A 72,089-nucleotide genomic window follows, 5' to 3' on the forward strand; every position below is an offset into this window, starting at 1 on the left:
CTTGCAATTCATTCACCCAAATGAGATATGATTTACTACTCTTACGTAATGCACGTTTAGCTTGAGTATGCGAAAGCAGTGGAAAAACATTAGATGCATGTATACCATATAATGTAATAGATTTTCCTTGAAAATTAATATTCATTGTGTGTGTGGAATAATCTATATCTGGATTATGCTGGTGTCGCCAAGGCATTCCTAAAATAATGTCACTCGACTGTAATGGAACAACTAAGAAATTTCTTCTTTCAGTATATGAACCAATTTGAATATCTAAATCTTGCACTTCCTGTGTACCATTATACCTAGTACCTAAAAATGCAGCTTTTATGCGATAATGCGTAGGTATAGTCTGTAATTTCAATTCCTTTACCAATTTTGCTGAAATAAAATCATGAGTACTACCATCATCATGCAAAATAGTCTTTTCCTTTCCATGCACCAAACATTTCATAGTCAATAATGAATGTAGAGTAGGCATACCTGGTAAAGTATCGGAAATAGTAGTAGTGTCGTCCTCATCTTCAGTGAAGTCAGGCATATCCTCATGTTCGTCTTTGTCCATGGCTCCAAGATAGTTGATATGAGCTAGTGGCTTCTTTGAATGACAATTTGTTGCGAGATGTCCAGGCTGGTGGCATTTATAGCATACTATTGGCTTGGCTTTGGTTACATTATTTGCAATGGCTGGAAGTCTAGGTACATTTGGATTTGCTTGTGGAATAGGCTTAGGATTTGGATTGACATTGGATGGTAATGCAGGTGGTTTAGCCCAATTCTTGCGGAAAGTTGATGAAGAGAAACGACCTGGATTAAATCTTCTAAAATTGAAATTGAATTTTTTAGATCCATAATTACCATTGGCTTGGAATTGCTGTGGTCGTCTGTCTCTACCGCGTAGCTTATCTTCAGTGTCATGAGCTAGTGAAATGGCGTCTTCAAGGGTAGCAGGCTTGAACATGTTCACTTCAGCGTAGTAATGCCCAAGAAGTCCAGACATATACTTCCGCTTATGTGTCGTCTCTGGTACGTCTTCAAGTATGCGTAGCTGTAGGAGTGCATTCCAAAAACGCTCTGTATATTGAGGTATAGGCTCACGATCCCGTTGTTGAAGTAGATCCCATTGCTTGATAGCCTTCTCATGAAATTGCGGTGGAAGGAAATTCTGCATGAACTTCTTTTTGAAATCTTTCCAAGTAGCAGGACATTCTATGCTCTTGCGTACTACAGTCCACCAAAGTGATGCTCTGTCTACCAAATGATTAGTAACACACTTGATTTTATCTTTTTCTGGATAAGTTTCCTCATGGAAATAGTCATCAAACTGACTAATGAATGCTAGAACAGTCTTTCCTTCTCGTATGCCATTGAAAGTGCGAAATTTGAAACTTCGTTTACTTATCTTTGATTCCTTGCGAATGGTTTGAGCTTCAAGAGTGGCGTCGATGGTACGTCGAATCAAATCTTCAGCTTGAGGTTCTTCTTTGTCGGTAGACGTTTGTAATTTTGCCAATTGCGCTTGCAATGCTTGCCTAGCCCTTCGTTCTTCTTCCAATTGCATCATGATTAAGTCCAGCTTTTGCTCCATCGTAGGCTCAGGTAGGTCGTCTTCAGCCATAGGATCATCCATATGTGGTTCCGTCATCCTGTAAAACTCAAAAGACCTTTCTCACTCAAAATCAGGTTAGCGGGATGAGCGTAGCTCAAATTCGGGGTTACAAGGCTATGTGTTTTTGGGTATTTCTTTCTCAATCTTTAGAAAATCTGCGATATTTCCTTCTTCGTATGCTGAAAATACTTCAACGAACCTGCGTATGGGTAGAATACCTTGCCACGAACAACTTTGCAGTTCGGAGTTTCTGCGCAGGAACAACCCTTCTAGGAGTTTTGAGCACTAGTCAATTCTGACTCTAGTTGACTAGTCTGACTTGCAGAGTTGCAGACTTAGGTGACTTGCAGGGTTGCAGACTTGCAGAACTTAGTCGGCTTAGTGAACTTGCAGGACTTGATCACGGTTGACTTGCAGAACTTAATTTCTGGAGTACAGGACCTGGAGTTGCTGACTTGCTTGTCTTGTCTGACTTGATTAAGCTTAAGGAATTAAGCTTAATAGCTTAAGCTTGATAAGGGGGCTTAATGAATCAAAAACGGCATAGATCGTGAAGGGGAGGTAGCCGTTTTTTTTACGTTGCGAAATTTTCGGACCTCTTCTTACAGCTCGATGACAGTTTTTTTTTTAAAAAAAAAAGCTTATGAAGCTTCCTTTAAGCTTTTAAGCTTTAATACTAAGCTTTTGAAGAAGTTAGATATGGAGGTTCCTTACTCTATATCCACGACTTGTTTATGGAGATGAGGGAGTGGTCCTCCGCCTGTACAGCCTGGTCCTTCGCGATCTGATAGCAGAAACAGGGGTTCTTGATCGCCAGAAGTCTGCCTGTATCGATGGTTCGCGACGAGATTGACCGTAGAGCCCGATCGTTCCAGGAGCTCCGCCTTCGCACGAGATGGGTAGCGATTGGAAGCTCTTGATCTCAGCTCCGCTCTGATACCACTAGTGCGCAGATCGATCGCAGTATGCTCACGTAGTGAATCCCGGAAGGTTCCCAAGAACAATGAACTCTACCTTTTTGCACAAAATACAATGTAAAAAAAGCATGAACGACAAGAGCGAGAGACCAATTGGGTTCAATCTCCCCCCATGCCTTGTGTGAGCGCTTCACAAAGCATGTATTTTATGTATATTTCCATCTTCATGCTCAATAATAGCCCAATTTACAAGCTTTTGAGTTTGCTTTTACAAAAATAGGAAATAAAGCTAACGGACGGTGCCCATAGAGTCTGGCACGCCCAACATAATGTCCCAAATAGAAATAACATATTTGTGCGCATAGGTGCATACAAAATAATAATCAATAATCGACGCCTCAATAGACATAACGAAATATAGGCGTGACGCCTATCAAAATATAATCCATAGGTCGAATACTCGCTAAACTCCAATGCTTTCCTCCGCCACTGCTGCTATCTCTACACATCAACTGAAGCATTCACAATCGTTAGTAAAATAATACAATTAAACCGACAAAAGTGAATACCTAGCAGTCTTCAGCTACATAAATAAATCAACTGGTTAGAAATAAATCCTAACCTTAATTTATTACGAGTGCGCACTCTAAACTCATAAACGTTTATTAATTTAATATGCATTTTGCGGAATCACCCGCTATGGAATCACCCATGTACACACTAGATTAATGAAACGCCCGAAAAGGACAGGCGTCCCCATCAACTTCTCGCACAAAGATCCCACTTTGTGTATGAGCCTCGGTCATCAAAGTTTACGGAATCCACCGTAAAACCTCACGGAATCCACCGTGGCATATGCCTTCTGGCATCAGTTAGATTCAAATCTTCGTCATTCATTCTTTATAGGATTAGTTTAAATAATTTTGTCCTTAGTCTTTTTAGTTTATTAAGGTTGGATTCAAAAAATTCGTCATTCATTCTTTTTAGGATTAGTTTAAATAAAAATTTCCTTTGTCTTTTTAGTTTATTATAATTAGTGAACATCATTGGTTAGTCTTCATCCATCCTTAGAATATTTAAAGTTTGTCATGATTAGTTTACTATAATTAGTCAACATGATTGGTTTATTATAATTAGTCAACATGATTAGTTTATTATAATTAGTCAAGATGATTACTTATTTCGTTTTCGTCCTTTCTTAGAATAGTCAGTCATGTCATAGTTCAAATGCCTAGTTTTAACGTTTACACTAGATTTTGTCAACTTAGTTAAAACCATTAGTTCTAACGATTAGATTATATTATTATACTTACTAAATATATTAGTTACTACTAAGTTAAGTACTATTACTAGTATTAGTTAATTAGCTAGACTTGTTAATAGTATTACTATTAGTTTATTATCAATGTTAGATAGTTAGACTTATTAGTAGTACTAGTGATATTAGTAGTTACACTTATGTTAGTTAGACTTGTTAGTACTATTAGTGCTACTTAATTAGTTAGACTTAGTCAAAGTAAGTGCCAAGTTTCGGAATCGATTAATTGATAATAAGGAATTACAATTTGTCATTACAAATGGTAACGACGTGGCCATGCTGAGTCCTAGCAAAGCAAACTCTTAGTTCTATCGTTAATAGCTAGCATGCCATGATAGATTCTCTATAGCCACAACTTATTATCACTACATCAAAGCCTTCACTAGGTTCAACACCATTGCCGGACGAAGTTGGATGGATTTAATACTTGTGCATGCAAAGTCAAAGCAGTGGGTTGATGACTTGGGCAAGCTAAGGTGGAGTGCAGGGCTTGTAAAATATGAGTTGATGCAAAGCAAGGCAAAGCTACCGAATTGCTTGGGTGCTAGCGAGGTGCAGAGGGACTGCTAGTTAGACTTATGTAGTATTAGTAATAGTTAATTAGATTGACTTATGTAGTATTAGTAGTATTTGTACTAGTTAATAGTTAATTAGTAGTTGCAATATTAGTAAGTAGACTTATTAGTAATATTAGTAGTACTTAATTAGTTAGACTTATTAGTAATATGAATATTGGTAGTATAATTAGTTAATTAGTTACACTTTTGTAATATTAGTAGTATTTGCAAGGTGAAGCTAGCGAATTGTTCGGTACTAGCGAGGTATTGAGGGACTGCTAGTTCAACTTATGTAGTATTAGTAATAGTTAATTAGATAGGCTTATGTAGTATTAGTAGTATTTGTACTAGTTAATAGTTAATTAGAAGTTCTAGTATTAGTAATTATACTTATTAGTAAAATTATTAGTACTTAATAAGTTTATTAGTAATTTTAATAGTTCTAGTGTAATTAGTAAATTAGATACACTTTCGCAATATCAATAGTATTTGTAATAGTTAATATATAATTAATAGTTGCAGTATTAGTAGATAGACTTATGTTAGTCAATAGTTAAATAGTAGTGAAACGAAAATGAAAGAAAACGATCTTTTGAATATATGACAAAAATGATAACGAACTTTCGAATGCACTGAAAAAAACGAAAATGTTAAACTTCAACAAACCGAATATTTTGAATGGATGGGGGAATGATACCTTCTCCCATAATTATTTAATTATGAAGAGATTTGTGCCAACTCTTCGACATGCTATATAGCATGTTTTCTCATTTTATTTAGTTTTTAAAAAGCTTTTGAAGTATTGTTATTGTTTATTGATTTTATTAGAATTACTATTAAGAAGAAAAAAATCATCATCCTTGCATGTCGAAAAAATAAAAGATATGCATCTACATTCCATCCAACAATTATGAGTGCATTTTGACAAGAAAACTAAGAGCCCTCATCATGGCAAAGCAAATTCATAAGTACTATCATGTCTACTACATTAAAAAAAGTAACTGCCATGGTACGCCATTCACTCAAGCGACGATTTGAAACCAACAATAGACCCTAAAACTCAAAGATACATCTACTACCATCTTGGAGATGAGCACTGAAATGTTGTGCCTTATCACCCAATGTTACTGCTCTTATGGGGAGTGCACATGAATATTCAAAGAGTAACAAACTCTTCCATCTCTTACTACCTACTTAAGTATGCAATGAAGGTGGATCCAATCGAAAAGATAAACATCTAGATAGAAGATGTCAATAGACTTGGATTACAGGACTTGGACTGTTGGTTGACTTACCATTTTGTGGAGATGGGATGGAGGGCTTGGATTGAGGGGTATGCATGCTGCTCATAGTCTTGGGCAACCAAATCCAGTTGTTGCCTTCATAGTAGCCTTGAGCGTGCAATAGGTCTTTGAACACCCATTGCAGCTTGACCATTCGTCAACCTTTGTGTAGCACCAACTCTGTCTCCTAGGCCTAGGGTGTGAGGTTTTGTGGTTACGGGTTTATGTGGTTTGCTTCTAGGTGGCTGCAGTTGTCATTTAGGCACCCATTTGAGCTATTGCTCAGTAGTGTTGGGTGTGTCTCCTTTGGGTTGCAGTCGGTTTGTCTTGGTAGGGTGGGACAAGCCATGACCCCCCTCCTTAGACCTTACACTCAGTTCGTCTATCGGTGGCACAACATGCTTTGATGGAGCTATGTTGCCCTTGTTGAAAGACATCACTATCCGAACATTGCCAATGGCGAGGTGAATGCACTATGAGTCATAGTCGACATTGTAGTGTGCTTGTTTCTTGAATGCGTGTCTGAGCAGTAATTCTTTACTGGTGACCTTAGTGTTAGGCAACACATAGAATATCATAGGTGGGCTTTCAATCTCAATAGAGACTGCTATTTTACACTTTCCTAGCAATGAGTAGGACTGTCCCCCAAATAGGTTGAGTTCAATGTTAGTAGACTGCAGTTGGGGATGACCAATGAGGATCCAATGATCATGTGTAAGGATATTTAAATCAGCTCTCTCGTCAATAAGTGCATCCACCAAGGTATGTGTCTTTTGGGCAGTTACACTGATATGTGTAGGTAGGCAGGTGCTGTTGCATCCTCATTCTTGTCCTCTATCCTTGTGATGGTGGCTATTCTTATGTTCACAGGGGGTTCTAGCATTGGAGGATCGTGTAATGGATGTGTTGGAGGGTAGTACTTTGTGAGGCGGCTGCCATTGAAGAAGCCTACGCCCTCTCCCTCTAGGGTCTCAAGCTCTACGTTGCCAGTTCAGCTAATGTTGCGGACTTTGAAAGGCCCCAATCCTCTGAACTTCATCTTTTGCTTATGGCACTTTACAAAGTAGAGTCGCACTAGGTCGCCTTGCTCAAAGTCATGTTGTTTGACATGTTTGTCAAACCAACTCTTGCGTCTTGTCTTTTCATAGTTTAGCACATGGGTAGCTAGGAGTCAAGTCCTCAGAAAGATGTTCTAGCTTTACCAAGCGTTCCATCCATGCCTTCTTTTCATCCCATCTCTCTTGCACTGCCACTCTCAATCTTGGAATGAAAAACTCCATTAGCAAGTTTGCTTTCGTTCCATAGGTCAGCTTGAATGGTGTTTGGTTTTGTAGGCTATCGTGTAGGCACATAGCACTGCCATGAGTTTATTGTCCTAGTCATTGTGCGATGCAGAGACTACCTTAGTCAGGATGCTCACTAGGATCTTATTCGTGGATTCTGCCTGATCGTTAGCTTGAGGATAGTATGGTGATGATTTTTTATGGATGATAAAAAATATGGATAGTAAATGGGCAATCACTTCATTAATGAAGTGCATACCTTGATCACTAACTAGTTCGATGGGGCAGTGGAATCACAAGATCACTTGCTCCCAAAGGAACTTAGCCATGGTCCTAGTGTCATTCTTCTTAGTGGCCCAAGCTTCGGCCCATTTCGTGAGATAATCCATTGCTACAATGATGTACTTTGCTTGTGAATACTACACTGTGGAATTGATTGGCCCAATAAAGTTGATCCCCCACTTTTCAAAGGTCTGTTATGCCATTATCGGGATCAACTCCATCTTGTCCTTACAGGTGGGTACTTTGGTTTTGTGACATCTATTGCAATGCTTCACAAACTTAGCAGCATCGCGGAATAGGGTGGACCACCACAACTGAGATTATAGCACTTTGCCTGGTGTAGTGTCTCTACTAAAGTGTCCTCTAGTAATTCTACCATGTGCATCAGCAAGCTCATCATGCATTTTGTACTCACACACACATCTTCGCAATAACCCATCTTATCCTAGTCTATAGAGTTGGCCGGCAATTAACTGATAGGACTGAATCTTAAGGATAAGGTGTTTTAGCCCAGTGTTCTATATAGGTCTCCTAGGCAATCCATGCTCTAAGACTTGGACTATGTCATTTGCCCCCAATACAGTGTTAGATTGGTTTTGAATAGGTCTCACTAGACATGCTAAATAGGTGTGCATCAAGCAAGCTGTCTTACAATGCCTTGTCTAATAGCTTCTCTTGTGGATATGTGCGATATATGGTCTACTATGTAATGCTGCTTACCCTTGTATACAACCACAAATAAGTCAAATTCTAGAAGAAAAAGTAACCATCTAGTTATGCATCATGTAGCGCAAGGTTTGTATACTAGATAAAGCAAAGCTTGATGGTCAACAAATAAGGTAAAGGGTGTAGCCAGAAGATAATGATGAAACTTCTTTACAACGAATACTGTGGCTAGGCCTTCCCTCTCCATTGTATTGTATTTCATCTTCGTATCTGTGAGTTGTCTGCTAGCAAAGCTCACAGGATAATCAAGATTATATTCACCAGGTTAGCACAAAATAGCTCCCATGGCAAACTTCCAGGCATCAATGTGCACGTAGAATGTTACGTTTCAATTTGGGACTCATAAGATCGGTGCGATCATGAGAGCATTTTTTAGTTCTTTGTAGATGCATTGGTATTCCTCAATCCTCTCGAATATGATCAATAATTTGTAAAGGGGTCTAGTGATCAATGCATAGTCCAAAATGAATTGCCGAAAGTACCCTGTGTGTCCGAGGAAGCACTAAACTCCCTTATAGTTTGTGGGTGGTGGTAAATCGACAATGACTTTGACTTTGGAGAAGTCGGTGGCAATGCCGTTCTTAGACATCATGTGCCCTAGAATACATATGTGTTTCACCTAGAACTGGCCCAAATGGCCTAACTTTCATTCTGTTGGCCAGCATGGCATTAAACCTTCCGGTCTCCATAGGTGGGTTACCCCAAGCCTACATGACTGCATGGCTAAGTACATTGACCCTTGCTCCTATGTCTACGATCCCCTTTCTTGTGGCATCCACTAATGCTATGATAGGTAGAACTGCATGCATTTTTGTGCCTTCCTAGAAAGCTTGTAAGGACTTAGGCACTGAGTTTAGGATCAAGCTAGGAATCTGCATGGCTACGTCATGGTCAGAGGCAAGTCAATCGCTCTAAGCTCATTTGGTCTTTCTATCACTGCTTCAACACTTGCCATAAGGTTGGATTCTGCCTAAGCACTTCTCCCAAAGGTAGAGTCACAAGGGCCGATATCAACATCATGAGCAAGTTGCCAACTGCCTGCTTCTCATTAGGCTCCATGCCCTTTAAGTGCCATTTAGTTTGCATGTAATTCAATATTTAATGTGAAGACCAAGCACGTTGAGGCTTACAAAGAGGCCCTATGGTTAGATAGAACTTGGTATGACTACATTGCATTCAAATGCTTTAAGTGCCATTTAGTTTGCATGTAATTCAATATTTCATGTGAAGACCAAGCACGTTGAGGTATGTTATGACTTCATCAGAGAGGCGATTAAGAACAAGTAGATAGAGCTTGTCAAGCAAGGATCCGATAGATTTGCTCACTAAAAGTTTCTCAATGGAACGTTATGCCTTCCTTAGGAAGAGGATGGTGTATAGGATGAGAAGATGTATATTCCTCATCCTATTGTAGATATATGTACACATTATACTCCATCACTTTTTTCTTTTTTTCTCCACAGTCAAGTATTTTCGCCTTGAAGTGGGAGGTTGTTGGGGTTTAAAGGCCTCTTGTGCCTAGCTACATACCTTTACTTCTACTTCCTGTCTACACACCTATACATTGTAGGTGGAAACTGCCCATCATTATCACTTTATAATTTACTCTTTACATGACAATAGAATAAGGGAAGGAAAGACACACATTGTGGCTGTTGGAGTTTCTAGACATCGACCTCTCTCTTCTTTGCTTGAACCTCCATAGCTCTTGCTTTCGCTCATGCTTCTAATCCTGCTCCACCTTTCAAATGGAAGCATACATCTTGTATTGTGCCCCTCAAATAATGTTCTAAATTCATTATATGGATACCCTTGGATGATGGAGAATGGCACCTATCATTAACAAACCTTTGATTATATGTTGCATCAATGTATATAAAATAATATCAAAATGTGGTTTGCATATAACCAACAATTTTACAAATGATAAGCAATGATACAAAATCAACCAATACTTCTAGTAAAAAACAATAAGATGTCTATATACTCTTATAGCTCACAACATGTAAAATTTTGAAAATGTTTACAATAAGTTTGAATAATCGTCTTAAAAAATCTCTAAAAAAAAGTACACACTAGGTGCATACATTACATGTACATCCTAGCACATATTGGAAAAAGACTTCAGTTTCTACATTTTTTCATTCTTAGGAACTCTTCAATAGGCAAAGAGACTTTGCTTCCCAATTTCTTCAATCTCTAGAAGCCTTTAAATTCCCATGTTTGATTCATCAAAAAGCTCTTCTAATGTCCTCATTGGCTTCTCCATGAAGATCCTTTGAAATTGGAGAAATGTGGCAAGTAGAAGTCTTTTCCCCAACTCTACTAATGTTTGGATTTGCATTAGTTTATTCTATTGTTTTGGCTTATTCTCCTCTTATATCTTATCATTAATCACATGGGTAAACAACCATGGTTGAGAGATGTTATTGTTGAGTGATTAGCAAAGCAAGACACATTATGGATACTGCTACTTCACTCATTCCCTATGCCACATGTGTAGGATGCTTGTGTCATGAGCCTCCCCTCTTTGATGTCTATTGCTCTCTCTCTCTCTCTCTCTCTCTCTCTCTCTCTCCCCATGGTACCATGGTACCATGTTGATGCTCTCTATCTCCATGGCACCATGTTGCTTTCCTATGCACCAAATTGATTTAATGATGGCATGAACTCCCATGGCATCCATCCCATCAACACAAAATGGTTTGCACCTATGTACATTCACCATCTCTCTCTCTCTCACCACTATAAGTACCATTAGAGATGGGTGGAGCAATGAGCTTGGGACCTTTCAAACTCATCATTATGGCTTTCATTCTTGACTATGATCCTTTATTTAGTGCAGTTTGGCTTTTGCAATCACCTCAAGGGTGATTGACCTCTGAGGGGGGAGAGAGAGAGAGAGAGAGAGAGAGAGAGAGAGATTCATGGGAGGAGGAGATAGAAGAGGTAGATAGTCTTTTCTTACTTCAAAATTGTTAAGAAGACTGTAATTTTTAGAGGTTTGCATTTGCTTCCAAAACCTTTACTTAATAAATAGTATAGAATACATTTCCATAAGCATATCTTAAATTTTACATGCCTACCATATTATAGACCAACAAAACCTTTGCTTAATAAATAATATAAAAGATATGGACAATATATATGGAATAGGGTAAGCGGTCAATTGTTGAATAAGTGCTCGTAGTAGAAGACATTGTTGGCACTAGAAGGGACCAAATACGATACATTTACATTTAGATGATAATACACGATGAGGTATCAATTCTATATTTTATTTATAGCATTGGCTCAAGGATCCCAAACCAACAAAAATGCCCCCAAGCCTATGTGGCTCAAGAAAGAGAGGTTTGGTAGCCAATAAAGGTAATTCTTCAAGGGTCACTGATGTTCTCACTAATGGAAAGTTTTAAGAGTGTAATCATGAATAGATGAAGCATAAGTGTAGGTGGTGCAAGATAGGACTCCAATGAATGTAATTCTCTCTCTCTCTCTCTCTCTCTCTCTCTCTCTCTCTCTCTCTCTCTCTCTCTCTCTCTCTCTCTCTCTCTCTCTCTCTCTCTCTTTCTCTTTGTGTCCCTAGCCTTGCTCTCCCCCAACCCTACTCTCCCACCCCCACCCTAGCCCTCTCACCCTCTATGACCTACCTTGCTCTTGAGCCTACCCTTTCCCTGCTCTTGTCCCCACCCCAATCCTCCCACCCTCTCCCCTCAACCTTGCTCTACCCCTAAATCTACCCAATATTTTTTCCCTTTACCCTTGACCGCGCTCTAATGTGGCCCTCGACCTACATCCACCCTAGCCTTGCCGCCCTACATCATCTTGCCCTACTCTAGTCTTCGACTTACATCCATCCTAGTCCCTACATGCATATTTGGTAACTTGGACCCTAACTTTCTTGCCCCAAAAAATGTATTTGCATACTTGAAGGGGAGGGGGGGGGGATAGATGAAAATAAAAATAGATATTAAAATCATTGTTGATAGATGTCGAGTGTGGATGTCAAGCTAGACATGCTAGAGAAAGCGATGAAAGTGCTAATCACCAACACACAAAAAAATCATGGATAATAGCATTAACCAAGTGCAACATAGCCTATAAACAAGATCATAAAACTTGAAAATGAAGCCAAATAATGGAAGAATGAGAAGCTAGATATGCTAGCAAAAATCCAACAAATAAAAGAGAGTCTAACAGCACTGAAATGTACCAGATGAGATTAGGGGAGATCCAAGAGGACATAATCACTACCATAAAGTAGGAAATATCCAAGGTGGTGGACCTTAAGCTTGATGCCATGCAACAAGGGTGGGTAGAGGTAGTCAAGAAGAATGTCAAAAAGGAGGTGGAAAAAGACAATCAAAAGGACAAGGTGCACATCATCAAGGCCACACTTGAAAGAAGAGAGGATGAGACAAGCTAGGTGATTGAATGTAAGGATAAATAGCATACTTGATAAGGAAGTATCGTTTCTGAAGGAGGATGGTAAGAATTTTTGCATATGCCTTAGATATAAAAAGGAAAATACTCTTCCCTTTACAAACACATGGAGAGTTGGAAAGGAATCACAAAAACACACTCACTTTGAGGTTTTGATATGAGATGGAGACGATGGCCTTTTTGAGGAAGAAGGCCATACTACATGCACTCTGAAGGGATCCCATCTACTTGGACAATGATCTAGGATGTAGGTGGAAGCACCTGAGTATGCCCAAGATAATCAAGACCACGAAGGAGGGAAAGAAGGCACTGTTGTATAGAGATGATTGAGTAATCATTAATGGCAAGGCAATTGAAGACAAACTCACAAACTATGGGACAAAGATCTCAGAGATAGGGATGACAGTATATGGAATAGTAACAACTCACTATGCACACATCTAGGGAGGATGGAAGAGGTGATAGAGAACCATGAGCTCCCTCTAATCACAAAGACACATCAGAGTCTTTAGAGGGGATTGCCTAAAGCATATGGACATGTCTAAGACTCCACATGTAGGAGTTGCATTAGACCCCAAGGCACCACTAGAGGATCAAGAGGAGTGGTGGTGTTGATTAAAAAAGAGCTACATGATAGAGTCTACATCACGCACAAGACCTTAATGTGTAATACATTGGACTAGAGTGGAGACCTCTTGTGAAAAAATGCTATACATTGCCCTCCACTACTTGCCCCTATGAGGGTGTCAAATTATGCTATTGGGAAGCCCCAACAATAGAAGAGAGAGGGAGATGGAGGGGGAGTAAAGTAAAAAGTAAGAGACCCCTATGATTTTTAGTTTGTACATAGGTTGGTAAATGTTTCATTGATCAAAGGTGAAAATTTTAGAAAGTTGTGTGAATGTTATAAGACAATCTCTGTTTTGAGCTATTTTTGGGCATATTTGAAACTATTTTATGTAAACTTTATATCTATGGACTATTTGTTGAGTTTTCAAGGCAAAAAATTTTGCCCTATGACCAAAAAAACCTCCAAAAAATAGCATTTGGGCTAAATTTTGCTTCTAATTTTGACCTTGAGGAGGAGAGTCCCCCTTAATAGACCTCTCAAACAAGATTTTACACTACTCTAGATTGGGAGAGATTCTCTTCATAAGAGATTTTAATGTTAGGACACAAAGCAAACATTGTGACACATATGATTTTGTGGATCAAGGTAGCTATGAGTGATGGAGATGAAGGAGGTAGGCATAAGCAAGCATTAGCTCTGATACTGCGGGAGATAGTACGAGATGGCTAGTACCTACTAGAGCTAGGGTCATGACACCATCTCATTATTTACAGTATGATGAAGAAGTGGCATGGATCTAGTGCATTGACTTGCTTCTAGCCCACTGGCTCCAACATAGCGGATTATATACTAGGTTCCATTGAGATGATGGAACTAGTTAGATCCTTCATCATCCCCCCTTTCCTAATCAAATCAAATACCTATCCCTCATTATATCCTCCTCCCCATGCCCAAAGGTGCAATCCAACACTCACATCTAGTCCACCACTATCTATTTCATACACACGATAGCTGACGTACACAACCATCACGTCTATGATGGGCTCACAAAACTTGAGCATACTTCCCTCCCTAGGGACAATCACCTCCCAACTCAACTCCACCCTACATTCAGCTGCCCTCTAAATCTTCCCACAATCCACACACACTAGTAGCAGACTCACATGACCTAGGACCATGCCCTAGAACCGATGGTATGATGATGAGTCCAAGGAGCTATATGAACACCTCCAAATCCAAAGAGGTTAGGATCTATTATTGATAAGGTGGCTTGTCAATAGATGAGAATCCTAACTCGTTGTAAATTAGGTGTATATGAGGAGGCACAATATTGGGATATGCAATATTTATTCATGAATAGACACATAGCCGCAACATGGCACAGATTGTGGGAGCCATGCCACCCCCACACATCCATGACCTAAAGATATGGCACTCCTATGTAGAGGGGCCATACAATATACCACACTAGCCAATAGATTCCTCACATACTAGAGCCTCACCCTACCACATCCAACTTCTTTACGCATGATATGGTGAATAGAGCAATAGAGTGCATGCCGCATGGATGATTGATGGATCACACAGGTCGAGTGAGCATTTCAATTATGCAATGGACATTTTGGCTCCTTTGCTTGCTTTTATGTTCAATAGGACCTAGAGATATAGCCCTCCTATGCTAAGGGACTATACAATGTACCACACCAACCATTGACTCCTCACCCATCGGAGCCTTGCCCTATCACATCCACCTTCTTCACATATAATACAGTGAGGAGAGTGATCGAGCAACTACAACATGGATGATCGATGGATCACATAGGTATGTAGCCTAAGAACTTCATTTATTCAATGGAAATAGGCTCTAGTAGAAGGCTTCCCCCCAGAGAAGTGGACTATGTACAACATCATGCTCATCCACAAGTCTAGAGATCCCCTAGATCTTGGAAACTACAACATAGTGGACCACACATTGGAGTAATGATGGAGGTGGAGCTTCAAGCATATGCAAAGAGAGGGGGATTGAGTGCAATAGGTCAGTCTAGATTCAGACGGAGATTCTCTACACTTGACCACATTTTCACCGTGAGAGACATGATTGAGTAGATGAAAGTGAGGAAGAAGAGACTCTATTGCTACTTTGTGGATTTCCACAGAGCCTTTGATACAATTCCATGAGATAGACTACTACAGAGATTGTAGAAATTTAGGATCCCATTGGACATGATTTGAGGCATCATGTATCGTATGAGAGGGTGGCAGGAAAAGTGAGATGCCCAAGAGGACTTTCAAGCATGGCCTCTAGCACCATTGGAGTGAAGCAAGAATGTCCCCTCTCCCCTATATCATCCAATAACATTGCATAACATGAAGCTCCTAAGTTTTGTTTGGACTGCCGAACCAGTAGTTGTTAGCAAGGTGCATCGTCATCATCCTCTCTTGAGAAGGGTAAATTTGGACGACAATGCATATGATACGACTCATTAGCCAGGCCAAAGGGTACCAGAGTCATTCTGTCTAATAGGATGGGGGCTTCTGCATCTATAACCACTGAAACTTCTTCCTCATATGTACCTCCGACAAGTAGGATAGATTCTTCCAACTCACTTTCATAGTCTTCTTTTACACGGTCATATTTGTCCTCTTTAGACTCTGTTTCTGTCTCTGTGGGAGCTTTGTAAGAGAAGAACAGACTCTCTGTTCATTGTATCTTCTGCCTCTGCTTCGTGTCTGGCTTTGCTTCTGTTTCTATCTCTATCTCTATCTCTATCTTTGCCTCTGGCTCTGCTTTTGTTTCTATCTCTAATCCTGCGTCTATTTTTGTTTCTGTTATGGCCATGTAACATGGAGAACAATATATCCATGATTCTATATCACTATCAGAGGTGACTTCATAAGTCATTTTGGGTTCAGGCTATTGGAGGTATTCACCCATTGACAAAGACTTTGCTTCTTTCGGGGGTTGGCTTATAGTGCCCACTGTCAGATACTGTGCCTCTATTTTCTTGGGAAAGATCTGTTTGACGGCTTCTTCATCTCCTAATGTACCATCTGTTACTTCATTAGAAGAGTCACTTAAGACTTCAATGGAAGTGGATCCATTACCTTTTTGCGATACATACAACTTCAACACCACTTTTTTGGGTTCTCTACCAAGGGTTAATGTTCTTTTAAACCAATCGGTGCATGCCCTTGCTTCAAAAAGCCATGGTCTTCCCAGCAACAACAAAGGGTATGAGGTCCCAAAGGAATTTGGTTTCACCACTAGATAGGTCAACCAATAATCTCTTTGTGCGAGGGTTGTCTTTATATATGGAAGAATGCCCAAAAGCTTAATTCTACTTTGGTCTATCAATCTGATAAGCCATTGCGTAGGTTGCATACCATGCAAGCCTAGATCCTTTATTGTCACATTCGTCATGATGTTGATTGATGAACCTCCGTTAATTAATGCTTTTGATATAAAGCATTCTTCAATCCACACACCAATCTCTGGAGTACCAAGATCTAAGAAGGCGTTAGCCACATCCACCTCTTTCATAGGCTTTGGGGTTTTATTGGACTTGGTTGCTATTGAGGGAGCAATCCTTAGGCATCTTCTTTTTGTCAGTATGGTTTTGAATTTCTTTCCGCACAACTAGGAGACAAAACAACTGTTGGAATGTCAGATTTGGTTTGAAGGTGTCTATATCATTGACCAAGTCATAATCTTTAATAGGATCTACATGCTTCTCCAATCGACTCGAAAATGGGACAACACCCACTTTTATCTTCCTTTTTTCCTCTAGAAGCGGCAATATCTAGAAATCTTCTACTACTGGAGATAATTCTACCTCCTCCATCTATTAGACCTTTGGTCCTATCTCTGCAATTGTCTCTATGGCTCTATAATGCTCTTTACTTCATTGTTTTGCTTTACATTGTTATGTTTCTCCTATCTCTGCAACTGTCTCTATGGCTCTACAATGCTCTGTACTTCATTGTTTTGCTTTACATTGTTATGTTTCTCCTAAGAAAGGTTAAACTTCACCGTTTTGGTACAGGGAATATTCTCTTTTGGAACTGTGGATTCTCTTTTCTTGGCACGTGTTATAGCGGCAACTTCCAATTCCACCAAATTAGAAGCAAGCTCTTGGGTCTTCTGTTGGGTATTAGAAGTAGCTTTTATAGGAGCAGGACTTGGACAGCCTTTTGTAGTGTGGCCTTCTCCTTTGTAGTGTGGTCATCTTGGATTCCAACAAGTTGAATTTTGCTTCTTCATCTTTCTTTCTTCTCTCATGTAGCTCTATATGGTTCTTCCTCAAACAATACGAATAGAAGGCTCTAGGAATAGTTGGTTTTTGGATACAATCAGTGGCTAAATGTCCCACTTGATGGCGCTTCCCACACCATGTATTAGATCACATCACATCTCTTCCACCTCCTATAGGAGTGGATATGTTGACCGTATTCACCTTCAGCATCTGCAGCTATTTTGTAATCACATCCATCAACTCCTTCTTGATGCTTGCAATTGAATTGGACAAGTAGTCCTTTAAATTTTCACCTCCTGAAGTTCTTGTAGTAGGGTTTTGGGGATCCTCTGTAATCACTACATAGATTGGTTGGGTTGATCTAGAGGGTCCTGTGTTTTGATTCTAATTCAAAGCTCCTATTGAGACTGGGGTTGTTGGTTCCAATTGGTAGGGTTCCATTGTTGTTGTTGGGTCGCCATTGGGGGAACTCTTTGATGCCACTATTGTTGTGGTTGAACCATCATTTGAGGTACTACCGTCTACGGCCACTGTGGATTTGGTGCACTGTATTGCGACATTGTTTACATCTAAGGGTAGGGGTAGGGAACTATCCCTGGGATTGCATTTGGTTGGGTATGCCATTCTTGGTATGGGAGGAGGTAAGAATCCTCTTTCTGAGGTCATCGATAGCCTTGTTTCAACTTCATCATACAGTCTTATACCTTCCACTACACCTTGTTGCAGATTGATTGGTCTTCTCAATTCCACAAACTTATGAACTTCTAGTTGTAGGCCTCTAAGGAAAACAATTTTTTGGATGTCTTTGTCCAAGTGATGGTTGGTCCATCTCTTCAGTATGGATTCCATTCTAGAGACATATGCTTCCACTCATTCACCACCACAGGAATGACTAAGGTTCATGAACTCCTCTTGCATCCGCTCTTCAAAACCTTCACGCCTGGAAGGCCAATGCCTCATGTGCCAAAAGTTCATGCTACTTGTCTCTCATACCACTGAAATGCTGTGCCTTTGAAAGTGGTGGGAAATATTGCCAACCAATGCTCGGGGGTTCTAGCATTGTTGGCTACACATGCTACCATGAACTCTACTACATGAAGATCAGGGTCTTCATTATACTCTCCCTTAAAGATGGGTAACGAGACTACATTTGTTGGCCTGTCATCAACATTTCCAAGACGGATCTAACTAGGAAGGGGACCTTAAGTCGCCATGGGGACTTCTATAAAGAGTGCCATTAGGGCGTCAAAGGAGGCTTCTATTGCTGCTGCTAGCTGGTTCTCTCAGCTTTGGTTTTTGCCTTCTAGTACTCTAGAAGGTAATCCAAACTTTATGATTTATATCCAGTATTCTCTTTTTCCATGGATGCTATCCTTCATACACCATTTTGGGCACTTCAAATACCTTGTTTGACTAGCATATTCTTGTTCATGTAGCAACAACCCTAGTTCTTGTGCTTTTTGGTCAATCCATCTCCTACCTAGTACTGCTTGTGTCACTATTATTTGCTAGAAAACTCCTAGTGGAAGTACTACTCAGTTTTCTTGGGAGGTCAAATGTGAAATAGGCTTTGCTCGCAATTGGCATGTCCTTAGGGCTGAGAATTTTCTTTTCCAATTAGTAACCATGGGTTTCTTGCTATTAAGGAATGGGATGTTGAGATCTCAAGCTCAACACAAGTTGACACTTATGTACATGGGTGACCATTTTTGCATTCATATCAGTGCCATGGTTGGTACTTGCATCGACAGATAGTTCCAATGATACTTTAAAACTAAACATCAGTTAGTCCACCTACTTGATTACGAGATTCACACTATGGAATAGGCAAGGAATCGCAAGCCGCAAGCATAAGAGTCTACAAGGAAGCCCTGTTATGGAGTACATGTGAGATCTCTCTCATACGATCTCTGATTGATGAACAATCTTTGTGAGCATAGAGTTTAATAGACCTTTGGATTGGATCTATATCCTGGGTGCATTTTGGCCTCCATTCAAGATTTAGAGATTGTTTGTGTGAGAATCTGATAAGGTTCAAGAACTTTGCAAACCTTGTCATTTTGCAAAAGAATTGCATGTGTTAGGCGTGGTAGACAATATTTGTAAATTGTCTGACATTACAAGTGTTGCCCAGGGTATGCTCATGTATTTAGTACAAGCTACCCCACTTAGCTTCCTCACCCACAAAGGCATGGATTGGATTGTGACCCAAAAAAGCATGGTAGGTTCAACTTTCATCTCATTTTCAATCCCTAAGGGAGGAAAATTGTCTCAAGTTTCAAGAGCAATATCTAGTTTCCTCTTTTAAGAGCTTCATGCCCAATTTTTCTGATTACCAAGATCCAATCTTCATCACCATGCGCAAGTACCTAAGGTTGCTCACAACCTTACTTAATCGATGGTGAGTATTATAAGAAGAGGGTCCCCATCCATTATTCTTCTATGTAAATGTGGGCATTGATGAATATGCAATGGCCAGACTAATCCTTTATAGAACATGTTACTTACCCTATTACATCAATCTATTAGAGGTAATGAACGAGAGCCGATTCACTAGTTTTATAGTCACCCATTTCTACCCACTACTCTATTGGCAACACCAATGGCTACGAAGAGTTATCTCATGAGCAATGTCTACATGGAGTGATCCTTGAGATCACTTATTATGCACTCATAAGACAACAAAGAGGACTAAAAATTAAAAACAATTTAAAAATAAATAAAAGAGAGTAAAAGATCCACCCATATTGTAGAAGCATGCGTAAACATTGAGCCTTGGGATCATCAAGTTGGTTAAATTGGCTAGCTTCATCTCTAACCTCCTAACCCTTTGTCCCCCACACACCATTTAGGGTCAATTAAAGTAGCATAACCCAAGAAATTGGTAGACACATTAGATTAAATTCCACCACACAACACCGTATTGATAACCTAGCACCAATTGGGTCCTTAATTGTGGGAAATACACAAGAAGCCTCATGTTGCCTAGTGTTAGACCTAGCTCCTAATGACACACCCATCCACCCTTACCATTAGCTACCCTTCACCATTGATGCACTAATTCTTCCTTGTAAATGCATCATGTGTTGCTATGCTAGCCCACCAACAAGATCAACCCATAATTCATAATCAAACAACCTCTTATCCTCTTCCACCTCTCCACTCAAGTTCCAAGCATTCTACCAAATGCCAAGGGACTAGCATTCAATAGTGAGGGGTTAATATTAAGCATATCCACACAACTTCAAGAGGAAAAGTCTATAAAGGAGCATGCATATAAAGCTCAAAAAATAAAAAAGGCAAGGTGTAACAAAATTTAAGGTGTCATGCACTTCTTATGGGGCATTAAATGTATATATTTGGGACTCTTGATTTATGATTGTAAAATATCTTTTAAGCTTTGAGCTCAATCCTATGGAACTTGTAAATTAAAATGGTATGCACATAAAAGCACCATGAAGGAGTGAGTCAGTAAGAATTAATGTAGACCTACCAAATGAGTAAAATAACCCTACAGTGGAATGTAAAAGTGTAACTAGTAGTAGGCACCCAAGAGTTAAAAGGCCCTAACCACTTGTAAAAAGAGTTGACCCATATTTAAAGTGGGGGAAAATTAGCCAAATGTCATTTTGATGGTTACAAACAACCAAGCTTGTCCTCGTGCTTTCTTTTTCTCTTTGTTGAGTCTTCTACATACTACAAGCTTACATGTTTCATTACTAATTACTCTAAGAGCTATTGGAGAGGATGGACTACTTGCCTATTGTGTTTATATCTCTTTATTTTCCTCTTGTTGTTGCATTATGTGAGAAAGGGATAAAGGAAGAGACATTTCAATAGAGACACACACAGAGACAATGTGAGTGAGAGAGAGACTTATATATAAATAGAGTGATAGAGTTTTTCTTACTTTTGGCTTTAGAGAATGCAAGCAAAGAAGTTGACCACTCATGCACAAGATCGTGGAGGTGATGAATGTGGAGCTTGAAAGTTATGAGCCAATTGAATTATGGAGCTTGGGAGTTCACTTGAATCACTTAGGCTACAACTCAGTGAGTCCCTTAACCATTTTTATTGTCTTTTTGGCTTCTTTTTCTTACCAAAAAATCCATAAATTTGCTTCCTTGGATATGCTAGTGAATGTGAAAAACATGGCATGGATGCTTGCAATGTGAGAGGCCATGAGTTATCAAAGGGTTGAGAGGCATGAGAATAGGGTAATTTAAGCTTTCTATTCTTATTAGGAGGAATTTAAGAAAGCTATGAAAGGATAATACTTTCTCCCGTCCATTGAATCTATCAAGATGAACAAATGTTATTGTCTTATCTAGTCAAACTTGACTTTGGAAGGTTATTACTCAAAGTTTGTGAGCCGTGCACCATTGATAACAACAACTCAATAGACTATAAGGTTTTCCGAAGGTATGAATCCTCCTCTACATGCTCATGTTGATAAGCCTATGAGGCCCAAAACCCTTGAAAACACCCTCATTGAGCCCAACCCATGGCTCAAGAGATTGCAAGAATGGTCAAAGGAGCTATATAGTGAGCAATAATTCCAAGACTAATAGATGAGTCAAAGTGATTATGCAAGAGCCAACAGAGCTAAGAAATAAGCAGTCTTGCCAACACAAAAAAATTGGACACCTAAGAATTGATTGCCTTAATCATCCTCAAAACACTAATCCAAACCAGCCAAGTAGAAGAGGTTGTGGATAAGGCAAAGCAACCAGAGCTTGAGTGAACTCTATGGTAGGTGAGCTAGAAGAAGAAAGTATATCCTAGGAGAAGAAATTAAACAAGGAACTAATGCCATCGTTGAGAACAAGGGAGATAACTATCAATTTTTTGTTGAAAACACCAAGGAATAAAGGTTGCGTCTAGATTCCAAGTCAGCAAAGAAAATTATTATAGAATTTACTAGTGGATAAGAAATCACCTCTATTAAAACTATAGTAAAGGTAAATTTTCAATTAGGCATATGTAAAATCAAACTCAACTTTTGAATCTTAGCATCAGGATATTATGATTGCATTTCAGGAATGGATTTAGCACAAATCCTATGTGGCAAAGAAGAAGCTCTCTTCCAAAACTTAAAAGGCAATACTATGAAGACTCAAGGGAAAGTTAAAGGATCATAGTTCAACTAGCCAAAGCAATTCGACTTCAAAAAGGATTGAGAAAGGGGCAACTTGTCTATATGATCAAACTAAACAAGGTTGAGAAGACCAAGGCATGCTATCTTCATGGATCGACAATTTTGACGATGACTTTCTAAAAGAGCTAACATAGCTACCCCCAAACCAAGAAGTTAACCATGAGATAAAGGTGATTCTTGGAGTCAAACCCATATATAAAGACCATATAAGATGTATATACTTACATCTCTCTAGCTTAAGGAACTTACATAGCTAATTGAAGAAGGCTTTAATTGCCTTAATAACTCACATTTGGAGCACCTATCCTTTTTCTAAAGAAGAAACATGGGTTCGTCAAACTCTTTGTTGAGTTTAGAGGACTAAATCAAGTGACAATCATGAATAAGTATCCCATACCCAGGATAGATAAACTCTTGGACCGATTACATGGAGCCAAGACCTTCTCAACATATTCTTGAGGTCTAGGAATTATCAAATCCAAATCAAGGAGCATAGCATCCCAAAGACCACCCTCAATACTAGATATGAACACTATGAATTCTTAGCCATGTCATTTTGACCTTCTAAAACATAATCTTGAGGTCTAGGTATTATCAAATCCAAATCAAGGAGCATAACACCTCAAAGACCACCCCCAATACTAGATATGAACACTATGAATTCTTAGTCATGTCATTTTGGATGACCAATGCCTCTATGATTTTTAATTGAATAATACAAGATATCTTTTGGGCCTATTCAAATGATTTTGCTATTATTCTTCATTGGCATGCTAGTGTATCTCCAATCCCTAACGGATCATTAGATACATGTGAAGTTTGTACTCCAAAATCTTTATGAGAACCAACTCTATGACAAGAAGAGAAACTACTTATTCGACACACATAAAATCAAATACTTGAGATGGTCATGCTAGTATATTTTCTCTATCGAAGGAATTCCAATAGACCCTACAAAACATAAGAACATCCTAGACTAGCCAATACTTGAGATGGCCATCAAGTAGATTTGAGAATTCTTGGGATTAATAGGATGGTATCTAATCTTCATCAAGGATTATTATATTATAGAAACACCCCTAACTAATCTTGAAGAAAAGCACTTTGATTATATGGGTAGTTGAACATCGAGAGGGCTTCCTCAGACTCAAGTAATCTATAACCACAACCTGAATGCTAAAACTTCCCAACTTTACCCAAGAATTTAAATTGATCATCTACTAATTCAAGTGGACCTATGATTGCACAAGTGTTGGTATAAGAAGGAAGGCTTGTAGCATATACCTCATGGAAGGTGAAACCCTATGAATCCAATTGTATCATGCATGATCTAGAGCTACTAGTAGTAATTCATGTGTTGAAACTATGAAGATGTTATCTACTTAGAAGAAAGTTCACTTTGGTTACAAACCACAAGAGCCTCAAGTGGATCTTCACCTAGACCGATTTAAACATGAGGCAAAGAAGATGAATTGGGACACTATACGCCTTTGATATTGAGATCAAATACAAATTGGGAAAGCACAATGTTGTTGTAGATGCCTCAAAGCCGAAAGGCATCCTTGAATAGTATAGTCATGTATGAAGTCTAAGAACTGTATCCATACCTAATAAAGCTATTGTAGAGCTTTTACACCAAGCCATTCCCCATAACAAGAAGTATAAATTGCTCATGGTCACGGTACTCCAAGGCCAAGGCAAAAACACATACAAAGAAACAAGCCAATATAAGAAAGCTACCATGCAAGAAATGGATGTCTCTATTACCAAGGTCACCTTTGTATGCCAAAGAGATGTTAAGTCTAAGATCTTGTGAAAAACCCATAACTCAATAGTTGGACATTCAAGACAATTCACAAGATCTAACATTGGGCAACAATGAAAGGGGATGTATTATAATAGGTGATGACTTGCCAAAGAGTCAAGGCAAATAGAATTAAGATTCATGAAGAACTTCAACCATTGGACATTCTACAAATGAAGTGGGAATCTATAAACATGGACTTATTACCTACTATTGCTTGTGGATGTGACTCTCTTACTCTAGTGGTAAACAGATTTGACCAAAGTCCTCACTTGATTTTAGTCACGAAGACCTACAAATCTTTTGATATTGCATGAAATTTTTATTCAAGATATTTTCAAGTTTCATAAAATACCAAGAAGGATACTCAATGATAGAGATTCCAACTTCACCTCAAAAGTTTTGAACTTGCCTATTCCAAGCCCCATCAGAATTCAATTCTGCTTTACTATTGCTTATCATCTATGGGATAATAGCCAAATTGAGATGTTGAATTAAGTAATTGAAGACGTCCTAAGATCTTACTATGATAGAGAATCGAGACATCGGATTGAATATCTACCTCTTGTTGAATTGGCTTATAATGTCATCTACTATAGCAGACAATTAAAAGCTCCCCATTCCACTCTCGTGTATGGACAAGAATATCGTACACAATTAAAATTTATAAACTCTACTCTCAAGGTGGAGGCTTATAAATGTATAATCTAGGAAATGGACTAATAGATTAAAATCATTTGTTATGGCATCAAGGATGTTCAAGAATGACAGAAGCTCTACTTAAGTTCCCAACAAATAATGCATGCCTTAAAGAAAAAAGACATGGTTTTCCAAGGATAAGACCATATAAGAGCTCATTGTTCTTAGGAAAAGACATGAAGCTTAGTCCAATGTATTGTAGACCATATGACGTAATCAAGTGATGGGAAGATAAGCTTACACGCTCAAAACTACCAATCCATCTCAAGGTGCATAATCAATTCCATGTGAGCCTACTTGAGCCATGTGTACCTAGCCTAGAGCATATACTCGATGATCAAGTAATAGCAATGCTTGCTCAAGGGATTCTCGAAATGCAACTAGAAAGAATCCTTCAGATAAGAGAGAAACCTACAAGGAACTAAGCCTCAAGAGAAAATCTTGTACAATGAATGGACTATCATAAAGAAGATGCCACATGGGTAGAAGAGACTACTCTTTAAAAAGAACACCCCCACTTTCTCTCAACATGAGGATATCTCTTTCTCTAAATGGCGAAGAATATAAAGTCCCTATTACATGATTGTTATTCTTAACAATGTGAGATTTTGAAACCATGAAATTGATATGCAAAGATATCAACTAAGTGTTTTCATTGAATAAATGTGAATTATTAGCACATTTGTACATGTACATGTTGTTAAACGCATAGTAATTGATAAAAATTAACCCATGCATTGTAACAAAAGAAAATCCAAAGAATTAAAACGAGATGTTTTATGCTAAAACTAGATAACACAATTTGCATAGACCCATTTTCCTCAAAACATTAGTCTTTGATTTTATAGTATCTTAAGCTGATATCAATACATTAGGCTAAACCCACATGAAATAGGTAAGAGCATGCTTTTCATATAACAAAATAATGGGAGAAATAAAAGATATTGAGAGGGAAAGGCATTTCTAATTTTCTTGTGTGGAAAATAAACGAGGGAGAGGTTGAAAAAGAAATTGATTTTTTAAAGTGAAGGCACGACTCACAAAGCAAAACAAAAAATAGCTTACTCTTTTAAAGTAGAAAAGAGAAAAAAAGGAAAATCATACAATGCTCTCTTATCTTCCCCTCCCCCTAAATATCTATTTAGACTTCCCTCTTTGGGTAAAAAACCACATCCATCTACGGTTCAAGACACCTAGAGTATAAGATCAAGAGATAAAGATTTCAATGGTATGCTTAGTTTACGACAGATAGTATCAATCATAACGTACTTAAGCATCCTACCTCCTCTTTCTCCATTAACATCTAATATCACTTCTTTTCTAAAGTTTGCAAACCATCTCAGACTTACTCTAGCCCTTGTTTGTTGATGAAACCTTTTGGAGGTAATCTGGGTGATCAAACGACTTTGAAACAAGATTTAAAAATTCAAGCATGTTGTTATACCTTTCACTACCCTGTGTAATAGCAAATTTATATTTGGAGGCCATTCCCTTGCATACAAGTAAAAAGTGTTCTGAAGACTAGTTTCCTTGGCCTTGAAATGACATAGAGAGGTCATGCACAAACCCATTGTTAATGAACGCATGGCTAATTGGTATGTGCAGTCTAGGACCCAAGGAAGCCATGGAATCCCCATAACCCAAAATAGTGACAATTATGTGTTGACCCAAGATGGTTGTAATTCCACTCAATGGCAATTGATCGAATGAGAATAACCCAGTTTGGGTAGATTATAAATGAATGATTTTCACTAAAATTCACTCAAAATTCCTTGATTCTCTTTTTGCTTCTAGAAATCTTATTGGTTTAGAATTAATCTATTTAAAACCTAAGATGTTTAAAACCAACTTTAGATTTTCTCTTTAGGAATGAAAAAATAGGACGAAAGCAAGCATAGGATATCATATGGTTCTTGATAATTAATGTTGTGCTTTTTCTATTTGTAGCATGACTAGGTTTTATTGTGTATGTGATAGTTATCTTTTATCCCAAATCCATCCTCAAGACAACCAAATGAAAAAGAGGATATATTAGTTAAGAACATTAGGATCCCCACATTATGAATTTTGAGCATATGGTGAGATGTGTCAAAAACTCACCTTGCGAAGTGAGGATCCTACACTCTTGTATGACTAATAAGTATTTTGTTTTTTTAAATCACTTAAGCACCTCATAGGAGAAAGGATAAAGAGATAAGTTTCACGATAATGTAGAACGACTCTAGAGACTTAAGGGAGCTTACTAGGACTCTAAGATCATAAGTCCCCCATGACTATGAAAGGTACAATTATATGCAATATAACCTTGTGGAATCAAAACTCATCCTGGGCAAGACAATTTGGGCATTCTTGCAAGAGTGATGGTTTTACAACAAACTTTTTGAATTAGTACTTTTTTTTTGGGGGGGGGGGGGGGTGGGGGGGTGTGGGGGGGGAACAAGTCTCTTTTTCCTATCTCTATGCATGGTCTCTCTTCCCCTCTCTAATCCTCCTTGATGAGGGAGGGAGGGAGGGAGGGAGGCAATGATAATGTCCAAACAACGTTAGGCTACCTTTAAAATCAAACGCATTGTCCTTGCATGCTTGTGTCCTCATGGAGTTGGGAGTTTTAAACACTTGTCCCTCTATATACACCAAAGAAATGCATGACAAAAGAAGAGCATGGGGCTAAAGAGGATCTTATCACAAGGACCTTTTAAGTTGACTAGAGATTACATTTCAAAGACAGCATGGACCTCATAACAATGCATCATAGTCATAGTACTATTATTGGTAAGAAAGAAAATTACCCCTTGTAGGAGGGGCCAACACCTTGGTCCATTTTGTGTAGAATGGTCATTTTAAGTAAACAAATAACACCTTACGCTTTGGAAGTGCATCAAAGTTGAACTAGTCAAATTTAACAAAAAAACATCCTAGCAAAGAGCATACCATTGCCAAGAGCAAGCTTTTATTATACTACTTTAGGAAATCACTACATAACTTAGATATGCATATCCATCATAACATGCAAGTAATGGTGTTATTATTGGTTGTATCAATAAATGTGCCACATATTTTCCATGACAATATACATACTTATGTATCCATGGCATGCACATAAATCTGTAATTTGGAAATGTTTGTTCACACATGTACATGTTATTAAAAGGTCCATTATGGTGTAAAAAGTCTCAAAGGTCTGCCTGGCTCTAGTGATGTCCATAGACATAACAAGAATTATAACAACAGATTTTAGAGACACTCAGGGACATACCACAAACACATCGTGACTCCAAAAGGGTGGGTGTGTGTGTGTGTGTGTGTGTGTGTGTGCGCGTGCATGTGCGCACGCACATGCGTGTGCGTGCAAATACCAAGATGTAGGTAGTAAAGGAGAGGGCAACCAGGGAGAGGACACTTTTTATGTTCAAAAACTCTTGTAGGTGAATGCAGAAGATCATCACCCTACATTGAATTCTTGAACAATATTTTATTCAATAAGACTTAAAATTGACAAATCAATTACAAATACCACAAATGCAAGCACCTAAGAAAAATTGGAAAGACAACACAAACACAGTGGCCTAACCTCTGGGCAAACCAAAATGCTTATTTTTCTGTGTCCTAAATGTTCTAGTGATGTTTTAGTAAGATTCAAGTTATCTGCTAGGCAACCATTGTAAAAGCATATGCCTTTATGGGACAGGATGTTGCCAACCAAGTGTCCTTGACACAGAAAAAAGAACACCCCATGACAAGTGTTATGACCTTTCCTTGGACACACTGTGTATATTATGTACATAGATCACATTACACAACACCAGGAAAGAGGGCTATTTGAAACTTTTTTCACCAGACTCAGTGGTGCTTCCAAGAAGCAGGAGCATCTTTGCAAAATTTTTGCAGGCCAGGAAACCCATTTGCTTGGAAGGTGATTATGATGCTAGCTTTACATTCACCTTCTTTGATAGAAGGTGAGGGAACATGTTAAGTGTCCTACAAATTGGCACTCCCCTTTTCTTTGTCAAACCTAGTGCTCAGATTTGACCTTAGCATCACCATTCGCCAAGAGAGCTGCTCCTTGAGAAAGCCTTCGAGATTCCTGGTTGCAGAAAAACTCATTCAGGTGGACACTCACATTCAAGAACGATGCATGGAATGACATATGGTCGAGAAAATCACCGTGGCTGATGCTTGTCGTAATGCCCGATATACATCAGTTTCTTCTGGATAAGCATCTTCAATTTCTTCTAATAGTTGTTTCCGCAGTGCCTGACAAGCACAACTGTTCAGAGAGTGCTCTGCAAACTCACTTTTGCTTTACTTGAGTTGAGACTCATCATAACAAGAACACATAGCCTTAAACTGTTTTCAGTTGAATGTAAATTAACTCACTTCAATCATCATCTATTCTACTGTAGCATCTTTAGAGCATTAAACCTGAACCCTGGACAGAATCAGCTACTTAAGTCAGAATTTTCACAATAATATCTATATTCACATGCACCTCTCCCCTCTTTTCTCACATTGAAACTCTCCATCTCATAAAGCAATTGACAGTATACTTTCCCCACTTCGAAGCAAGAGGCATCCCTACAAACTGAATCTAGTAACTCTGGTAATAAAGACCATAGTGAAGCTAATTTATCTGCAGGGGCTTCAAGCAATCAGAAAAACGGATCATCTAGAAGGTTCTGAAGGACTACAATCATATCCACATCCCTGATCATAAACAATTTTCTGACTTGGGGCCACATTTACTATAATCAAAGTCAAAAAAAGATTAACACATTTCCTGTTCATGTCCCATATATGGCAAATCTAAGAGATTTGAAGAAAAGTTGCCAGTGGCTAAGGTAGGAGACGGCTGCAGCAGGAGTTCTGGTATAAGATCTTAACCATCCTCCTTTGTAAATTGCTCAATGTGGCAAATGCCAACTCCCCAACTTGCTGAGTCAGTAAGGCTGTCAGTTTGCCAACTTGAAGCCTCTCGGACAAACTCTACATTCCAGAACTAACGTCATGTGCTGCAAAAGCAAGGAGGTTAAATAAATGGTCTATTTCCTCTGATTTGCTGCCACAAGTTACTATAGAGCAGCAGCCATTCATAAGTCTGCTGCAGATCTAAAACATGGACGACTTCTGGACAACTCCAGCTAGCTTGAGATGAATGGTGTCACGAGGACAAGAATTTTTAATTGAATGCTCTTAGGATAATTAAATTGTGCACGTGTGATGCACATGTCAGCTTAAGTTGAAAATGTGAATCATGGTTGTTACACTTATTGCATTCCTCTGTTTTTTTGGTGTTAACTCTCCCTTATCTACGGGGTACTTTTAACCTTCTAGTTGTAGAAGGGTTTTTTCCCCATGTGAGCACCCACTTTGGGTGTGGTACTTTAGTATCTTAGGGATTGCACTTTCATTCCATTCTCACATTGGTGCTCTCTCCTCTCTTGCTGTTCACTATTCATTGTGAGTGTGCATGTAGGCACGCAGGCTAAGCATTAACTTAACAGTGGTATGTATTAGATCCATACCTTCTTTGACGTGACTGAGCTCGTGAGCCGTTACCACCATTAAGTCCCAACTTGATGGCAAGTCCAAAGCCTTTCCTTAGTAAGTGACGAGGTTCCCATTTCTTAAATGATTTGATAAGTGAGTTGATGGAATTGCATAAGATTAAGCATCATAAATCTACACCTTATTATCCCAAAGCGCATGGCCATGTAGAAGTGACTAGTCAAATTATTTGTGGTATCTTAACTAAAACAATCACTTCTCATAGACGAGATTGGGATGAGCTTCCTTCCACAACCTCAAATGGAGCTTTGCCAGTGGAACTATACATGGTATTATTGTATGCAAACTCTACCAAAGGCAAATACTACTCCCATTGTGACTTATGTTCAAATACACAGCATCTCAAGAGATCAACCATTGTAAAATTTGTCAAGGCCTGAAGCTACCTACCCGTCTACACCACCTCCTATCCGATGGTCCAAAGCACGGCTTGAAGGCACCTTACCTACCCCATCATGTTTGACACCCCTCCTAAAAAGCTGGTCACTTGCTTGTGATTGGTTATTTGCTGGTCATCCATGTCACACCTATAGTCTCATCAGCTAGTGCACAAGATGCATGGTTTCACAAGGTCGTAAAATTTTATCTTAATGCTGCTCTTAGGATAATTAAGTTGTGAGCATGTGAGATTACATAGAATATAAATCACGGTTATTACACTTGTTCTTCTATTATTCTTGTGTGAACACTCCCTTATCTATGGGGGCACTTTTTACCTTCTAGCTGAAGAAGGGATTTTTCTCGTGGCTCATGTAGACACCCCCTTCGAGTGTGGTATTTTGGTACCTTCGGCATTGTACGTTCATTGCATTCACATTAGTGGATGTGGCATTCCAACACTTTCCTCTCTTGTTGTTCATTGTTTATTGTGAGTGCGCGTGTGCGCGTGTGCAAGCTGAGCATTAACCTGACAATAGTATCAAAGTCATACCTTCTCAGCTGTGACTCAACTCAAGAGCTGTTGCTGCTAAATTGTGCAATTAAGTCCCAACTCGACAATCCAAAACCTCAACTTGTCTATCCATCAACACCACTTGCTACTCGACAAGGTAGAAACCATCGCCTGCAACCACATTACTTGACCCATCACATTGGACACACCTCCCAAAAATCCAATCGCTTGCCTATGATTGGTTCTCTACAACCCCACAGGTCATGCCTAACTAGTATGCACACTATCAATGCTCTTGGCACTCATGAACAGCTCAATCGCCACACCATACAACTGCAACAATCAATTGCCTAGACATGCCTACCCGCCTGCCACCTATGCCCCTACCCAAACAACCTAACGACCAATCATTGCATTTCATGCTACAAGACAACCTCAACTAAGCCTTATTCACATGTAACCTCTTCAATAGCACAAATTTTGCGATTTTTCAAGGCAAGAATTAATTTTCACTTAATTTCTTCCAAAAAATTAGGGCTATTGTCCAAGACCTCTAGTTTTCATAGAAGATTATGGGAATTTGTCATTTTTACACGAAATTGCTTAGCCAAAATTTGGAATGTTTCACTTTTGAGCCCTAAATTAACCAAGTTTAATCATAAAAATTTAGAGCTTTTGTGTCATTTGTCTAAATTCATTGACATGGACACCCAATTTATCATTTTGTGTGACATTTGATGATATTGGTACAAATTTGCTTCAATTTTCCAACATTCAGCTCCTCCATCAACATTCAAGCCATTAAATCGTAAGTTCCTAAGTTTCCCTTAGCTTTCTTTTTGTGTTGCACTTACACTTGTACTTTTGACAGTAGCTAGTCAAAAATTTTGCAATAAGCAATGGCTACTCAAAATAACTTGCTCAACACGTTTGGTGATGATGATGATTAGGATGGGACCATCTATCCCATGTGAACATACATGATGAGGCAAATGTTGGTTGCAAAACAGCTTTGGGGATATGTATCTAGCACAGAGAGGTGGCCAATAGGCCCTAGTACGCAAAATGATACAAGTGCATCTAGCTCATCTTCAATGACTTGCGGATCACCTACTCCTTTTCACACAATTGATCAATCACACCAAGAGGCCATGGGAGACAAGTGACGGCCCCAATATGCTGTCTACATGCAATTGACATCCAATTTAGGGCCCACAAGGGGAAAGCAACTACATGTGGGGCTCCTATTGATGGTGGGCTGCAATCAATCAACCATTCACAATAGAGTAGTATCAAATTTCAGCCAATTTTGGCAATGAAACTCTGAAATTTCTCTCTCTAGCTTTCTCTCTACTTTCTCAAAGCTTCTCTAAAGAGATCTCAACTAAATTCAATCCCATGATGTGAAGAATTTCTACTGATAACCTTAATTTGCAGCAAAATTTACGGTTTACCAACCACGCTAGGAAGATGCTCAAAAACTAGGGCCTACTACTTGAAATTCAACAAATAAAATTTGGGGATTTCAAAGAATTTCAAGAGGCCAACCCATCACATTAAGTTTAGGGTAAAATTTATCTTCAAAGGAGAAATTGAAGGCCAATCCCCAAGAAAACCAAGGGGCAAATTGGTTTGAAGACTTGCTATGGACAACAAGATGTATTGAAGATTGAAGGAGATCAAGCTGGAACTCAGTGTACTTCAACCTTTAGCAATACAAATTAAAGAAATACCACAAGGGACGCCAATTTTTGGGGCCAACATGGTGTCCATTGTCAAATATTAAGTGGTAAAGTATGTATTTCCAGATCTATGTATTTTTTGCTTACTATAATTAGCATTATATCATATTATCACACTCATTCTAAGAAGGATTGGTTGATTTCACAAGATGCCGAAGTACATGCATTGATTGCACTATAGTCAAGTCATTTTCCATATTTGGTCATGCACAATAGCCAAGGATGCTTGGGATAAACTCATCTCTTTTTATCAAATGTGTAATGAGGTGTGTGTTGCCTATTTGCGCAAGCAATTCAAGATAGAGCATAGAACAAAAGGTGATTCAATAGATACTTACATCACTCGTGTGAAGGACCTTCGAGAGCAGCTTACTAACGTTGATACGATTATTCCAAATGCATCTCTTATTTCTTTTGTCTTAGCTGATCTGTAGATGTACAAAAGAGGAGATCCATTTTATGTGCTAATAATTCTTCATATGCAATCGAAGGTAGCACTGCACAAATTCCCATTATTGCAATAAATGGGAGTGTCATCATGCTTCAAAAGATCTTGTATGTGCCAAGCATATAATAAATATCGCTTTCAATTTCAATCAATGCATTGTGAGAACCGGTTGCCTATATAGGAGAGAGAAACGAGAGACAATAAGCACTAGATAGTATGAGCTGAAGAGAGTATATATGCTTACAAAATGGAAGTACAAGTACAACTAAGGTCTAAGGTTGACCTAACCACACACGCACACCCTAACTAGAGTTTGGTTAATTTTAACTCTAGAGTGTACATTTAAAGCCCTGGACTTGATACTTTAACGAGTGTCCACAACATACAAATTACATGGGACACTGCCCAAAATTGGCAAATTCTAACACCACCCTATACTATATAGTCCCAATGTGATGAAATACGAGGATCATCAATCACCAAGGAGTAGTAAGTTCAAGGACTTGTGAAAAGCCTCAAACTTCTCACATGGTAAAGCCTTGGTCAAAATGTCTACAACGTTTTCCTGTGTGGAAACATACATCAAGCCATCTCTCCTACCTAAGATCTCTCTCTGACATAGTAGTAGTAAATATCAATGTGTTTAGTGCAAGCATGAAACACAGGATTTTGTGCTACTACAGTAACACTCTAACTGTCTTAGGGAATCGGCATAAGGCCCTCCAACAAAACATGTAGGTCAACTAGCAATCTGCATAGCCATACACATTCAACTATTATTGTGGAGGCTACCCTATATTCAACTTCACAAGACAAGGTAACCATTGTAGGTTGTTTCTTACTAAGCCATGAAATGCATGAACAGCTAAAAAGAAATAATATCCACTAGTGGACTACCGAATGTCTCAATTTCCAACCCAATTTGAATTGCTAAAAAGCCTGTAACTCCAAGTCTCTCCTCTAGGAAATATCAAGGCATGTGCCTAAGCACCTTGCAAGTAATGAAAGATCTGCTAGTAGAATACATAGTATCCGAGTCTCCAACCCAATTTGAATCGCCATAAGCCTATAGCTGCAAGTTTCCTCCCTTGTAAATATCAAGGTATGTGTCTAAGTACCTTGCAAATAATGGGTCCGCTTAACAACTTACCAATGAACTGTACGTGGGTTGTGCATAAACTTGCTCACTTGAGATACTATAAACTGTATGTCAAGGAATGTGTTGCAAAGATAGAAAAGCCATCCAACAGCCTAGTTGTAAATTGCAACATTAGTCATCTCACTATTAGTCTGCCCTATTTTGAATGTCAATCTATCATCTCCTGGTTGTGAGCTCCTATTAGAGTCTAGCAGGAGATAGAGGAGCTCTGTCAATTTGTTCAGCATTTATGTGCTTGTGCATTTCATTTTTGAGTGGCTGCTGGCCCATTTTTAAGGGCACATTTTCCAATCGGCCAGTTTTGGCAAGCCACCAGCTGGTCGGCCAGATTTAGGAGGAGAGGGCTATTTATAGCAGCCCTCTTGGTCACTCTCACTCACTCTTTTCTACAAATTCAGCACACACTGCTCCTGTTCCTCTCTGACATTGGTACTGCCACTCATTTCAGCATGATTTGGTGTCCTCACTAACGCTCCAAGCTGCGTGCAAGGACTGATCAGTCGACATCCTTGTATTCAGCATACATTTCAGTCAATGTAGTATTTCTTCCTTCATTCTCCGCTTTCGCTCTCTGTGTTCGTGTTCCTTCTTTTGTTGCACACTCTCACATGGTATCAGAATCACCTACCAATTTTTTTTTTGCACCTATGTAGAGGCGACCCTCTCTAGAGGCAAGGCGGCAGCATCCACAACTAGGCGACCTCATTCTGAGGCTTGTCAGCTACATTCAGGTGGCATTCATCATAATTAAGGGCTCTTTTGGCATCTCCAACAGGCAACTATCCCTTTTCCTTGATGTTTGTTCCTCTACTCCAACTGTCCTCTTTTGTGGACCAGTCGTCCACTTGACAATCCTTTCCCTCTGCAAACGCAAGATTTCTTAGGTGTGTGTAGGATGTCTTACCAGTTTTTAGGCTTTGATGACTCGAAGAAGGAGCTTCTTTCTCGACACTCCTCTAAGCGGAGACGTGACTATCAAGAGTTTCGTGATAGACGACGGGAGGAGTCTCCTCGAACCCATCCTTCTTCTGTCCATGTATCTCAGCGGGTTCCATCTACTGTGAAGGCCCTGTTAGAGAAGCTTCCATCAAATGTTTGCATGCCTTCCCTGATTCCATCTATACAAGTACCCATTCTCCCTTCCTTTCCCAAGGAAGACAAGTTGGATGGTTCCAACTATTCCCTATGGTCGTGCAAGGTGGAGTGCATCCTCGACACTTTCGATCTATTGGCGCTTGTTTCTTCACCTCTTGCTCATCCCAAGGAGGACCCTGGTGATGGGATCTCCATAGACCATGCAACCTTATGGGATCATCTCAACTCTCGAGCCCCTTCCTTTCTCTTTATGAGTCTACAGGACTCTATTCTTGTGCATGTTTGCAAGTTGCAAACTGCGGCGTAAGAAGCTTGCGTCTTTGTATCAGCACAAGACGTTTGCCCACAAGATCTCCCTTGAGAAGAAGTTGCAACTACTCAATCTTGATGATTTTCCTTCTATGAAGGAGCACATCACAAAGATGGAGGATATGCAAGGTGAGCTTGCCTTTCTTGGACAGACGATCTCCTCTGAAGACATGGCTATGATTCTTTTGACTCAACTGCCATCTCCTTGGTTCGATGTCTTCTACACCAGCCTTATCACCTCAAGGACTCGCGAGAAACTCTTATGGGAGGAGCTTTCACCGCTTGTCTTGGAGCACGACAAGTAACTCAGAGAGGTGGGGGCCAGTGGTTTTGGCTCCACCAAGTCTTTTATTGCAAGTATAAGTGGCAGAAGAAGAAAAAGAAGTAGCAAGAGAAGGCCAAGGACAAGAAGGATTCGAAGGAGAAGCATCCCAAGTGCCCATACTGTGGGAAGGGTACTCACCCCGAAGAGAAGTGTCGCAGACGTACCCCCATTTGAAGAATTCGAAGGATTTGAAGGCTACCCCTGCTACCTCAAAATCTACCTTTGTACATTTGTTTGAGGTGGAGAATACAGCTCTTGCTTCTTCTAAACTAGCAAAGCATTGGCTTGTGGACAGTGGGGCTTCTTCTCACATGATCTACCGACAAGATTGGCTTCAGGACCTGAGTTCTCGAGGGGGTACAGCCACCATTGGTGACAATTCTACCGTTCCCGTTCGTGGAGTGGGGACTATTCCCTTACTACCCAATCGGCAATCTTCTTCTGCCAGGGTCCTCTATGTACCGAAATTGGGCTTTAACCTTTTGTCTCTTTATGGTCTGACCAAGCTAGGAACCCATGTTGTCTTTACACGGGATGCAATTACCGTGGAGGATGCTTCCTTAGGACCCAGGTGCAGCTCTTTGGACAAGTACATAAGAGGGTGGGCTTTATACGCTCGCAGCCTTAGTTGCGCGGTCTTCTCACGAGCTTGGGATGCTTTGGCATACTTGTTATGGGCATCCGAACCTTGATGCGATCCGGCGGGCTTCTCAAAAGAAGGTGGTGGAGGGACTTCGGAATTTCCCTCCTATTCACACTTTGTGCCCTAGATGCTTGCAGAGCAAGCAACATAGGCAACCACATCCCCATGCTGCTTCTAGGAGGACATCTTCACTGCTGGAGTTGGTTCACAGATCTTTGTGGCCCTATGGGCACGGCCTCCCTTGGGAAGGCCAAGTATCTGATGCTAATTGTTGACGGCTTCAATCGTTATGTGTGACCTTATTTTCCAGACTACAAGCCAACACGTACTCCTGCTTTTGCGAGTGGAAGGTGTTTGTGGAGATGCAAACTACTTCCAAAGTGAAAGGTGAGCAAGGATGTGATCTTCGACGAGGCTGCAACTTCCGAGGATCCGATTGATGGTTTTCTTACAAGTGATACTTCATCATCGACTGTAACCATCCCCCGCCTTCTATTCCTCTTCTTCCTTCTAGGTTCCCTCTTAGCACCCCTCCTTTTTCTTCGGCTCTTCCCCCTCCTACCCCTACTCCTTTACCCTCTACTTCGGCTTCCCTTCCACCTTTGACGGACATGACTACTTCTTCGTCGCGTTCTTCCAGCCCTTTAGACTCCCATCAGAAGTCTTCTAGATAGCCATGATAGGGGGAACTGTCTTCCGATGAGGAGGATCTCCCTTCCCTTGGTGAGGGGGAGTCCCTTCCACAAACAGGTGCTTTGCACATTCCAAAGGCTACTCAGTCTCCCTCGCAGTAGCAGCAGTCTCTTAGGATTCCTCAGTGGTACATGCAGCTTATTCACGATTTCAGTGTTACTCACTTTCCTACTACTCCTTCAGGTCCACGTATATCAAACCAATTACAAGCCCAGCGAGATAGTTCACTCTGTGTGAACTATGCTCTGATACCACATATTCTTTAGGATTCTGAGCCTTCTACGGTCGCTGAGGCTCTTGCCCAAGATGTTTGGAGACAGGCTATGCAGGCTGAGCTCGATTCCATCGAGCAAAATCAGATTTGGAATCTCATACCGAGTCCCAAGAAGCAGAAGGTGATAGGTGTGAAGTGGGTCTTTAAGACGAAGTATCTTACTGATGGTTCCTTGGACAAGCACAAAGCTAGGCTTGTTGCCAAGGGTTTTGTATAGCGGATAGGATTAAATTATTTTGAGACCTTTGCTCCTAAGACTCGAATGTCTACTATTCGAGTTATTTTGTCTCTTGCAACCCACCACCGTTGGTCTGTCTATGAGATGGATGTCAAGTCAGCCTTCTTCAATGGCGTCCTTGAGGAGGAGATTCATGTTTCACAGCCTCCCGGTTTTGTTGTGCAAGAGGAGAAGGATCATGTCTACAGATTGCAGAAGGCCCATTACGGCCTGAAGCAGGCTCCTCGTACTTGGTACCAAAGGATTGGCCGCTTCTTTGTGTAGAGTGGTCTCCATCGCTCCGATCATGACATGACAGATCTTGGGATTCTTCATTTCTTTCTTGGATTGGAGATCTATCAGATGGCACACGTCATTTATATTTTGCAACACATGTATATCTCCGAGCTTCTTTTGGAGTTTCGTATGGTCGATTGTTGGCCTATTTCTTGCCCCATGAACCCAAAGTCCAAGTTTGTGGCAAATGGAGTTTCCCTTACCGATCCCACCCGTTACAAGTGCCTTGTCGGCTCTCTTATCTGGCTGATTCACACTCGACCGGATATTTTTTTTGTGGTGGTTTTGTTGTCTTCTTTCATGAAGACTCCTATCTAAGATCATTGGTGTTCTTTGGTATTTGCAAAGGACTCGATCCTATGGGATCATGTATGGTGTTGGGGGTAAAGGCGCCTCTGCCTAGCCGCCCGTGTATTACTACACTGGCAGTACTCGCGCATGCACATTGCAAGCAGCGAGCACCCATCACTGTCACTTCATTTTTTATTCTTTCAGTGACATTTGAATAAAGGGAAGGTCGGTCACACATTGTGACTGCTGGAGTTCCCACATTGTGTGTGTGTCTCTCTCTCTCTCTTGCTTTTGCTCCTTCCACCATAGCTCTTGCTCCCACTCCCGCTTCTACTTCAGGGCTCACCTCCCTTCAATTGGTATCAGGGCCTTCTCCTTCACGAGCTCGAGCTTCGTCTGGCAGACTCTCAACTTCCATTCGAATACCTAGAGCAGTCATCTCTTTGTTGGCAGCCATAGCCACTCCATTCGAGCTTCCTATCAATTGCATTCTTCTTGGGCACTCTTTGAGCCTTCTCAAGTAAGTTGGAGCAGCCCCATAGCCCTCATCTTGTTGGTGCAGCATCACGTTGTGTGAAATAGGCCCTTTTTTAGCAGTAGCTCACGTTTTTCATCTCCTACAACATATCTTCTTCATTGGGCAACTATACAAGCATTTATACACTTTGTTTGGATGCTTGGCGTTCGATTTGAGTGCTAAGATTCAGTTTTGGACTATTATAACAGTCCACAAACTATCGTAAAACAGGGCAATACTTATCTTTGATGCATCTGCAGTAGGTAGTCTTATGTATGCCATAATAGCCACATGTCCAAATATTACATTTATAGTTGGTGTTGTGGCACATTATATGACTACACCTAGCAAGAGGCATTGGGATGTCATGAAGAGTATCACGAGGTACCTAAAGCACTGTTGATATGAGCATATGTTATGGTAGCCCAGGATATATGAGTCATGGAATACAATGACTCTGACTATGCAAGACATATTTATAGTAGGAAGTTCACTTCTAGCTATGTGTTCACTTTTGCTGGAGGTGTTGTTTCATGGATGTCCAGGGTGGAGAAATACACGGCCCTTTCAACTACATAGGCCAAGTATGTTGCAGCCACTAAGCCTTGCAAGGAGGCCATTTAGTTGGGTCGTTTGGTTGCCGACCTTGGTATTGCAAATACTATCCCTACACTGCATTCGGATTCTATGAGAACTATCCAATTAGCCAAGAATCCGATCTTCCATACGAAGACGAAACACATTGAGGTGAGATATCACTTCATTCGTAAGGTCATTGAGGACAAGTTTGTTGACCTTGTCAAGATCTCAACTGACCAGAATCCTACAGGACTTGCTCATGAAAAGCCTCTCTGCAAAGCGCTTTGCCTTCCTTAGGAGGTTGATGAAAATTGGATGAGATGACATCTTTCCTCATCCTGTTGTATCTATGTATACCTTGTACTGTCTTTTTCTTTTTCTTTTCACTCCTCGTTGAGGCAGATTCGCCTTTAAGTGGGAGGTTGTTGGGGATAAAGACACCTCTGCCTAGCCACCTGTGTATTACTACGTTGACAGTACCCACGCTTACACACTACAGACGGCCAGCACTCATCACTAGCACTTCATTCTTTATTCTTTCAATGACATTTGAATAAAGGAAAGGCCGGTCACACATTGTGACTATTGGAGTTCCCACATTGTGTGTATCTCTCTTTCTTACTTTTATTCCTTCCACTATAGCTCTTGCTCCTGCTTGTGCTTCCACTTCAGGGTTCACCTCCCTTCATATGGAGAGAGGGTCTTCTGATTGGGCGGGTAATGTGGATTCTTGACGATCCACTACATGCTATGCTTTCTCCCTTAGATCGAGAGCTATCTCTTCTAGCAGGAAGAAGCAGCCTACTGAGGCTCTTTCTTCTACAAAGGCTGAGTATCGAGCCTTATGTTCGATCGCTATGGAGACAGTTTGGCCTCGTCATATGTTGGTGGAGATTGGCTTTTCACAACCCAGACCTATAGAGCTACACGTGGATAACCAGAGTGCCCTTTGTTTGGCCAAGAACCCATGCTCGCATGAAGCACATTGAGCTTCAGTACCACTATGTTTAAGAGCAGATCGTGGATTCGGAGTTAGAGGTGGCCTACTGTCCCATAAAGGACAACCTTTGCCTCACGCTTCTTTGCTTCATCACATGAAATTGTTAGGTCTTCAGACACTCCCAGGATCTAAGAGGGGGTGTTAGCCTACCCTATTTTGTATGTCAATCAGTCATCACCTAGTTGTAAGCTCCTGTCAGAGTCTAGTAGGATACAAAGGAGCACTATTAGTTTGTTCAGCATTTATGTGTTTGTGCATTTCATTTTTGAGTGGCTGATGGCCAATTTTTTGGGCGCATTTTCTAGTTGGCCCATTTTAGGGCAGTCAGCCAGTTTTGGAAGGCCGCCAGCTGGTCGGTCAAATTTAGGAGGAGAGGGCTATTTATAGCAGTCCTCTTGGTCACTCTCACTTACTCTTTTCTACAGATTCAGCACACACTGCACCCATTCCTCTCCAACATTGGCGCTGCCACTCATTTCAGCATGATTTGGTGCCCTCACTAATGCTCCAAGCTGCGTGCAAGGACTGATCAGTCCACATCCTTGTATTCAGTATACATTTCAGTTAGTGCACTATTTCTTCCTTCATTCTCTACTTTCTCTCTCTGTGTTCGTGTTCCTTCTTCCGTTGCGCACTCTCACACTCACTACCATCATGTATAGAAATCTTCAACCTTGGCTCTGTAGGAACACTAATAGGCTTACAATCCTTCAAGTTAAACCTATATAAAAGCTTTTCCACATACTATGTTGTGATATGATGATACCATGTTGATTTTGGGTGAGCTGAATCCCCAAATAGTAATGTAAGATGCCCATATCTAACATTGCAAATGTATCCTTCAATTCAATCTTAGACTCTGCAATTTTATATTTTTTATGTCCAGTGAGCAACATATCATCTATATAAAGAATGATGACTGGCAAGTACCTCCCTTCATTCTTAATGTATAAAGTAGGAGCAGTTGGATTGTTCTTGAATCGTTTGCTGTCCAAATAAGCATCTATCTTCAAATACCATGCATGAGAAGCTTGTTTCAAGCCATACAAAACCTTGTTCAATTTGCAAACCAAGAGCTCTTTGCCCTTGACCACAAACCCTAGAGGTTATTATACATAAACATCCTCATGCAAGTCACCATTAAGAAACGTTGTCTTAATGTCCAACTGGTGCACTTTCCATCCATGATGGGCAGCCATAGTTGAAACACATCTAACAGTATTCATGCGGAATGTTGGAGCAAAAGTCTCCTCAAAGTCTATTTCCTTTTTCTAAGTATATCCTTTGGCAACAAAGCATGCCTTGTACCTATCAAGAGAACCATCAGCTTTGCGTTTGAGTTTAAAAAACCATTTAGTGCCAATAGCCTTCTTGCCACGTGGCAACTCAACAAGATCCCAAGTGCCATTGGTAGCAATGGAGTCTAACTCCTCTTTCATGGCTTGCAACCAACATACATCCTTGTGTATCATCACCTGAAGTAGGCTCATCCTCATCCAAAAGCAAGCTCATAAAAGCATGCACATCAAGAAGAGCATCTACTTCTAGATTTTCCACAGAATGTGCACCCTACATCATGGCAACTTGTCTAGCAGCCTTTCTAGTGCATTGAGGCAGAGGAGAATCAATTTTACTCTCCTAGAGAGTCTATAACAGCCATCTAGGGATCGTTTTCGCTGCATTTACAACAGCCCTTTCTTTTTCACCTACTTGTTCCACTATTGGAGGCAAAACAGGATCTACAAAAGGCAAAGTTCCCAATGCAAGTGGCAAAAGACCATCCAAGGCATCACCATTCTCTTAAGTACATGCCATGCCTCAAAAGGAGTGATTGTCTTAAGTGCCTCCGTTGAAGCCCTATTAAGTACGTGATTTGTACATTGTAAGCCCTCGAGCCAAAACTTATGTGGCAACCTTTTCCTTTTCAGCATACATCTTCTCATCTCCATGAATGTACAATTCTTTCTTTCAATCACTCTATCCTATTGAGGTGTCATTCTCACAATGGCCTAATGCCATACTCAAGCAAGAATGTGCCAAATGCACAAGACATATACTCCCCCCTTGATCCATACATAGGGTCTACACCTTTACACTTGTTTCTACTTGCAATTTTGCAACCAAGTGCTCTAAGTGCATGAATACATCTGATTTGGCCTTCAAACCATACACCACATGTACTACAGTAATCATGGATAAAATTGTGACAAAATACAAATGACCACCAAGAGCTATTGTTCACATAGGACCACACACATCAGGGTGTATGAGTTACATTTTCTGGACAACATGCATTGCCCCATCTTTTCTTAAAGGCAAACCTCTACATTTTCCAAAGTAGGCAAAGCATTAACCATATGACACCTAAAGAGTCATGAGACTGGCCAAACTCATGTGACCATAGCAAGCATGCCAAAGCTTTGAATTCTGCATAGCTGAAGTAAGTGTGATGACTGTCATAGCATGATGAGATTTCTTCTCATATGTATCAAGCAAAAACAGACCTTTGTACAAACTGCAATGAAGAATGTTGTATAAAGATGCAAAAATATATAAGGGTGCAAAGAGAATATCTGTGTATGTCTCCACCTCGAAGATCTCAGTCTCCGTTAGCCCCAAGGGCAGTCTCCACGGTCCGCAACCTAAATCCTGTGAAAACAAATGTCGAAGTCTGCTGAAATCAAAGCCTATAAATAGGCTGAAAAAAAATGCCACCAATAATGCAGGTCTAAATGCAGCCAACTGAACAGCAACTGTCCGACTACACTATCTGATGGTTGCTGTCTGACCAGCTGCGACGTGGCACTCCACCTGCACATGTCGCTTGCTGCTCCTACGTGTCCAGGGAATGTATAGCTCTAACACATTTTTCCTCATGACCTTTGCATGACCAGCATTAATACCATGAGTCCCAAACACAATAGGCTGCATATATGCATTACCAAACTTGCCATTTTGTGCCCCGGTATCATGCTAACATTGCTATACATGGGGTTATGCATATTACCAACCATACCCGAATACATAGGTCCTTGCATACCATACATTGGTTGCTACATATGATAATGAATTGTGTCATACTTCCCCGTATGCGGTCCCTGCTTTGCTGAACCTAAATAAGCCCGAACAAAAGTTGAACCAATGTTGAAGTTTCATCAAGAAGCATATAAAAACTTTATCTCTAACTTCACTTGTCTCAAACCTTCACTAGGTTGTAGGCCTTTCTTCCCCTTAAGCATTGCAATGCTTTATACTTTCACATTGTTGCAATTCCAACCTAACTAACAAGCAATATTGCATCTAGTTGACTAGCCCCTCATGTGTACTTGACATGCTAGGAGCAACAGATACATTAAGAAATATTCTTGTTTACCTACTTTGGAGGTGAAACACAGCACTAGTAACCCTTTGGTGTTGAAAATGCAGCCCACTGAAAGATGAAGTAAAAGGCTGCAATGGACAGTCCGACTACAGTCGGCTGCATTTAATGCAGCCCACCTAATTATTTCTGGGCATTATTTTCATTAGTATTGCCCAGGTACCAGTAGCTATACATGGTAGGAGGATCAGCTTGTGTTAGGGTTGAGAAATACACTTTTTCCAGGCTTTCCACAAAATAGAATTTATGGAACTTCAATAGCCCCCTTGGACTCCTTTAAGATGCATCAAACTGTATAGCTCTTACCATACCTATTCCATTCTAAAAGCAAAAACACTCAATACCCTCAATAGCATTGCATAACTTCTCAAAGCACGATGTCTCAAGACCAAACAAACTCCTGCTCACTTTTCTTATCATAGATCATGTAACCTGCTGACAAGAGTCTAACGTATACTTCATAACTGCAGAGTAGGACAATTAACACGCACATGATGTTTCTTCACTACAGAAACAAAGCTGCACCATAATACTCGTCACTGTCTGATGAATGAGAAAGTCCAGAAAGATGTTGAGTAAAAAAGGGTATGCTCAACTTTCTCTTACCTTGAATGCATCTACTCTTCCCTTTGTTGATTGGTTACGTTGTATACAATTATTGATCAAGTCCTTTGTGAACTCATCAGGGTTCCGCCCCTCATCAATAAAACTGCAGTTCCAGATAATAAATGAATGAGTACACACAGTCGTGATCATGCTTGAATAACACGCATTCTTATTATCATTTTGAACCTAAATCAAGGAAGAATCTTGAATTTGGAATCTTTTTTCTCTGTATGTTTCTACAGAATGATAACTAAAACTATGTTGGCATTTTGTCACTTAATCAGAAGGCTGTCTCTATTAATTGAAACAGCATCTGGCCATATGTACTTGTCTCCAAGAGTGTTTGACTTCCGAATTCAATTTTTAAAGGCAGCTCATCTTCACAAGTGAGAAAGGTGCAACGCACCGTATGACTTCCACAGGAATCTGAAAATGGCAATCATCTGCAGCCGAGTGCATGACAGAGAACTCGTCCATAACCTTGTTACTGCATCCATGGGAGAATATAAAAATGGAAAACAGATTTTTCTTTTACGAAACAGAAGAACAGATACCGGATGTGCGCAGCTGCGATGGAGGATGGGGAAGAGGAAGACATACAGGCGCTCAAGCAAGGTGAGCTGGGAGGGGAGGTTAAAAGTGGAGACGGAGCAGTGGAGCTGGTGAAGGAGGGCCAGGGAACGCTGGATGGAGGCGGAAATGTCGGCCAAGGAGGACGAGTCCGTACTGTGGCTGGCTGGTGCAGTGGTTACCCCTGCCGTGGACAATGCCGAGGCTGCCGAAGACGCCATGGCAGCAGCAGCGCAGCACCAAACTTCTCCCGAAGGTTAAGTTAATCTTTATCTGTATCTTCTATCTTCTATGTTATATATTCCATATCTACATTTTTGGTAGGTCAAAGGGCCAGTCTCAAATGCTGATGCAGGCTAATGCGTGTCAATATCAATACTTGGGTATGGAGGTCAGCCTTTAGAACAGCTAACATTTTGTGAAGGGATCTCATCGCATAAGGGTATCCCTTGTAAACAATCAAAACAAAATCACCTGCCAAATGCAAAATTTGGGTGCATACTTTGATTAGACATAACTAGGTTGACATGCTCAGCTAAGTCGAGGAGTATGAAGTTCTATATGCAATTTTTGCATGTTTTTTATGTAGCAGTTTTACTAATGGTATTTAGATATGTGATTTGTTTGAAAGTGAAGTATGTTTGTAGATAAGATTTTGTGTCATTTAAATACATGGAGAATCTCGAAAGGAAAATATGTATACTTATATAGTTCAAGTCAATGATCGTAGTTTGAACGTTCACTTTTTTTTTTGCTCTGTTAAATGAAATTTCTTCTCTTCAAACAATAATACTTTTTACATCTTACAAGGTATTCGTATAGGTTGTTTGTACCCTGTCATGGTTGCATTTTTCTTACTTGTGGTGGCTTCCTCAAAATTCCTAGCCTTTATTATTACTCCTATGTTAACCTCAAAGTTATCCTCGAATGGCTCAAATGTTTCTATGTCTTTCTCTAGTATATCCTTGCCTTCTTTTTTGGTGACTTCTACCAACTAGTTGAGTGAGATGTTAAATCCGTAGTGCAATAGCTCAATTGGATATGTTCCAATGCCATTTGTTCTTGTGTCTAGAAGCGCTTGGGCTGTGCTCATTCGTAGTGGATTGTCAACCAAGTCTTCGTACTCAAGTTCGAGAATATTGAGTATGTCTTTGATGAGGAGTCTTGCATATTAAGCGCATATGAGTTAGCGTTGTTGTTTTGAGTAAAAATGAAGGTTGCGAAGTTTGTAGGAGGTTGTGTACCAATTGCGATCTTGTTATCTGATGTAAGACACCGTTTGTTATCGAGAATTTGAGTGGATGTGGCCGTTAGTTTTTTGAGGTTGTTTGTACATTGTGAAGCTATTGATGTATGTTGATGGCTTTTGCCTTGTGACATTTGCCATTCTCATCCGGTGATTTGATGTATTTGTAGGACTGATGGCGCTAGGTGTTTCTGTAGTTTTAAATATACAGCTATAACATTTGCATCCATAGTTCAATGTGATCAGGGGAAGTAATGTATTTTTATTTTTTTTATGCATACTAGGTATTGTTTGGATTGTGTGTACCTCATCCGGAGTCATCTTTGCCTTTATGGGCGATGTGTATCTATAAACGAGAAAATGAGGAAAGCACATTAGTATATTAATAAATCTATTAGTAGGAGAAGAAATTTAGGAACACACATTAGTATATTAACAAAGAACGTTTAGAAGATTGCTTTATTACTTGCTGCAAGAAGCGTATGAGATTGTTGTGTGATGGAATATGTTGTGTTTAATCTTTGTTTTTTTTGGTTGGGTTATGTTGTTTCTCTACTTGAGTCATGGTATCAGGAAAGGTGTCAAAGTGAAGCTGATGGATCTCAAAGGCCAATGATGCACAATTTTTTAATTTCAATTACACGGGAGAGCATTACATAGACTAGTCTGAGTGCAAACATGCTTCTTATGTGTAGAAGTGCTTTTTGGTTAACTATGGCTCCTTGCAATTTGTGATCAATGATTACATATGTGAGTGTCAATGAGAACGTGAATTTATGATACCACTTGCTATTTAGTGCCTTTTATTGGTGCTTGCTATGCGCAAGGTGAGCTGTTGGTTCGTTGGTTGGATTGCGACCTGGATTACTGATATCATTTTGTCGTTTGATGTGTCAATACAATTGATATTATGCATCTTGTCGTTTGTCGCACCTATGGTGGGGCCAATGTTCTCAGTTATCATTGCAGTCACCCCAACTGTTATCTCATCTAGCCCGTGGAAGTTCTTGTCATGTAGCCAGGTCTACAATGCTGGCTTGTTGTTTGCATTCGTATGAACTTTGATGTTATGGATTTGCTCCGCTATGTAGTATTTGTGTTGAATCTACTTTTTGTATTTGCAAACATCTTCCTCGCATATGCATACGATTGTTGTTTTTTGGTTGACAAAATTTAGGACACCCTTCTTGTCGATCATGCATTGATGTAAGCATTCATGCATCTCTTGCTTTGTTGGACAACAATGTCCAGTGACTTGTAGAAACTGTAGGAATGGCATGTTGCATGAGTGTCAAACTAAGGTTTGAAGAGTGTATTGCTTTTCATCTGCCTAGTACAATGAGGAGATGATGTGTCATTGTTTGCAAAACTTGGTTTGATGGTCAGATAAGCGATAAATGTGTAAGATCGCCAAATATTATCACAAGCTTCTTGCTGAATGGATCCAGCAGTGGGTCTTGGCAGACACTCACTACTATCAAGCACACTAGTATATCAAATGTTGTCCTTGTTAACATGGATATCTCATTGATGATGATTGCGTTAGTTTCTCTTTTTGCAATGTAACGTTCATTCGTCTCTTGCAACTGTACTAGATATTATTATGCATGTATTGGTGTCTTGAACTAGTAGTGGACCATGGTGGATAGGTTGCATAATCTAGCTGTAGCTGCTCATATGCTTGCTATTAGTAGTACGCTCTTATTTCTAGTAATGAGGTTGTAATTGTAGTAACATATGAGGGAGCTCTTTCCATAGTGTGGTGTGTCATTGATGATGTGTAGGTTGTATGTCTCATTGATGAGGTGGTTGTAGACATCTTGTTGTTTCTGTTGTTAGAGTATTGCTAGGAATTGTTTGGAACTCTTTCATGAGCTGTAACATCTTTATTCATATTGATGCGATGCTACTTTCTCAATTAGAAGATGCTAGAGGTATTATGAATGTTGTTGGTTTGTCCTAGATGAAAGGGATATTTTGAATGATCATTTTCATCAATTGGTGGGTTTGGTCTAAGGTGAGCAAGTTTCTTTGCGTGTAGTCCACGATGAACATTTCGAGGTCTTCCTCGTTGGCCAAGAGACCATGGAGTTGGCACTTGATATAGCATAATTGTGCCGAGTTCTCGGTGAGTATTAGTTCATTGTCTAACCTAAAGCTTGTTCATTGCAGTAACGTGTTGAAGAAGAAACCTTCAGTTTTGTGAGAAATGCGGGATCTAGAGCATGGCAGTGAGTTATGGTGGATGAAAGGAGAAGTGTGGACTCATGATGGAGAAGACAAAGACACTGTTTGTTACACAAGTGAATTAGGTTCCAAGATTGAGACTTGGACTCATAAATACAATCTTGTGTATGTGGACAATGACATTGACACTTCACTGAAATGAAAAGAGTACTATCATTGCATTAAGAAAAGGAAGCAAGTACAATGCTTTATAGGAAAGTAGGAAACTACAATAGGCACCATTGTGCATATGGGATAGGTTAGCCTGCATGTCCTTGACCCTGAAGCTCCATACAAAGAGGTTGTTTAGTGAGTGTGATTATTGAATCTCAACACCCCTCCTCAATCACAACTAGAAAGGCACAAAGTGTGTATGAGAAGCTTGTATCCGTGTTGGATTCTCCTTATCTCTGGAAGGGCAACAATGTCCGGTTTCCTGAGAACCACCTGCAAAGTGTGGGCACACCACAAACATGGTAGACACCAGAGGCTGTTGCAGAAAAGGCTAAGTGTGGGCACCAAAACATGACGGACATCCAGAGGCTGTAACAGGGGCCTCATAAAGTGTACATGGACTGTAATGCCAAGTTACATAAGGAGTTTACAAAGCTTATGGCAGGAAGCATTAGGGCAAGGAAGTATAAGGCTTTTAAAACAGTCTATCAGAGTTATGAGAGTAGAAGGACTGATGAGTCTTGTCCTTCCGATCCTGGTGGTCTTCATCTTCATCTTCTTCTTCCTTTGCTCCATTTTCTTCTTCTTCTTTGACTGCGACTAGATAGGCCTTTTGGGATCTCTTTCTTGCGTGGCAGAACTTCTCGGTGTGTCCGGTCCTTTTGCAGAAGTCACAGAAGAGCTGATCCTTCTTGCCTTTGTACCTATTGCCAACATATAATGCATGCTCATCTCTAGAGGTACTTGGTTCTTCCTTAGTTTTTAGCTTCTTTTATTCTTCTAACAGTGATGCCTGGATATCAACAAGTTCAGGATTTGGCATGCTGATTAAAGTTGTTGATACATTATTATATTCAGGAGGCAAACTCTTAAGTAGAACACGGATGCAAACATCTTCATCCATTTTAATGTTGATTCCTGCAAGTTGGGTTAGGAGTCCTTCCATGTAATTGAGATGTGTAGAAAGTGATGTGCTGGACTTCATTTCAAGCCTGAAGAACTCAATCAGGAGACCATACTTTGATGATTTAGATTGTGCACCGAACAGGGTGTCAAGTCTTTTCCATGTATCCTGTGAGGTCTCACAGTTATCCACATGGTGGATATAACTGTCGTCTAGCTCCAGTTTGATAATGGCCTGGGCTCTGTCATCATTCTTTTGCCAAGTAGTTGCAAGGTCCGTGTCTCGAGGTTTCTTCTCTTTGCCATTTGTGATGGCCCAGAGACCCTTTTTCATCAAGATGAGCTTGATGCAGGTTTGCCAGGTGTGAAACCCGACTCCTTCGAATCGAGCATTTGGAGAGTCTTTTCCCATGTTGAGGTTGCAAGATCAGCAGCAAATCAACACCAGAATTCTGAGATTTTATCAGTAGAAGAGCAGAATGCAGTGTGTCAAGAGACACAGTTAGTGACAGTGTGAAAACACACTATGTCAGTGTTGATGTTGAGCTTGATTCTTCTTGTTCGGGATCGTTCGGTCATTCTTCAATCTTCTCAGGTCCTTCCCCTCCTTGATTTGATGCTGGGTCAATGGATTAGAGTGACAGAGGCTTGGGTTGAGTGTCAGGAGAGAGAAAAAACTGAGGAAAAAAAAGCTTTAGAAATTTTGGCTATGGTGGAATTAGGGTTTCTGAGACAGGGGCCTGGTTTTTCTCAGATTGCAGGAGCTATACTTGATCATTTTCAAAAAAATTTACATGCCTAGGAAGCTTACTTCATGGGCTATCAAAGCCCTATGAAAAACATCCAGATCGCAGGTTGTATGAAGCATGCAGGGCACTCGATCAGATTCGGCGCAGTTCAGGACAGGTTTCCGCGATTTTTGTAATGCCAGGGTCAGGGCGCAGCAATGTGGTCGATTTATGTGCCAGGATGAAGCGCCTTGAGTAGAAGAACAATCCCCTAGAAGGAATCAAGAGCTGAAGTGGCCTGGTTGAGAAGTTATTGAAGCTCCAAGTGAGGTAGGTCATGTCTGGCTATGGCAGACACAGAGTAGAGATTGAGAATTTTCACAATGCTGAGCTTCAGATAGCCAAATGTCATGGATTGATGTGATACAGGGAAGCTTTGTGAGTTGGGGAATACTTTTCCAGAAGGAAGCTCCAAGAGATTTGACCTGTAGAGTGAGATATAAGCAGCTCAATCTGACAGGGTGCTGTTGGCTATGGCTGCCATGGAAGCTTCAGTGAGGATAGAGTTGGGAGATGAAGTCATGAGATGGAACTAAGCTGACCAGAGATTAACATGAGCTGAGAGAGAGCAGAGGAGAACTAAGCTGAGCTGAACCATGCCCCACTGGGCTCTGATACCATGTGAGAAATGCGGGATCTAGAGCATGGCAGTGAGTTATGGTGGATGAAAGGAGAAGTGTGGACTCATGATGGAGAAGACAAAGACACTGTTTGTTACACAAGTGAATTAGGTTCCAAGATTGAGACTTGGACTCATAAACACAATCTTGTGTATGTGGACAATGACATTGACACTTCACTGAAATGAAAAGAGTACTATCATTGCATTAAGAAAAGGAAGCAAGTACAATGCTTTATAGGAAAGTAGGAAACTGCAGTAGGCACCATTGTGCATATGGGATAGGTTAGCCTGCATGTCCTTGACCCTGAAGCTCCATACAAAGAGGCTGTTTAGTGAGTGTGATTGTTTGCTGAATCTCAACAAGTTTGGTGGTCTAGGTGAAAATCGGTGAATCGTACTAGTCTCATATACTACTCCATGGTATTGTGAGAAATGTCGCAGAGAGTGGGTTCGAGATCAAATGTAGTGGTGTAAAGGTCTACAGGGTGCATGACAATGTTCCGTGTCCTTATTAGCTTTCACTATCGTATTTGTGCAAGGGAGTTGTTGATGTACTTTACAAACTTGCTTCGTGTGACTATCAGGATTTGCATGCAATTTAATGTCACTTCAGTGGGTGACACTGTCTTGCGCAATATTGCGGCGTAAATTATTTTTTGCTTTGTTTGAGTCCGAGTCTTGCAATCCTAGTCTCTTGGCATCTTCTGTCTAGATATTTAACTTTTTGATCGGCTCCACCTTCATTGTGTACTTGAGTATGTAGTAAGAGATGGAAGATTTTATTACTCTTTGAACATTCATATACGCTCCCCAAAGGAGCAGTAGCGTTGGGTGATATGGCACAACATTTCAGTGCTCATCTCCAAGACGATAGTAAATGTATCTTTGAATTTTAGGCTCTATTGTTGGTTTTGGATCGTCACATGAGACATACGGAAATCCGTACTTGCATTTACTGTGGCCATTACTTTTGCTTATGTAGTAGGCATGATGGCACCTATGAATTTTATTTGCCACCATGATAAGGGCTCTTGGTTTTCTTGTCTAATTGTACCGATCATCATTAGATGGAATGTACATGCATATCTCATTTGTCATATTTGCAACGTCTATATAATGTAACCATAGGATCTCATGTGCATGTAATGAGCCCCTATATTGGATCTCATACCTAACGACATGGTGATGGATGCGCTCAACGCAAGCAGCTCGGTCAAGAATGTACTAGTTGAAGAAAAGGTGAAACCTGTTGTGGAAGAGGATAATGCACTTGATGAGGCAGTCTTTCCATGAGAATTCAGGATTGAACTCCTTTGCAATGCATTTCAACTTATTGATCTTGGCCCACCTTGTATTGGTGATCTCATCTGCAATGAAAGTAAGAAATAAATGAAACATGCCCCATGCATCAACCATTGTGATAAGGTCCTTCAAGTTACATCAATGCCAAGATAGGGATCCTGGTGTATTGAAACGTGAACACTGTAGCAGAGGATGTGCATGATGACCTCCTCATTGGACCTATTCTTGTTTGTGCGCATGTAGTTGTCGATGTCCCTCTGTAAGCAAGTTGTGCTTGTGTTGTTTGCCATCAAGACAACCTATTTTAGTTGGTATAGAATCAGGGTGTAAGGCTTGTGTAAGGTGTACACACATAGAACAAGGTTGATGCCCTCATCTTCATGTATTCATTAAGATAGGTGTTGCCATCATAGGTGCCATGGCCAAGTGGAAATAGGAATGAAAATACTGTATTTTCCAAGGTGATATCTAGGCAGGGCAAGCTTTTTGCAATTAAGTTGTTTGTCCTAAATGTAGTTGTTCTTTCTATGAGATAGTTATTATTCTGTAATATGATGCATGCGAACTCGTGTTGATCAGTTCTTTCAAATCTTGTCATGCTGGCTTAGCTCGACTATATTATTGAGAAAAATGTAACCTCTTTCGTTCTCGTATTCTGCTTGGAGCATTGGGTCAAATGGAGAGCTTTCATGATGGAGATCTAGAATCCTTTTGATGGGTTGCCTATTGAGGATGTAAAGCCCTATCCTTGGATGTGGATATTCTGCCATGTACTTTTAGATCAGTGGATAATGTAACACGTTAAAAGTGAACACATCCACAACGTTAGATGTAGTCAAGTCAATTCTACTAGATGGTTGCAAAAGTGATGCATCATTCAAAGAGACTAAAGGGTTGTCAATAATTGATTAATAGTCCAAAATCCCATTCACAATCATTGTTGTCGTTTTGGAGACCAAGATGGATATGTCAATGATGCTCAAGAATTGAAGTTGTAATAGCTTTACATTGAGAATTTGTTTTGTGTAGTTTGGTAAAAGTGAGACCATGTATTTGTTTCTGTCATTGTTCGTAAGACATGGTCTGTATTTCGTTATCATTATGTTGACTCCATGTTGTTGGAATGCAAGGATGATAACAGTGCTTGACAAAGCCATTATTACTTGTATTTTTTATGTAGATGCATCATCTTTTGGCAAGATGACAACATGATGTTGCATTGTGAATATACCATAATATGCACATGTTGTTAGTGTTCCAATGATGCTTTCACATTCTGTTGCCCAAGATGATTCAAAATTGTCTATGTTTTACCAAGTTGCAATAAAGGGTTTTAATGATGTTTTTCTACATGCCCTAGTTTTCCTTTTTCTAGAAGTCTTGAAGAATGCCCTATAACTTTATTTTTGCATAGTGTCCATTGATGCTGATGAGAACAATACATTTTTATAATTCAGCTACACTACACTTGTTCATGAAAACAACATACTATCCTTTTGATGGATTGCCTATTGGGGATGTAAAGCCCTGTCCTTGGATGTGGATGTTCTGCCATGTACTTCTAGATCAATGGATTATGTAACATGTTAAAAGTGAACACATCCGCAATGTTAGATGTAGTCAATTCAATTCTAGTAGATGGTTGCGAAAGCGATGCATCATTCCAAGAGACTGAAGGGTTGTCAATAATTTATCAATAGTCCAAGATCCCGTTCACAATCATTGTTGTCATTTTGGAGACCAAGATGGATATGTCAATGATGCTCAAGAATTGAAGTGTAGCTTTATATTGAGAATTTGTTTTGTGTAGTCTGGTAAAAGTGAGACCATGTATTTGTTTCTATCATTGTTCGTAAGACATGGTTAGTATTTTGTTATCATTATGTTGACTCCATGTTGTTGGAATGCAAGGATGAGAACATTGCTTAACAAAGCCATTATTACTTGTATTATTTATGTAGATGCATCATCTTTTTGCAAGATGACAGCATGATGTTGCATTGTGACTATACCATAAGATGCGCACATTGTTAGTGTTCCAATGATTCTTTCACATTCTATTGCCCAAGATGATTCGAATTGTCTACGCTATACCAAGTTGAAACAAAGGGTTTTAATGATGTTTTTCTACATGCCCTAGTTTTCATTTTTCTATAAGTCTTGAAGAATGCCCTATGACTTTATTTTTGCATAGTGTCCATTGATGCCGATTAGAAAAATACATTTTTATCATTCAACTACACTACACTTGTTCACGAAAACAACATACTATACTTTGTAATTACATATTTTTAAAAAGATTAAAAAGCTAGTTTATCTTTTTTACATATGAGAATGATGATTTTCAATTCTTTTTCTTAATAATAATTCAAATAAATAAATAAAATCAATAAACATTAATATGAATAAAGATTAATAATACTTCAAAAAATAATTGAAATAAAAAAACATGCTATATAGCATGCCGAAGAGTTGGCACATGTCTCTTTGTATTTAAATAATTATGGGGAAAGGTCCCATTTCCTTGTCCATTCAAAATATGTATTTGTTCATAAGAAATACAATTTCTTTTTTTTTCGATGCGTTTGAAAGATCATTACTATTTCATTTTTTCCATTCGCTCAAAATATCATTTTCTTTTCCTTTTGTTTCGATACTAATTATCTATTAACTGCTATAAATACTACTGATACTACATAAGTTTAAGTAATAAACTAATAATACTACGACTACTAATGCTACAACTAATAATTAACTATTAACTACTACAAATACTACTACTTAGGAAGATTAAGAAGAATAATAATATGTAGGAGAATAGACAAACATACTCATAAGCATACCTTCGATGTCTTGATTGCCGAATCCTTCTTTTGTGTCTCTTGCTTTGTTGGGTCTATGTCTATTATTATTTTATTTATTATTACTTTATTATATTTAGTGTTTTGTTGACTAGTAGCCAAGTTGGTCAATAGCATGTTCTGTCATTCGTTAGAGGAACCGTCGCCGCAAGCGCACATGTTGCAGCACCACACAGACGTACTCATCACACATGGTATCACACACAAAGCTCGTGTAAGAGTTTCGCATCAAGTGTTGCTCATTGAACACATATGCTTCTCCACACACTTGTGTATGACCTTTTTTTGTCCTCGTATAAGAGACAAATTTTGTAGTCAAGGGAATGGACCATACTACTTAACTCTACTCCCTTTATATAGGCTTAAGGCTTCCTAACGTTCAAAGCTTTCCCTTAAGCTTTTTTAGGCATTTATCGTTTAGAAACTTGGCCTAAAGGCTTTTAAACATTTAAACTTTTGAGTTTAATGTGAAATTTTTGAAAAAATCACAAAATAGATAATTAAAAAGTCATAATTAGCTGCACATGTGACAACATTACTAACATTATTTGCTAACACTTTGCACCATTGACTTAATCACATCAAATTGACACATATCATTGCGAACTCAATCAATCACAATGAGAATAATCAATCACAAACTTATTGTAATCTCAATCAATTGCAATCAAACTAACAACTAATGAATCACGAACTCCAAACTTATTGTGAACTCAATTAATCACAATCAAACTAAAAACTAATTAATCACACACTCTAATTGACATCATCTAATCAACGAGCCTAAATGATAGATTGAATGGCATATCTAATCAACAAACCTAGACGATAGATCGAATGGCGTAAACGATGGAGGAAGGGTGATGGGTCCATGGGCTAAACAAAGAAGCACATAATCTAAATGACGAAGTTGGATGATAGATCTAATGGCATAGACGATGGAGGAAGGATGATGGATTGAAGGGCTAAACAAAGAAGAAGAAAACGAAAAGACTCGACTTGATGGCACCTTGCTTTTGACTTGCTTTTCTACTTTGGTGCCTTTAGTAAGAGCCTAATGCCACTTTTGCCTTCCTTGTCTGCTTTCCCGCTAGTGCTTTGTGATTGAATGTACCATAAAAAAGATAAATCAAAAGTCTCCTATAAAAAATGATTTTGGATGAAAAAAACCACAAAAAAGATAAATCAAAAGTCTCCTATAGCTGAGCACGTAAAAATATTAGAATACATTATGATAGAAGATTAACTATCTTACAAAAGTGTGATGGTCGCTACTTAGCACAATGCACCTAACTTAGATAACTCGTCCCCACTAATGTTACCCAATATTCAGGAAGCATGATATATAATTTGATTCCACTTTTATGCATTTCTAATTGCTTAAAAGGACCAATCACAAAAAACAAGGGTTTGAATCTATATTTGTGAAGATTGACAATGTTCACTCACCGGTAAACCACTACATATCTCATCGTGTGTTGTCATCCAAGTGTAAATGTATCATATTTGATCTCTACTAGTGCCAACAATGTGTTCTATCTATTATTAGTAGTTGCTCAATGTCCGATCTCCCTAAAGCCACACACATACACATACATGCACATGTGCATACGTGCGTGCGTGCGTGTGTAGCCTACAAAAGTTTATAGAGAACACTCTCTTTGTAAATTTCGAGCTTCTACCATCTTTATAGAAGACCACGAGTGTATCCCCATTGGAGACTCTTCCTAGGATGACCAATTCATCTCTCTCCTTAGTCTCCCTTATGATAAAATACAAAAACCCAAAAAAGATTTCCCTTACATCAATTTGGGATACCTTGCAATTTGCATAGTCCCTCTTCTCCACCAAGGCCTCCTAGTGTCTTGTGTTACAACAATTTTGGATACCAAGCGAGCTTCACCCAAACTTTCTCATTTTAGTGAATGACCCTTATCTTGGAGATATTCTAATCCTCAATGTTTGAACTACTAGGCTAGAGATGAAGGAATCATCTATACATATTGTTGTCCAATATATCGATTCGTCTTTTGCCTAGTCCCAATGGCCATTCCTTGAGTAGTTTAAGGAATCAACTCTGAGAAGGACCACATCTAGATAATTATTATAAAAAGTGATGACAAGACCCAAAGGTATCTCCCCACCATAATCAATTGGGTACATGGTGGTAGATGGCGAACTTCCTCAAGAATCGCATATGAATATCTCTTCCTTACAAGTGCGGGAGCTAAAACAACCTTGAGATATTCAAATCTACTCCCACACTACAAAGGGCAAATATATTATTGGCACCCCTTCCGAAATAAATCCATCCAAAAGGAGGGAAAAGCTATCCAAGTGCATTTGGCTTTGCATATCTAGCATAATTTTCTCATGCCTGCATGTTTGCATGAGTCTATGGATGAAAATGATACGTGCACACATTGCAAGAGACGCATCACTCCCACAAGTGGTAATACTAGAATTGTCAGTGCTTAGGATTTCTAGCCTCAAGAGTTCTCTCATAATGATTCTCATCCATTCCTTCACCCACTCAATGGTGGTGATTGGACTATAGAGCAGTGAGCCCTAAATTAGACACATCTCTCTCTTTACCAACTTAGGGAACAAGTTGATTAGATTCACCAAAGTATACACTCTCTCAATACTCGTCTTAGTACCATTGAAGCTTCTCTCAAGCATGTGGAATCCTCTGAGCTTTGAAGTCTGTCCACCCAACTTTCCATTAGCACTATTCCTCTTCTAAGAAAGTTTGCCCTACTAGAATTGGTAAGGGGTGGGAATTTCACCTACCTAACCTCCACAAAATCAATGCCCTTTTAGGTGAAGTCCCTCTAACTCCTTCTTCCCCTACCATGAGTGATCTCATGTATTGGGAATTTGAACTGGAATTTGAAGAATATGACAAAGAAGAAGAGGAAGACAACCTGCAAGCTATACAACTATTAATGCTGCCCCCCACAACCATTAATGAACATGTTGCCTCTAGCTCCACCCCACCACATGACATCCCTGAATATGCCCCTAATACACCACCACCTATCCTTGGTCAATGGAGGAATTTCAATGAAATGATGCAAAATTTTTCCATGCTCAATGCCCTTGATGAAGAGACATCATTAGAAAGATCTAAATTTCACCACCATGTCGTGCAAAATTCCCTTGTGGAGGAGACTCTATGGCATCCAAATGGAACTAAAGATAACTATTATGAGCTCATTTATGACTATAGGGGCATCCATGAAGGCTATTTGGACTCTTCAAAATAAGAATCTAGGCTAGATGATCTTGCTAATACTGCTCCTCTCAATGATGAAAGTGATGATGACTCCTCACAAGATAGTAATGAGTTTCAAGTAGTTCCCTAATTTATTTATAAATGTTCACTATATTACTGATGTGTTTGATAAAGAAGAATATGATTCTAGTTTCTTCACAGATTTTGATGCTATTGAAGCTAAGTACCTTGATGCACATGAGGTAAAAGAGGAAACTTCAATCTCTAGTATCAAAGAAACCAACTTGCCCAGTCTTTCCAAAGTAAAAAATTATCCCATCTAGAATTTTGATGGCAAATCACAGAAAGAGATTAAAACTATCCTACATACGATTATGCCTACCTCTCTCAAAAGCTTCTTAATAAGCTTTATACTAGCAAAATTGATCTCATTAATGCTCTCACTCATGTGTTTGTGGGTACGCTTTGACTCTAGTGGGAAAGCATTTCCTTGGATCTTAAATAAGAAATTACCAACAATGCCGATTTGTTTTCTCATTTTTCAATGTCTCCTTGAGGAACTTGTTGGTAATAGATATGATGAAAAAAATGAAGCTAAAGAAGCATTCCAAAGGGCTTAACTCTGTGATCTGAAAAGATACAAAGAATACCCAATTTATATGAGAGACCTATTGTATGAATGCTAGAGGGGCACATGATGCCACACTTAAAGAGCATTTTGAGAATTCATTCCCTAAACCTCTGTTGGGGGTAAAGGCACCTTTGCCTAGCCGCTCGTGTATTACTACATTGATAGTACCTGCCATTGCACATTGTAGGTGAAGGGCGCCCATCACCATCACTTTATTATTTATTCTTTTAGTGACAATTTGAACAAAGGAAGGCCTGATCACACATTGTGACTATTGGAGTTCCCATTTGCTCTCTCTCTCTCTCTCTCTCTCTCTCTCTCTCTCTCTCTCTCTCTCTCTCTCTCTCTCTCTCTCTCTCTCTCTCTCTCTCTCTCTCTCTCTCTCTCTCTCGCCATAGCTCTTTCAAGCAAGCTTCGATCCTTCTCACCTTTCAACTGGTATCAGAGCATGGTTGCTTGAGTTTTCGAGCTTGGTCCGTGACTCCTTCAGTATTCATTCAAATCCCTACACCATTGGTTCTCACTCTTGGCAACCATATCCAACTATTTCAAGCTTCGATCACTCCTCGGCTTCCTGAGCACCTACCTGTCCCATTTGGGTACCCTTAGGGCATTCCTTCAAAGGTATTGGAGTTCTCTTTTGTTATTTTACTTTAGTCCACAGGTTTTGTGAAGCGGGGCAACCATGTCCTCTGGCTTCTTGCGATGCCTCCTCTCTATCGGTGACTTAGCCCTTCAAGAGAGAGCTCCTGGGGGTCCTTGACTACTCGCCCAACCTTGCCCAACCCTTCCACAAGCCCTAGATGAGTTTGAGCCAGCTTGAAGACATGCAAAAAATTCGTTTTTTACTTCAGCCCTCCCTTAGCACTGGTAGCTTGAAAACACTTCATTTGGCACTTGGGAACACCCCCTTGATGCTCGACATTGATGGTTATCATTTGCATTGATTTGTGGACTGATTTACTCAGTCTAGGATTGTTTTTCATAGTCCACATGTAGCCACAAACACAGTTACATTAGTGCTTTATGTTTATGCTTGGTTAACATTAACATTGGTTGCTTGATTGGTCTCGAATGTGCCCCGAATGCTAGAGGAATGTATGCCTATGATGTGAAATGCTAGGGGAATGTATGCCTATGACATTGGTTGCTTAGTCGGTCCCGAATGTGACCCGAATGCTAGGGGAATGTATGCCTATGATGTGAGATGCTTTTGGGGCTGAATTTACTCAATCTTTGACTATTTTACATACTCCATAGGCAGCCCAAAACAAGGCATCCCTCTGTCATTACACTTTATGCTCATGCTACATAGTCATTTGATGTCCAATTATGCGCGGTTGGTACCTATACATATGGGAAAGTGTGCCTATGGTTTGTCTATGGTTTTGAGCTTGGATTGAGCCACTGTTTGCTCAATTTTGGACATTTATTTGCTGATGGAATATTTAGGTCTGAAGCTCTTTTGCTTATGTTTGGATATGCCTATTGCATTTGGGCTATGTCTTGGATGTACACATTGATGTAGCGACTCTCGAGGATTGACATAGAGCTTGGATTTGCTCTTGAATCATTGGTTGAGCTTGAGCTCACTTCACATAGCATTTGGATCTTCATCTCTGATGTACTTATGGCATGTACTTTGCTTATGTCTGACCGGTCTTGACATGCTTGGCCTATGCCACTACTACATGCCAGTTACATTGTTTGGAGTTGGATGCTACTGAGCCTTACTTTGGCTTGACATTTGATTGCCCGGAGCTTACTTTGACTATTTCTCGGCTTGCCAGAGTTACAGCTTGGATGTACTTGATGTCTATGGATGTTATGTATGAATGCTACACGACCTATATGCTCATGAGGTCTTATTGAAGCTTGATCTTTGTTTGATCCTCTGGCACTAGTGCTATCATATACCCTTGTTGAGCTTACTTGCTTGATATTTATGGCTTTTGTGCCAGTGGGAGCGTCTTGATATGCTTGATAGACATTGAGCAGGCGGTTTATGCTACTTGAGCATTCGGATACTTGAGATTGGGATCTTCACTTGAATGTTGCATAATTGATATGTCGTGGTCCTCACAGATGTACTTGGGCTGATTTCGGCTTTGCACTCCCTAAGCATACACCTATTTGTATTAGGTCTTGCCAGTGTTGTGTACACTTTTCCCTATTACACAGGGGGTGTCCTAGCTTACTAACAGATTCATTTGACATGCTTGGGTGTTTGCTTGATGTCCGTACGATTGTCACATGTTGATTTATGCCCGCTTGATGCCAGTTATGCTTTGACAGGCAGTGGTTGACTTGGTGCATTCATTTTGCCTATAGTTTGCTCTCATTGTACGTGGCTATAATTTATTACAACAAGCACTTATGCATGGATTAATGTGGAATTTTTATGCCCGCTTGATGCTGGTTATGCTTTGATAGTCAGTGGTTGACTTGGTGCATTCATTTTGCCTACAATTTGCTCTCATTGTACCTGGTTGTAATTTATTACAACAAGTAGTTATGCATGGACTGACGCGGAATTTTCATGCTTCAATCCTTCTCACCTTTCATCATGTACATGCATTGGCCAAAAGCAAGTTGAGTGAATAAGGTTATGACTTCTTTGACAATTTTGAGCAACCTACTAAGATTATGGAAAAGGTAATTAAGGATGTTTGCGATCAACAAAAGGCAGCCAACTTCCATCACCAAATCCCTGATTCCATTGTAAGTATGAACTAAAATATTAAAAAGATTTTGGCTACCAAAGATATAGTCATTGCTCCTGTCCACATTCTTATGCCCATTATAAATGTCATTCTTCTCACCATAAGAAAAGGCCAACCCACAAAAACACTCAAAAGAAAAAGGAAAAACTGAAGTGCTATATTTACCTAAGCACTCACCGTCTACCAACCAATGCCCTCATCTCTCCAGAATAAACTCAATGCTCATCAAGTTCACAAATCTAAAAGGCCTCCTTCTCACTCTCTTAATATCGAGGGGAGCTACTCTAAGGATACTTCTTACGATTCAGATTTTGAATCAAATGACCTTGCTTCTTCTTCTTCTTCTCTTGACAAATATAATCTCAATGCTCACTATTTCTCTTGACTCAAATAAGGTTGTGGTTTCTCTTCTTTCTTCTTTGGTCGAGGTGCATCAATCTCATTCTCTAAGAAAAGATTTAACTCCAAAGACCCTAGACCTTCTAGTTTTTTCCTACAATCATTAGAAGAATCAAACACCTCATCCAGTGACCATACTTCATCCCTCTTCGAACACTAGCGAAATAGAAGGTGACAAAGAGAAAGAATACATGAAGAATTATTACAAACACCCTATGATCTACCAAAACCACAAAGCAATCTTGGAAGATTGAGTAGGATTACTCTTAGAAGAGGAAAACGGTTTCTCTCCCTGGTTCTAAATGAGATGACCATACCATGATCTTTTGCAATGATGCTAAGTCGTAGACAACTCCACATGATCAAAATGGATATCTAGCAAATCACTTTGGAAATCAATGATAATTGCTTATTTTGTGCCATTTTTACATGAATTTTTTGGCAAAACTGAAGGGCTTTTGCTTTGTATTATATATTATTTTTCATAAAATTTGATTAAAAACAAGGTTGTAAAGTCGTATTTGGGCTGTGCTGAGGTGAAATTAGAAGTTGAGAGTTGGGGTATTTTTAGATGAAGAATTTAGGGAGTAGAAAAATAATGTGATAGAAGGCAGATGTGAGAAATTTTTTAGTAAAAAGCATAGATATTTTGGAGAGATAGGTAGGAATACGGGTATAATTTAGCATGTATACATTGAGTTTGAGTCAAGAAGTTGTGAGCATGGGCAAATTAGGTCCAAAGATGTGAAGAGATGTTAAAGAAACCGGTTCAAGTGGAAAAACGATCATTTTTGAAAAGAGGTTATTCAAGAAGTTAAGGGGAGGCTGTCAAGTGAAGAGAGGGGAGTTGTAGAGAGAGAAAGAGACAAGAAAAATGGGAGCCATCATTTTGTGGGTCTCTTGCTGATTTGCTGCAAGTGTTGCCTCATTTCGAGCATGCATTGGCTGCATTTGATCCTCTTTTACATCTCCTTCAACCTCATACCATTCTTGATCATGATTCTCAAGTATAGAGAGAGAAAATTTCAGCAAGATTAAGGAGAGATTAGTGAGTCTTAGAGGGAGAAGTGAAAGATTAAAAATTCTAAAGATTGCTGAAAGTGAAAGGAGAAGAGGAGCAAGCACCAACACTCTCAAATACGATGGATCATCATTAATTATCTTCTTAATCACGTATGAACGTTTTCATTAAAAAGTGAATAAGAAATGGATAGAATGTATGATTTATGGTTGTATGCATTCATTTAATGATCTTTGAAGGTAAAATGGAAGAGAATAATTAAATTTCTTGCATCAGAATGATTGAATTGGTAAAGAAATGAGTGAAATTAAGGTAAAAACTACATTTGTAGGCCATAATTAGGGAAAATTAAAAGTTCTGTATAATGTTGATAAGAAGTAAATGAAAAAAAATTTAAAATGCATTGAAAGGAACCTAGAAACAAAGTTTCATATGCTGGAGATGAATCTATTATAAGATATATGCATTTTAGTATAAAGAATGTTAGTTTTGATTGTAATTAGTGATAATTAAGAGTATTAGTAAAAGATTAAGGATAGAAATAAAATAAATAAATAAATTAGGTCATGATGGATTTATCTACTAAATATGAACTTTAACAGACTTTTGAAATTAAAGTTATTGAATTTTAATGGTGAAAATAGCAGTTTTTGGGTGTTTTTTGGGTAGTAATTAGTAAATATTAAGAGTAAATGGAAAATTTTATGAATGAAAATGGGTGTTAAAACGACATTCAGTATAAGGAATGTCTAGTTAACAAATTTTTATGTGTTATGATCAGGTGTAATTATTATTAATATTTTTATTTTTTCTAGATAGTAGTAATGAAGAATCAATAACTTTTGATAATGAGTGATTTAGAAGGAATACTGAAAAAAGACTATATTTTATTTTTTGTTCAAAATAGGCTCATAAAATTTTACTAAGAATGGACTTCATTTGTATGTACTTTCTTTGTTAAATATAGTTCAGAACTGAAACAGTAATTAGTAAACATTAATAAGAGTATTAAGGTATTAGCAGAAATTAAGTATGGATTAAGAGTTTTTAAGTAAGTTCTTTCTTTGGTAGAAATCTATAATGAAATTTATAGATTATAGGTTGTAGTTCAAAATGAAAGTTAAGAAGTGATGTTTACTGAATTGTAAGTACGCAAAGAGGGTTATTAATTGGACTACTAAGAAAGAGGATAATACGACTTTTATGTTGATAATTTCAAGATTAAAAACATATAAATATCCACCTTAAACCTTAATTAATAAAATGGCTTTATACATTGCCATTTTGCCTATGTATTTGGGGGCTTTCTAGGGGGCCATCATTTTTTGGTGCATTTGCTGGGAGAGGCAAGCGTGTTAATTAAGGAGAAGTGGGGGTGGTCTTGAATGGTTTTAAATTTGAACAAAAGCTAAAAAGGAAATAAATTTTAAGTCAAATATAAGATATTAACAAGGAATAGAAACGGGGAGGAAAGATCTAATATATATTTCAATCACTTGAAAATCACATTCTCTTCAAAAGATCAACATCCCGAAAGGGGCACATAATAAACCGCCACAAGTATGGCTAGAGCAACATATATGGAGTCTTCCTTGAGAGGTGGGGAGAAGCTATAGAGCCTAGGATTAGAATCTTACGCTTATTTGACCTTGCTGTGGGATTTAACTTGTGATTGTGAGACCTACCCAACAAATTTTTTGATCCAACCTAACAAGATTTTGATGTACCAATATAACGAAGCTTTCTTGTGAATTTTCTTTACTGAATTGCCAAAGGATATACAACACATTATTGTCAATAAGGCACAGGACACCGATTTGGTGGATGGGGGTAAGCATTTCTCGAACTTCAACTGTAGGTTGATGTCGAGCAATTGTGCACTTGGCATTGGATGTTTCAAGATGAAGCAAAGGGGATTGTCTTGTTAGCTTCACATTTTAAGTTAGTTGATGAAATTCAACTTAATACCATTAGTGTGCACCACCATTACGATTGGTTAACTAGAGAGTCGTATAAGACTTTTATGAGAATAGACTAGGCTCAAGTGTCTCAGTGGGTAGTGATAACAAAGGGAGTTAAGGTAATGTTTAATATAAAGAAAGTGCGGGAAGTGGCTAAAATTTTAGGCTTAGTAGAAAAGCTTAGTGAGGACATACCATATGGTGTTGAGGATAAGGAACTACTTGACATTCTTCGGAAGTCGAGTTTACACAAACAGGGTCTCTTATAGTAGAGACTGATAGAAGGCTGTGTTTGATAAGGAAAATCATCACACACAAGAGTGAATGAGTGAAAGCCAAAAGTTAGCATAGGAAGAGAGAGCCTAAAGAAGGTTGGAAAAGAAAACTAAGCGAATAGTGGAGCAATAAGAATAGTTGAATGCTGAATTGCAAAATACCTTGCAAGGTGGGCGGGATTTGTCATTAGAAACCAGAAAAGTCACTGGAGAGACATCTTTTGTTGAAATTGAGTCAGATTACAATTGGGAGAGGCAAGCAAGAAGTTCCGAGGGAACGAGTGGTACCTATAAGGGTAGTTCAAAGAAGGGGTCAACTACTAGTAAGAAGAAAGAAGAAGGTACAAAGGAAGAGGGTCAGAACAATGACGATTCCATGGGTTCTAATAACACTTCCACAGTAACGGTAGGACATAGAACAAACGACACTCCTATTGATCATACAATAGAAGATAACAAAATAGACAATTTTGTTGAATATTGGCGTCTTAGTAGATTATTTACTGACCTAAAAAATCTTCAAAGATTTAAAGGAAATCTTAAGAATGTTCTATATGACTGTGAGAGGACCTGGGCGACTGATAGATTTCATGCAATACTCTGGTCATTGGGATGATGATCCTGACATGCATATCCAACGGTTCGAGGTTACATGCATAGCAAATGAGATCATAGATGATGACCAAAAACTTCATATATTTCCAACAACTTTGAAGGATGAAGCAAACCTTGTGGTATGGGAACCTTCCTGCTGCCACAAGGACAGCTTATATAGTTTTAAGAGAGGCATTTTTAACAAAGTTTAGGTAGCAAGTGTTCTAGAACCATTTGGGATTGGAATTTGACTATTTAGCGTAGAACCCAAGAGAAACTATGGAACATTACATTGAGAAGATGGAGACATTAATCAGAAAAGATGGGACAAAATGCTCCCTCAGAGGATATGCAAAAATGAATATTTATTAAATGATTGCAGGAAATAGTGAGGGAACATGTGAGCTTGAAGCGATCGGCTAATTTAGCCGATGCAAAGACAGAAGCACAATGGTGGGAGGAAGTACAATTAGGACAGTTGAGGAGGAAGGGGTTATACAGTAACCCTAGATTAGTTCCCTCAAGTATGTCACCATCCATGGCGGCTAGTACTCCATATGTAGGAGCCCGATAGCTCCTCCTCAGGCTGCTTACATGACAAATGTAGGCATAGCACCATCATCAATGCCATACTCAAGATTAAATTTGTATTTGGTACCGCCTATATATCCACAACATTGACATTAACTGCATCTACAATACGGAGTTTAGATGAGTTTAAGGTGGATGAGTTGATAGCCAAATCCCTTGCAGATATGATGAAAGAGATCCTGGCTGAAGTAAACCCCAATGTGAAGGGTGTTTATAATGTTAGCCAGCCTACTAGTACAACAGGACCAGCTCTAGTATGTGGTCAAAGGAATCCCACACCACCAAGTTCTAATACCTGGTGTGGAAAATACCATGGTTTCAGTTATTTAGGAATAGAATGCCCCGCACCAAGTAGAGTAGTTCTTGATCAACTAAGAAATTTGTTTTGCGGGTATTGTCTGAGAAAACAATAATGTGGAGAATCAATGATGGGTTAAGCAAGCTCATCTATGACAGCAAGTAGCCCAAATGCAAACAAATTATAATTATATGGATAGTCAAAACGTGACTTATTCAATAGGTCCTCCTAACATGCCATTTATGCCAAGAGTTATGCCAACTCAAGGGACACCTCATGTTCCAAGGAATCAATGATAGGAAGGATATTTAGGGAATGAGAGGAGGTCCTCATTGTATAGAAATCCTAATTTTAGAAGGAATGATAACGTAGGAACAAGTGTAGTTTGTTGGAGATGTGAGCAACTTGGACATGTGGCTAGATTTTGCCCAAATGAGAAAAAGAGGAAGGATTATGTCCCTTTGTGTGCCAAGTGTGGCCGTGAGGGTCATTATGAAAAGGATTGTCCAGGAGGAAGTACATCTTCACAAAGCCAATAAAAGGGTAAAGACATTGCTGACTTAGCAGCAAACTTAATAGAAATCTAGAGGATTTGGAGGTGAGACCAATTAAGAAAAAGCATGTCACTTTTAACTCACATGTAATGATTGGGGCAATTACGTGTTCACAATTAAATCCAATGATTATTTTGGAGAATGAATAGGGTCTGGGGCTAAATGAAACCATAAGTGCCAAGGCTAAGACTTTAGAACAAGGAACATCTTTACCAAAACATTCAAAAGATCATGATATAGAAAAAAATGCGATAGATAAGCCACCCAATTCGAAAGATCGACCTGTGTTGCCCATTCCTTTAAGTTCTCCAAAGATAAAGGAAGGAGTGGCTCCATTTCCTCAAAGATTGAGAGGATTGAAAGTGACTAAAGACAATGATAAGGATAGAGAAAAATCTTTTGATATATGGGATGAACTGGAAAGTTTACACTTCTTTATTAGTTTGAGAAAATTACTTGAAATTGCTCCTACTTGTAGATGAGAGATATATCGTAGATTAGTATGGCGAAGGGCAAAAAGGAGCAATCCCACGATTGTTTTGCCTAATGCAAGAAGATATACTAAAAATACGGGTGTTTGATAGGTAAGAATCATTGATTTATTCTTGGATCCTGGAGCTCCAGTGGTAGACATGGAGGTGATGAGGCACATGATATTTGGGGCTCTTGGATGGCAGAATAACAATAAATTTAATGATAGAAGAGAGAATGCTTAAATTGAGGTTGCATGATAAGAATGAGATTACAAGTATTGTTCTATGATTAGTTGATCAAGAAAAAGTGACTCCTTTAGGTCTCTTACATCAAATTCTAATAGTGATTGTAAGATTGGACTTTAGCATTAATTTTCTGGTAGTGCGACCTATCCAAGGAGCTACTTCATATCCACTTCTCTTGGATAGACCTTGGTTGTTGCAATCACGGTGCAAACAAAGTTGGCACAAAGGCATTATAACGATAAGACCCAAGCATGATAGGATACAATTAAGAGTTGTGGCTAGGGAGTTTTTGCATGAACCTATGGAGGAAAGCATGGATATGAATCGGTCTGAAGGCCCTAGAATAGAGGATGAATTTAATGAGAGATTAGAGACTGAGCAAAATTATGCTTGGTTGAATAGAGATTTACGTCATCATGCCTTGTTAGACGGGGATAAGACAACAATCAATATGGTGCATCAAAAGAATATGGCAAAACCCTTGGGTATGGGGGAATACTCTGTGCATTATTCCTTGGAAGATGATGAGATAGTGATATAACTAATTGGTTGACCACCTCTGATAGTGGTTTATTTGATCTATTGGTAGTTTTTATGGATGAGGAAAATGCTGGAGATGAATGGGGGATTACTCATTTTGATGCTAGAAGCTTGGTGAGGGAGAGCACACGGTTAAATGTTAGTGGAATACAAGAGCACGATTATTTTTAGGATTTCTTCTTTGAGTTTAATTCTCGAGTCAGTACACATGAAGAAGAATCAGAGGATGGAATAAAGAAGATGAGTGATGAACCGGACATTGAAGAATTTACACCAGTGTTGGAGGTTAATGAAAGGGAAACAAAGAATCTACCTATTACGTTTTCTTCTCTAGGGATGGATAAGATTCCATTTGGGTTTGACCAATTTCCTTTGTCTATTCAATAGTTTTACTTCCATTATTGGTGAAAAATAATACAAGAATCTCATGGTAATGGGAGTTGTAGGTCTTTCCAGTCTCTATCTTATAAAGAAGATGACGATGATTCTCCTAATGGTGGAGTTGTCTCCTATTATGTTACCATGATAGATTGGGAAGAGAAATGTGGGGATGAGCTCAATTATTACAATAAAGCAATGGAGATGCCTCAAGGGAATGCGTTTTACTCAGAGGATGCATTGGAGGAGGAAATTTTATGTAATAAAGAGGAGGTAGCAAATGATAGTGATCTCATTCAACTGTTGCTGAATAAAATCACTCAACTACTAATAGATAAAGCTGCTGTAGAGCATGAAAACATCTTTATTAAGAGATTCTCTAAATAGGATATATGGATAACCTAATTGCTGAATTGATGAATGTCAATCAAAATGACAAATAGAGAATGTGTGATTACATCACTCATGTTTGGAGTCTCTACAAAAGTATTCCAATAGTGAAATGTTCCACTCAAAATGTGATATCCACTATACTCATTAATGGGATAAATAATGAGGAACTCTACAAAGCACTAGAAAGCAATTCATGTTTTCAAAGAGATATGCTAGCTAGGGTTTCAAAGAAGCAATCTGTTTGGACAGCCTGCTAAACATAGACATCTAGGACAGAGAAAAGAGTATAGATATCTCAAACAAAGTGGCATGACTTCAGTTGGAGATGGCAAAGATTTAGGATGCTTTGCAACAACCCATAAGGCCACATGTAAAATATATGGATCCTCAATCGCACACCTATACCCATTACGGGAGGATGGCCATAAGGCCATGCATTGCCAACTACCAAGAAGGCTTCTGTATACTCGGGCTCACTCACATCCATACTATCTAATGAATAGGTAGTTTAACTAGAGGAGCTCTACTTGCTCTCCCTACACCTAACAACCAATGACCCATAGCTCCCAAGCCTGACATCAACCCAATAGAAATACCAAGTTGCCTAGACTTATAGTCACACATCCATCGAGTGATGCACTAGTGCACTTCATGGAAGAACTAGTCAAAGAGAAATTGTACGTAAATCCATATGTCACTCATGACAAAGAGGGATATCTTATTCTAATGTATTTTTGACTAGTTCTAGTCATAGCTTTAGGTAGGGGATAGGGCCATGGCATGGGAGGAAACCCATTGCAAGGACCACTAACCAATTGGCAAATATATATCATCTAGATGTATAGAAAAGGAGCAAGCAAGTAAAGACAAGGCACATTTGAGGTGTTCGAAATGTGGTGTCACACACATCTATACTAATTGCCCGAGGCAAAAACCCTCCACTAGCTCAACGATCATACCATTAGTGCTACTTGGGATCTTTAGTATTGAAACACATGATGACGAAGCTAAACTGATCCCTTTAAATGTCATAACTAGAGCTCAAGCAAAACACACCCGCAAAGAAAATGAAAAAGAGAATCGAAGCAAATTTAACACTTAAGACCAATAGTACAACAACCTTGATGAAAGGGAAATAAGTTCACAATGCTGAAGTAGAGACTTTAGCTCCCAAAATGAACAAGGGAGGGAGTGCAAAAGTTGGGGAATACCTGGATCCCAAGCAACAATTGGATGTTATCAATAAAGTGGGAAGCTAGGTAAAAGAGGCTCATGCACACCTCTAGGATGTTGAGCCCAAAGTGGACAAAGGGCTACATGACTTATCAACAATGAGCCCACACACTCCTCCTACACCTACAAGTGACTAGAGGAAAACTACATGCTTGACACAACTCCTCTACAGGCAAGCAAACCCACAGCTCAGCATTAGCCACAACATGACAATTGGAAACAAGACATTGATGAATATGTGCATAAGAAACCAAATGCTAGCTTGCTAGCTAGTTTGACTCAACATTGGTGTCCCTGCCATTAGGGATATTATTGAAGAAAATCCCTTCACTCTAGAATGCATTTTAAAAGTGGATTGAAGAACCAATGCAATTGGAAACACAAATATCCAAGACCACACGACTAACACACACATATCTAGTCTAACTCTAAATCATATGACTAGTAACTTGTAAGTAAATGCCTTCTGGGAAGGAACGAAAAAGGTATGTAATACTTCATGTTGTCACATTAGGAGACTCCACTAGAAAGGGAATTATGGACATAGGAGCAGGGATTAGCATCCTTAGCCACTCAATATTATAATATTGGAGCAACCCACCAATAGAAACTATGCAATTTAATGTCACATTGGCCAATGGAGCAAAGGTTAGACCATTAGGCTTGTTGAAGGACTAGCCTATTAAAATTGTAGGTATCAAATAGACCATTAGGCTTGTTGAAGGACTACCCTATTAAAATTGTAGGTGTTAGATTTTCAATGAACTTTATTGTCATGAAAGGGATTGACTACAACATCCTGTTTGGTTGACCTTGGATGAGAAGTGCAAGAGTGATTGAGGATTGGGGTGACAGCTTGACATTCTTCAAAAATTGCATAGAAGCTTTGAGGATTGAGATGGAAACTTGGAAGAC

General features: G+C 39.3%; 1 protein-coding gene across 1 annotated transcript; it reads right to left on the reverse strand.

Annotated features, from left to right (window-relative positions):
* Positions 1–28,409: 28,409 nt before the first annotated feature.
* LOC148020213 (mediator of RNA polymerase II transcription subunit 10b-like) lies at positions 28,410–45,839 on the reverse strand. The gene is made up of 5 exons (XM_087700528.1): positions 45,535–45,839; positions 45,341–45,421; positions 44,935–45,037; positions 29,068–29,157; positions 28,410–28,987 (listed from the first exon to the last, which is right to left on the reverse strand). The coding sequence occupies exons 1-5, from the start codon at positions 45,723–45,725 to the stop codon at positions 28,916–28,918; spliced, it is 537 nt and encodes a 178-aa protein (XP_087556654.1). The 5' UTR covers positions 45,726–45,839; the 3' UTR covers positions 28,410–28,915.
* Between the last annotated feature and the right edge of the window lie 26,250 nt (positions 45,840–72,089).

The sequence above is a fragment of the Lygodium microphyllum genome, chromosome 19, assembly GCF_053477565.2.
Source record: "Lygodium microphyllum isolate KBCC chromosome 19, Lygodium_microphyllum_v1.1.10, whole genome shotgun sequence".
NCBI lineage: Eukaryota > Viridiplantae > Streptophyta > Polypodiopsida > Schizaeales > Lygodiaceae > Lygodium > Lygodium microphyllum.

What these genes read in the sequence shown, in the direction of transcription:
- LOC148020213 (XM_087700528.1), bottom strand. Translation starts at nt 45,725, where the DNA reads ATGGCGTCTTCGGCAGCCTCGGCATTGTCCACGGCAGGGGTAACCACT. An exon ending in CTCACCTTGCTTGAGCGCCT is followed by an intron (nt 45,422 to 45,534) that starts GTATGTCTTCCT and finishes CCATGGATGCAG; the next exon opens with TAACAAGGTTATGGACGAGT. An exon ending in TACGACAAGCATCAGCCACG is followed by an intron (nt 28,988 to 29,067) that starts GTGATTTTCTCG and finishes TTCTGCAACCAG; the next exon opens with GAATCTCGAAGGCTTTCTCA.